The 70,430-nt window shown below is 45.3% G+C and overlaps 3 protein-coding genes across 5 annotated transcripts; 2 read left to right on the top strand and 1 right to left on the bottom strand.

The window, feature by feature from the left end:
* Window positions 1-8,027: 8,027 nt before the first annotated feature.
* On the top strand, window positions 8,028-29,935 carry LOC101940934 (sodium-dependent serotonin transporter-like). The gene is made up of 13 exons (XM_065568868.1): window positions 8,028-8,250; window positions 12,839-12,973; window positions 13,585-13,804; window positions 14,377-14,515; window positions 16,272-16,406; window positions 18,949-19,052; window positions 20,369-20,496; window positions 21,283-21,395; window positions 22,243-22,374; window positions 23,835-23,934; window positions 24,262-24,362; window positions 26,729-26,896; window positions 27,778-29,935. Exons 1-13 carry the CDS (start codon window positions 8,031-8,033, stop codon window positions 27,856-27,858), a joined length of 1,776 nt encoding a protein of 591 aa, XP_065424940.1. The 5' UTR covers window positions 8,028-8,030; the 3' UTR covers window positions 27,859-29,935.
* Window positions 29,936-37,357: 7,422 nt separating this feature from the next.
* C15H12orf76 (chromosome 15 C12orf76 homolog) lies at window positions 37,358-45,516 on the top strand. The gene is made up of 2 exons (XM_042852384.2): window positions 37,358-37,576; window positions 43,427-45,516. Exons 1-2 carry the CDS (start codon window positions 37,444-37,446, stop codon window positions 43,510-43,512), a joined length of 219 nt encoding a protein of 72 aa, XP_042708318.2. The 5' UTR covers window positions 37,358-37,443; the 3' UTR covers window positions 43,513-45,516.
* A 4,475-nt stretch (window positions 45,517-49,991) lies between these two features.
* On the bottom strand, window positions 49,992-70,001 carry ANKRD13A (ankyrin repeat domain 13A). Of its 3 annotated transcripts, XM_008163658.3 has the most exons (16): window positions 69,540-69,850; window positions 67,506-67,562; window positions 66,665-66,797; window positions 66,380-66,504; window positions 65,802-65,847; window positions 64,895-65,038; window positions 64,127-64,322; window positions 62,732-62,798; window positions 59,156-59,237; window positions 58,262-58,320; window positions 56,936-57,066; window positions 56,026-56,183; window positions 55,059-55,172; window positions 53,789-53,949; window positions 53,169-53,236; window positions 49,992-52,070 (listed from the first exon to the last, which is right to left on the bottom strand). In XM_008163658.3, exons 2-16 carry the CDS (start codon window positions 67,554-67,556, stop codon window positions 51,872-51,874), a joined length of 1,734 nt encoding a protein of 577 aa, XP_008161880.2. In that variant the 5' UTR covers window positions 67,557-67,562; window positions 69,540-69,850; the 3' UTR covers window positions 49,992-51,871. The 3 variants fall into 3 exon arrangements, with proteins under 3 accessions (XP_008161880.2, XP_008161878.2, XP_008161879.2); XM_008163656.4 differs by lacking the exon at window positions 67,506-67,562 and having other exon boundaries at window positions 69,540-70,001; XM_008163657.4 differs by lacking the exon at window positions 67,506-67,562 and having other exon boundaries at window positions 55,068-55,172; window positions 69,540-69,778.
* Between the last annotated feature and the right edge of the window lie 429 nt (window positions 70,002-70,430).

Raw genomic sequence — 70,430 nt, 5'->3', positions numbered from 1 at the left:
GTACAGACTTCATGGTCATCTGCTGGACTGCAGCAGCAGGACCATCCGCTTCCAGACTCAGATCTTCACCCCGGGGATGAAAGGAGACGCTCCGCTAGCTGTAGCCAGCATTGAGACTTCTATCCTGTTTTCAGACATCCAGGAACTGGAGGGCAACATAGTCACAAATACCTAAGCAAATCTCTTTCTAACGAGCAACGCCCACACCCCTACCAGTAGCTTTTCAGCTCCAGGCCTTGACTCCATTACAAGCCTCGCTTCCTTCCTCTTTTTGTCTAACTTCTTTCTATATAGATGGAAGTTGTTCCTCTCTCTCCTTTCAGGGGGTTGTTGGTTAAAATAAATGCAAACAAAATATCTCTATAAATCCACGTGGCAAACTCACAGCATCTTGCCATTGGTCTTTTCTTTCCAGCGCCCACAGAAATTGACGAGTTGATGACCGGGGTGTTCTGTGTGAGATGTGATTGGCTCTAATTTTCTGGAGGCTGGGGAGCTTAAATGAGAGCAAGTTGCTTTGTTCTTAATGTGATTATGTTGCATCGCTGGGTATCAAGCTAAGTAAATTAAACTGCCCTTTGCTGTCTCTGCAGCTTAAACTAAATTGCCCAAAGTTGGTGTAACCCAGCAATTCATTGCTCAACGGCTCAGTGCATGGGCGAGCAGGTGGGAAGAGTGATCTGCGAAGCAAATGCATGCAGAGGACTCTGTCCAGTGCGACACAGTGCCATTGGAGGTTGTACTTTGTGGCCTTGAGGGAGACCCATCTCCAGCCCACTCAGCTAGAGACAGAGGCATTGCAATGCAAGGTCTTTCAGGCTGGTGATGGTGGGAAGAGAGTAAGGGGGTGAATGGGGATGCCAGAGGGCTCTAAAATGTAGCCACTGGGCCAGATCCTCCACTGGTGTAAATCAGGGTAACTTCATAGAAGTACCTAATCTAGACAGATAGACACCAGTGGAGGATCTGGCCCATATTATTAGAAATGGATCCAAACATACTCCAGCTTTGGGGAGACTTTAAATCTAAAATGACTTTTGCTCAGAGTCAGGAAAATAACAATAAAGAACAAAAGTGAAGTCTCCAGGAGGGAGCACTGTGTGTTTCTGACTGTAACAGGCTGCAATGACTCAGAGCGTAACGTGGCTGCCGTCCCTGCACAGGGAGTGAGCTTTTAGAAATGTTTAGGCGCATACAAAAAGCAAAGACTCACAATGTCATAGCAACAGACACTGCTGCCAAAACATCAGCTCTGAACACCCCACAAACTTTGGGAAAGGATCCAGATGTTCATCTTCTGTCGAGGGCTAGCCCATTTGCATCCCCCCAGCCTATCCTGTGAAATGCTTCTAAAGGAATGTCAGAGAATGGAGGAGAAACCTCGGGGTTACATTTGGCACAATAGCGCTGTTTTACCCTATGTAACAAACCTGTTTAGCAGGTCATTGGTCTGCATGTGTTGATGTTGGACTCCTCTCCTCACATGGAGCCACCCACGCGGGACACAGGACATGGGCTCACTGTGCTATCACAGCACACAAGGCACTTACACAGTGACAGAATGAACTGCAGCCAGGGGAAAGCTCTGCTTTCCAGTAAGGCCAGCGGAGTCCAACACCGAGAGCCAAGGACGGGAGGTGAGCTCTGGAGAGCAGAGCATGCATCCTGAACATCAGTAATCAGAGCCATTCATTGAGATATTCCCCCTGCAGCGTCTGACCCAGACTCAATGAACAAGAAGCGAAATATTGATCTGATGCTCTGTTCAAATTTGCCTCCTCTGGTACCTACAATTAGTTTGCCAAATTGCTGTTTCTAAAGATTTTGGATTTCAAAGCTCCCCCATCATTGATTTGACAGTGGCGGCCTGGGTCCAGTTCCGGAGAACATGGGGTCGTGTAACTGGACTGGAGCTGCGTAGCTCCTGGGCAACTGCAGAGCAGCATGGGTGACTGATCCAATGTTCAGAGAGGAAGTCAGGAACCTGAGATGTCGGTGAGTTGAGCTCTACGAATTTTGTTGCTTATTTGACAGAAAGATCCCCAGGGTGGAATCTGTCAAAGATGACAGGCTGGTGGAATAGAAGCCTGGAAATCAAACTGACAGCGAACGTCTTGGGGAAAGGTAGATTGTTCATCCTCAGATTGGGTTCCACAGGAGTAGCGGTACAATGAGCTCTTGTGAATTTTTAAATGGGATCTATCAGGTTACAAATCATACAAAACTAAGATACGTCCCTGTGTAACTAAGAGCCGCTTCAAAAGGAAGGAAAGTCAGAAACTGCTCACCATTGGTGCTCAAGATTTAATTTTTACTCCACACTTAGCTTGGTCAGTGAAAATAGGCCAATAGGTTCACTTTTGTGTCCAGTCAGTTTCACTTTCAGGTGCCAGACCCTGCTATCAGGTTTGGTTCGCAGCCATTTCAGGAGAATTGAATCCAGACACCAAATCATTCCCTATTTTAAAAATTCTGGAAAACATTTTAATATAGGTTGAAAACACACACACACACATTTAACCATGCTATCAGCGCTTTTTGTTCTGTCACTTACGCCTCTGAGATGGTCCTCAGACCAATGGGATTAAATATTGCTCCCCCAACAGACACTCTATGAACAGATCCAAGTGGCGAAATGGTCTTCTCACCTGGATTTCTAAGGAAAGATGCAAACCCCCCATTCAGTTCAGCAGTTTTCAGCCCTGCTTGTCCGAGGCAACAGCAGCACCCAGAAAACGAAGCATAGATTTTTCCTCAGTTTGCTCCAACTGCACTCACCCCTGTTCTGTATTCACACAGGGTGAAATTGACTGCTGTGCAAAGTGGGAGCACAAGGCCTAGTCACCACTGACGCCCTGCTTCAGCTGTATTGCTGTCATCGAATCCAACTTACAGAAGAAATTCTTGCCAACTAACTGTAGGTCAAGTGGGGAGCGCACAGGGGAGGGATGTGGACAGAGAGAGGCACTATGTGGGTTAAACAGAAAAGGGATTATACCCAGCTCTTGGGTCTCTCTTACAGAGATTGGAGATTTCGGCTCAATTCAGCTCTCACGGGAGTGAATGAAAAGTGAATGTCCATTCGCTTCCATGGGAGCTGCCTGAGGCCCTTACGAAGCATCTGTGACATTTCTGCAATATGTACTCGGTTTAACACCATGTCCTCATCTGTACAGGCTGGCTGTCTCTTTAGGGCAGGAGAGAGGGCTGCACTGGCAGTAATAGTGATCTCTACGGGTAGGTTGTGGGACAGTCTCTCAAGGGCAATGGTGGAAACCCCTAGGCTGAGACAGCTAAACCTGAACTGGGCACAGCGCTGGCAATCAGCTGACTGGCTGCATAGCCAGGGGTGGGCAGGGACTGGACGGGATCCTATTTTCCAGCTCATTGATACTTTTGTAAAATCCCTTTTGTTCCGAATAAAACCTGCAATCAAAGAAGACTCAATACATCAGCAGCAGGGGCTGACGACGGCGTTGAATTCCGTATCGACGTGCTGACCGACAGAGCTCCACACGCTAAATAGCATTGATAGCAGGTTTCAGTGTGTTTAGACAGCAACATGTCACAACCTCTCCCTGCTTGTCAGTGCTTGGGCTGGCTCCTCAGTGGTGCCGATCAGCGCCCTCCCCCCTTGACTTCAATGGACCAAGGGTGATTTATGCCAGCTGAGGATTTGGCCCTTTATTTGCACCTCTTGAATTGGTTCCTTTACAGACGCTTTAATCTCCCGGAATTGCTTTAGCTAGTGAGCGCCAAGGCAGCAGTTTTCAGCCATGTGACGCACATTCATATTGACATATTTTTATTCGACTGTTTTAAATAGATTTTGGATAGACGTGAATAATTTATAAAAAGCCTTCAGGAAAAAGTTTTCCCTGGTCCCCCAGTCCCTCTGTGAGCAAATCTTAACGGAGCCAACCACTGCTGAGTGTTGGGAAGGAGGCTGGTTCAGCAAGTGCTATTGTGTCCCCGGAGTGGGTCTCTGCACAGGTGTCCTCAGAATGGTGGAGTTTGTAAAATAGTTGACGTCATGTAGTCATGGAAACCTGTTAGTCCTGCCGGTAACTAACCACATGTCCAATTTTGATCTCTTTTGTAGTTCCTCTTAATTACAGCTAAGGGGTGCGTGAAAAACCCGGCGCTGGAGCAGCCCTTGCTCTGGGATCAGCCAACCCAGAACTGGACCATTGCTCATTTTGCAAATGCCACTTGCTTCCTGGCCCTCTGGCAACCATGCGGCACTCTGGGAATGTCCAGGCCTCAGTGACTGGGGACAGAGCTGGTCCCCTGGAGGTCACTGTTTGAAACTGGGCACAGGTCAGTAATGACCCAAAGTCATTGATATCAGATCCAGGGCCAATGGAAAACCAGTTGGTGGTCTCAGCCCAATGCTGACCAAACAGGTGTCCTCAGAACATAAAATCACCACAGCAATTGACTCCAGTCACCATGAGGGCCAAGGATGAACTGGACCATGGAGCTGAGCAACCTGCTTTCTCCTGGTGGAGCTCCCTGCAGGACTGGGGCTCAGATCCCTTCTGAACACCACCCGCCACTCTGCTCATTGGGGCCAAGGGCTAGGAACAGTAACAACATTTAAATTGCTGCTCTATCCTGTAGACCTGTCCCAGTGGGTGCTCAGGGTTAGATCCACTCAGCTGAAGGACAGAAGGTGTTTCTGTGAGCCCCCCGGAGCCAGCCCAGCTCTGAGAGCGTGCTCTGGATTCTCTTGCACACCGTGCAGCACGTCCGCAGTTTGTGGTGTTCCAGTTACGTGGGTGGGAGCCCAAGAAGGGCGGCCGAGCTGTACAGAGGCCACGGAGGGTCTAATTTGCCCTGCAGAACCTGTGATGCTGGTGATGATGCACGAGATGGAGAGACCCCAGCTTGTGCCTCCGAGCCCAGAGCACTTGGCAGGACAACAGCTGTTCACTTGTATGCCGAGCTCAGAGGGTTGTGGTGTCAGTGAGGCACAGGGACCCCTGGGGAGCCCCATAAGGGTTTGTACAGACATCCCGGGACCTCATCAGTGCTGTCTATCAGGACAGTGAGTACAGAGATTCCTGAGCACTTTAGATGATTTAAGATTCATGTAACATTAAGATTATTTTGACTGTCAACTCTTTTGGCTGGGACCATCCCTTTGTTCTGGGTTTGTGCAGTGCCTGGCACGCAGGGGGCCCCTCGGCTTTACCGCAGTACAGATAATCAATGGTAATAAGCATCACAACTCAGCCCAGCAATTGGGTCAGGAAGAACTCTCCTGAGAAACCCTGGGCCAGGAGACCTGAAAGCGCGGTGGCAAGAGCTGTTCTGCCACTACTGTAGCAGTGTCCTGAGGAACCCTGTCTGGTCAGCGTGTGGAGGGGCCTGCATCCAGCCCCCCCATGTCTGAACAGAAGAGGGATGCCCCAACACCAACAGAAATCTCCATGCCATGAAAGATGCCGTGATCTGAGTTTCTTGCCAATCTTCTCCCTTCTCCCATCCCCCCCAGTTTTACTATGTATGAAGAGTTCCCAGCTATTGTCAAACATCCAGCAAGGGCTACGGTTACAATTCAACCAATAGTGAAACACCAAGGCAGATCAGGGCAGCCGCATCCCTCTGCATGGAGGCCATAGGGCAGGGGCCTGCACCACTGTCATTATTTCAGCCATGGAAGAGGGCAGGGTCTGGGTGGCTGTAAAGGAAGGTTGCTGGTTACAGCATTCAGGTTCCTTGGACTTCAGGAAGCCCTTTCTTTATCCTGTACCTGCAAAGCTCACCAGGCTGGTTCCCTCCAGGAGAGAATTGAGCCGCTGAAGTCAAACTGATTGTGTGCTTCTTGTCCAACTTGCCACCCTCTTCTTGGACGCCCCCGTTTTCAGCCGGTTTGTTTGTGACGGGCGTGGGGTTGCCGTCTCTCACAGAAAGGGCCTCCTGGCTCAGTGGAGTGATCCGGCGTGCTGAGCTTTAATGATCTCTCAACACAATGTTCCGTTATGGTAAAAGAAAACAAGGTATTATGCAAAAATAGCCATTGTGGTGCTACGTTTCCATGTATTGCAGGGGAGGTGAGGCAGGGGGAGAGAACAACCAGGATTCCTTAGAGAATAAATAAATCACGAGAGGGTTTGTTCTTTGAGCTCTCCCAGGGATTTGGGGCAGTCACTGTTCTCTAAGGAGCCAGTCTGACAACCCGGGTACCAAAATCTCCCACTGATTTCCACTGGCATTTTGGGGGGTGCAGGTAACCCAGGGCTGGTAACACCTCAGTAAAAGCACAGCTGCTATCGCAGTTCATGAACAGAGTCCCTGGTCTGACTGAAGAGAGTGCGGGAGATGCTGGAACAGAAGAGGTTGGAATATCAATGGTTAAATATAGCTGATAGACAAGAACAAAGGCAAACAAAATATAGGTGACGATGCAGCCAAAGTTCTTGAGGCGCTGCAAACATACCTACCGCTCCTCTGAGCTGTAGCAAAAGATGATATCGGGCCAGGCCCTCAAGTGGTGCAAATCAGCATAGCTCCATTGCCCAGGGATATTTTAAGGAACTAGACCAGCTAATGTAAGAAACATGAGACTTGTCAATCCTATGTTCTCATATAGTGCTGCAGAAAGGAGGGGGAGGAGGGGTCAAACCACAGCCATTACTGAAGCTAAACTCCCATTGATTTAAGTGGTGGGTTTACCTGAGTAAGAACTACAGAATTGGGCCCAAGAGTGTAAAACTGGTAAAAATGATCAATGTGCCAAAGGGCCTATTTTCCTATCACTGTTACTATTTCAAGACGGGCTTTGCACTGCGGTAGGAGGGTTTATAAGCATTTCCACCCACCATTCCACTTCTCTCTCTGCCAAATATTCCCTGAGTTATTTGTTTCCCTATGTCAGTGTTTCCCAGGACTGAACCAAGCCACAGAATTTATGTTGGTAATAAAATTTGTCATGATGCCAATCAAATTGCAAAGAGTGTAATGACCTTTTATTATAGTGCAATCCCTTTCCTAATGACATTTGCTCTGCAAAAAAACGTATTTCGCTTTCAGATGGTTTATTGGGGGCAGCCCATAGCCCTTTGCTACATAAAGAAACAGGGAGAATGTGAACCTAGACAGACCCTTAAAGGATAATGCAAATAGAGAATTCTGAACGTTCACGATAAGAACTGGAAACACATACACACCTGCTGGTTTATAATGGCGCCATGTTTTTTTCATAATCTGAGTAAACACAGTGCGTTTTGGGTGAGTTTATTTGTACCTTTTGCAGCCTACCTAGTAAAATGACTAGTCATTTTAAAATAAGTCAGTCATAACTTAGGACAGATTTCCCCTGGAAGACTGAATTGTAGAGTCCTTGAAGTCATTATAATGTGTCCATTATTAGTAATGTAAGGAGACTGTGGCTTTCTAAAAAAATCCAGAAAGAATGAAGCCATGACTGTTTATCAGACAGTGTGAGACCAAAGCAGAACTGCTGCTTCTGATGAGAAGTAATGATAGGTCTATGTATAGATACATCAATCCACGGTCTTTATGGAACCTGCCACGCCAGCCCTGCCCATGATATAATCAAGAGCAACTGAATGTAGGATGCAGTGGTCAGGCTAGCAACATGAAAATACATTGTCACTTAACCTGAATGGTTCCAAATCAACCTAACATAGTAGGAATGATGATGATAAATCTCACGCTCTGCCTTGTAACAACTTCACCCTGCACAAGAGCACAGTGTACGCCTTTACTGATAGCAAACCTCTATAAAGAGAACCTGTTAAAACACCAGCACTATAAAGTTGGTCCCAGCATTTCAGTGCTATGCTCTAAATGAAATGCTTTCTCCACTCCCCCTCCTGCCTTTGATCAAAGAATGGGTCTTTCTTATGGCTCCTCTCTCCTGGTGTGGATTTCCAAGCTGGAGGTGGAGAAGCCCAGTCAGTGTGACACTCCCCTCCTTGGAGCTGTCAGGAGCAATAAAAAATCCTTCCCTTCTCAAACTTCTTCAGCTTGAATCCTGCAGGATTTGCATCAGAGGCAGAATGTCAGAGCAGAACTCTCCAGTTCAAGCGGCTAGCCTTCCCAGGCAGGATGTACAAACAAACCCCAGCCAAGCTGCCAACCCTGTGTTGCTCATGACCCAAATGGATTCCCGGGACAAGTGGAGCAAAAAAATGGATTTTCTTTTATCAGTGATTGGATTTGCTGTAGATTTGGGCAACGTCTGGAGGTTCCCTTATATCTGTTATCAGAATGGAGGGGGTAAGGACACAACTTTACTTTTTTAATCCTCTTCTAAAGAAAATTAAGTAGCTTTTTATTTTTCAATTTTTTAAAATTTATTATTTCTTTCTTTTGTTTAGTTGGTTCTTACAGTGTTTATTGTGAACCCAGAAAGTTCGATGAATGACAAAACTTCTGCTTGGATTTGTCTCTCTTTTCTGTTTTATCTGTTCTTATTTTAAATATCTTTCCAGCAATGCTGATCCTCATGAGATTAGAGGTATGAATGTATAAATATGGGAGGGGAAATGCAATTTTTATGATTAATATACAAGTTTTTAAAAAAGAAAACGGAAAATGTCAAATGGGACCAAAAAGATCAAATCCTGTGTGGTTGTTGTTAACTTTGCAGTCTTCCCAGTTTGTGAAACTGATCACTTGTGATGGCTTACATTTTAAGATCATCATTTCAAATGTCCAAAACATCCTTGCTTTAAGATTACTGTGCAGGATTACAGGTGTAAGGATAGCACAGTCACAGGCTTGAAAAATAAAGGCAAATAGCTCCTTAAGGAGCTGTCCATGGTACTAGCCTTCAGAACTAAATAAAACAGACTTCAGTAGTTCAACCAATTAATTAAACATTCCAATTATTTCTTCCTGATAGAAATAATTACCTGAAAGTTCAAGACAAACCAGAATCCTGATTTTAGAACAGGTTTTCAGCAACTGATGAGCAAACAAACTGTTTTAAATAAACAAGAGTAGAAAAATCCTTTTTAAGAAAGTGAAAATGTGGAAATGGAGACTTTGTGCTGTTTGCAGAAGACACAGTGGATTCAATTGCCAAAAGCCATGGGCATTTGGGTATCACACCTTAATGCGTGGCAAATTAGAAGAAAATAATTAATGTCATGCTACACAGTGCAGGCTGGATTCTGATCTCAGTTTCAGTCACGTAGATCCAAAATATCTACACTGAAGTCCATGGAGTTATTCTGAATTAACCCCTGTGAAACTGAGGGCAGCCGTTAGCTCCTAGCTAGTCAATTTGGCCTGAGCATATTTTCCTTAAACGTGCCAAGTAAATATAAATGTAAAAGCCATTTAATAAAACTGTCAAAACAATAACACGGTGTCTTAAATAAAGGAAAGAAAGAGGAAATGGCACAAAGAGAGAAGTAGAGAGAGGGAGGGAGAGAGAAAGCACACATCAGATATGATTGATTTGTCACTTATGCTCCTAATAATACATTAATAAAAGTGATTGTGTTTTAACTGGCTTTCCTTCCTCGCAGACATTCTGCTTTTGTCATACAATAGAACTTACAGAACTATTTTCACTCTCATGAAAAGGCCATTTCCTAAGCTCTCCTTCCAAGACCAACCCTCTGCTTTCATAAAAGCCAATTTCTGGGCTTCTCTCCCTCAAGAAAATTGAGTGTTGTGTAAGTTGTTACAGTTGTGGGCTGCAAGTTACCTGCAAAGTAAGAGGAAACTTTTAAATTCTGTCCACTGTGAACACTTTTCTTTTTTTTATTAACATTTAAAACACTCCCTGAAAGTAACCAATAGCAATGTCCGCTAGCACCGTCTTGTTTCAGTCAGGAGTTTGCAACCTTTGCTTTCCTTGCACAGAGAGGTGCGCAGCATTTGTTCTCTTCCTTGGCAAATGATCAGATTCTATAAAGCGCAGGCTAGAGAGACTGTCATGAACCAGGTCTCAATCATTCTATGCCTCTGTTTGCATTTCATGCAACTATTTCTGCTGACCTCCAGTAAGATGCACGTGAATTGCTGCAGCGCTACTTGTCGGGGGGTTTACTGCTCCTGGCAGGTTATCAAATACATATTTCAAGCAACAGGCTGGTTAGCCTAGTTTCTAGCTGCTTTAAGAGGTGCTCTGGGGTCCTAGTTGCACATAAAAACATAAGAACATAAGAGTGGCCATACTGGGTCAGACCAAAGGTCCATCTGGCCCAGTATCCTGTCTTCCAACAGCGGCCAATGCCAGGTGCCCCAGAGGGAATGAACAGAACAGATAATCATCAAGTGATCCATCCCCTGTCGCCCATTCGCAGCTTCTGACAAACAGAGGCTAGGGACACCATTGTACACAGGATTGTTTGTGCCTCTCCAATCTACAGCTGTAAAGGGTGGAGTTACAGTCACTGAAAACAGCCAGTCATTAAACAGCATCATCCCCCTTCGAGCTAATGGACACTCTGACAGCACTAGGGCTGAGAGTGCAGCTTTAGTGACTAGTGCTTGAACTCTGCGGTCAGAAATCCTGCTGGGAAAGGGTAACATGGCTTCTACAAAAGGTGGCCAGTGGTAGCAGGTGCTAGTGTTTGGGTACGGATGCCATTTTGTTCCTGCTCAGTCGCCGCAGTTTGCTCATGCTTGAAAGGACACGGTCAGAAGAGCGAGCGTGGTTTTGAAGCATCCTTCCCCAGGTTACCAAGAACGACTCTGCTCAGTGGAGCTGAAAGAAGTGTGGGGCTGCCGTGTATTTTGTCAGGGCGCTGGTTGTTTGCTTTGTGCTGTGCACAGCGTGGGCTGGCAGCCTTCCCCTTTACAAACCGTTTCACTTTCCCGTTCTCTTGCCCCTGCCCGACGCCGCTGAGTTTTGGAGTCAGGCTTTTGACCCCATGAGGGAATCTATAAGCCCATGCTCCTGTGCACAGAGCTCCAAAAGGGGATGGAGCCAGAGCTCCCCTTCCCCTCTGGACACCCTCCTGGGGAGTAATAAGCTGCCTCCTGCACAGGTTCAGCCTTTGCAGGCCTGGAGCTCTGGGTGGCATTCTGTATCTGCAAGGTACAATGCTTCCCTTTGCTTCCCCTGCTCAGCACAGCTCCGCTCTGCCCCTCACTCTGGGCTGGGCTTAAATGGTACGACCCAGCTGAGCCAATAATAACCAAGCTCTATATCCCATCTGCGCTAGTCCCCGCATGGCAATGCCTGTTCTGATTGTAAATGAAAAGTTCAGAACAATTCTTCCATTCTCCTCCCCCTTGAGACCCAGCATCATCGGTTACATCTGCGACCTCATGTTACCACCGCTATGCTTTACATTACAGTTGTGCTTAGGGTCAGGCCCCATTGTGCTTGGGGCTGTACAGACATCTAGCAAGACACCGTCCCTGTTGCTGGCTGCTGCGGTAGCTCAAGCCCAGCCTGTGGCCCTGAAGTGGGGCGATGGTGGGGATGAATAGCCATGAATTCCCTTGAGATCCAGGTCACTTTCCTTCAGTGCCTTCACTTGCATGGATCTGACACCACTGCAGCCTTTCAGCTGCTGAGCAGGCATCTTCGCCCTTGTCCTCTGGCTTTCTGGGGGTCAGTGTGACCATGATGTCTTGGAAAATGTGTTTAGTGAGTCCTCGTTTTACAGCCCAGGCCAGAACCAAATTACTATGGTGAGAGGCTGTTCTTGGATTCCCAGCCTGAGACTGCAGTTGCAGGAGGCTTGGATAGTTTCGAGAAGTACCCAGATTTCTGGATGCTGATGCAAGCAGGAACCCAACACCTTTGCAGGTTCACCCCCGCCTAGTCACGTACCTTCCTGAGCAGAAGGAGTTAAATGTCCCTTGTTCACATTCATAGGAGCCCTGGTGACGCCCACATCTCCCTACATGACCCCTTGCCAGTGGCCATTCATCCAAAGGAAAACCCCACATGTGCACTGGATAGTATAAAACAGTCCTTTCCTCGGGTATGGGACTTTCAGAGAGAGGAGCCGTGGGGGGTAAATTAACTAATCCCAATAGGGTAGTCTGATGAATAGAGAGAGCAGTTCCAGTTAGAAAGAATCCAGTGGGCACAAGTCTAGCCCTAGTAATTACTGCATCATCATGAATAATGCAAATTACAGCATTAATTATTGAGTTCATTGAGTGACGATACATATTCATTGGGATTTTCTCTGTAGAGCCTTTAAAACCTGAAAGGTGCTTAATATCTTATTCTCTCCCTTCTGATCGTCTGCACGGCCCAGTGTTACAGCCAATCCGTCTGTTCCTCGCTAAAAGGGGCCCCTTTCTGTACAGGTAATGACACCATCGCACACACACTTCAGAACATCCAACCACTCATAAAAGCCAGTGCGTTACCACAGCTCGTAGGGAGAAAACGTTGATTCATTCGCTCCGTTACACACACGCATGTACCCAGACAGTGTTGTCAAGAATTTGCAGTATCTCTCACAGACACTGAGCCCACTCAGTAAAGATCTCTCATCTACATTCCCACACATTGCATGGAGGACGGGCCCAATTCACCTTTAGGTCTCTTCCAGTGCTTCCATGAGGGGTGCAGAGCCCTTGTGCTCCCAGTCCTATATCCTATATCAGTGGGGTAGCAGGAAAGCCACAGCTGCAACTTGGGGGTGAAATCCTGGCTCTGCTGAAGTCAATGGGAAAACCCCCACGGATTTCAGTAGGGCCAGGATTTGAGCTCAGGGGCCCACGCCGTGCTCAGAGAGGGGCAGGATCGGTGACTCAGTCCTGGAGCCCGGACATGCCGTTTCAAATAGATATTCCCAACCCATCTGGCTGGCTTGTGAGTCTGCCTTTGCTGCTGTGGATGCCATGATGTTCTGTGGTGGTTTTGCCTCTCTCGCTGCAGGGGCCTTTCTCATTCCTTACACACTGATGGCCATCTTCGGAGGAGTACCTCTCTTCTACATGGAGCTGGCCCTGGGCCAGTTTCACAGGACAGGAGCTATCTCCATCTGGAAACGCATCTGTCCCATCTTTAAAGGTAAGACACCCTGCCCCCACCCTGGAAACTCAACGTTCACTTAGCATTACCGGGCTGTGTCCTCTGCTTTGCCAAACGGAGAGAAATGAAGGTAAATTAGAGTCCTGCTGCAGGTAGGTACGTTGTCACCCCTTGTGAGATGCATTTGCAGTAATATTTATAGCTCACAGACAACACCTCTTGCATGTCTCAACTGCCCCTCCCTCCCTGCACACAGAGCCTTGCAGCACACGGCTGTCCAAGCTCCCCAGCAACCGGGACCCCTTCCCCTTCTCATTTCCCTTCCCACAACCTGTCCCGCTGCTCCTCTTAAAGCAGCAGTGTCCAAAATATGGAAAACCACAGAAATAAGTAGCTGTCACAATAGGGCAAATTCATCCCAGATGTAACTCCATTAACTGGCCTGACACAACTAACGCTACTAGCAGCGCATGGGAATAAAGCCCCCATCCCTGGAATCCGGTGCTCTGTGTACAGCTCTCACTCAGTCCCATGGAGTTATGCAGGGATGCCATGACTGATGTGGAAGAGAACCAATGCGCATGGACTGCCTGACTCCCAGGGATCCCATGATGTGCTTCTCTAAAGATCTCGCCCTTCTCTCTACACAGGCATTGGCTTTGCTATTTGCATCATCGCCCTGTACGTCTCCTTCTACTACAACACCATCATCGCCTGGGCCCTGTACTATTTCTACTCCTCCTTCACTGGTACCCTGCCCTGGACCAGCTGTGACAATCCCTGGAACACCCCCAACTGCACCAACTACTTTGGAAAGAGCAACGTGACTTGGACCACCTTCTCCAAGTCGCCAGCAGAAGAGTTTTATACGTAAGTGCATGTAAGTGGATTACGTGACTGGGCTAGGGGGAAATCTCTCGCTCGTTGGCATCCAATCACCACAGCGCCTCAGCACGAGGGCCTGCTATGCAGAGTAGCAGAAGGAATGATCCTTGGCATTTCCATTTCAGGCACACACATAATAACACTGCTTTACATTTTCATTTGGGACTCTCAGCAAGATTTACAAACATGGCTCCCGCTGCTCCATGCGGTGGGTAAGTAGTATTACCCACATTTCACATACAGGGAAACTGAGGCATAGATCGATTACGTGATTTGCCACCTGAGGCCCTTATACATAGTGAGCCAGGGACTGGGTGAAGAGCAGCATGTAGGAGTCCCAGTGCTCAGGTTTCAGCCTTACCCTCTCAACCATAGTTCTTACAGGTCAGTCACAACTCAGCAATGTTCCTTCTGGGGAAGGGCATTCTGAACTGTGCATGCCAGGGGCAGGGTGTCAGATCTGGCCAATCCATCAGCCTCCCAGCGGACAATGGCTCAGCATTCCCCCTCTTTCTTGTATTAGTGACTAAGCCGCCGGGGGGGTTTTTTTGCCACAGGAGGAAGGTCCTTGAGATTCAGAAATCCAGTGGCCTGTATGACGTCGGCGGGATCCGCTGGCAGCTTCTCCTCTGCCTTTTTCTCATCTTCACGATTGTTTACTTCAGCCTGTGGAAAGGAGTGAAAACCTCAGGGAAGGTAAGGAGGGCTCCCACACCTGTTCTTCCTGTCGGTGTTCGAATGAGTAATAGCTTCATATTCCCAATGCAGAGGCATCATATGGCTAACGCAGAGCCTGGTGCATTAACCCTCAGAGCCTGCCGTATAGACGCACACCCCTAGCGCTCTGCATTTCACAAGCAAGCACCTCAGCAGAGGAGCCTGGTCCAGCGCATTCACTGCACTTGTGATCTGCTGTAGTGGATGGGACGCCCTGGCAGAGCGGGGATTGCACATGGCCGGAGGTCTGCTGCCCAAGGATTGTTCACCCATGAAATCTGGGCGTCATTTCAACAATAAACACCCGTGAGAACTCTGGCGTCTGCTCCCTGGCAATTTGCAAATAAAGGAAAAAAGGCAAAATTCATCCAATAGATTGTAACTCATATTTGCTCTGCCGTCCTGGGACAGTCCATAAGAAATGCAGGTGGTTTTCTCCTGCAGTCTGTCTGCCTCATGTTCTCACTGCTCCAAAGCTTCCGACAATGTTACTCACTCCAGTCCAGTGCTAAATACAGTCCCTTTCAACAATTGAAGGTGCCCTTGAAACTGGGCACCCCTTGCTTGCTAGCCACAACGGCGGGGTTCTCTCTGTACGCTGTACTACAGTCTGCAGAAGAAGAAATGGGAAGCAGAAGGAAAAAACATACCTCCTTACCTGATTTCCAGCAGTGCTGAGTAGAGTTGTGCAACTAATTGATATTTTGGTTCAACGGCAAGTAAAAAAAAAAATTCACTCCAACCCCAAAACGAAATTTTTTTAATTTTTCAGTGAATCAAAAAGTTGGGAAAAAAATCATGTGGGGTTGAATGAAATGTTTTGTTTTGATTTCAAGAATTTAAGGTTTTGTTTTAATTAAAAAAAAAACAAAATTGAAGGGACTGTCAAAACAAAAAGTAATTTTGAATTGAAAAATTGAAACATTTTGACTTGCTCAGAAACTGTGTCTGTTTTTTAACTGAAACAATTCAGCCAAACCAACACAAATTCCCCACACATTTCGGTGTTGCCAAATCTGCATTTTTCACTGACACAAGATTTGGCGGAAGGTTTTGGCCCGCTTGTGCGGCGTGCCCACTTGGAGTCAGTGGGGGATCAGCACAAATCAGGCCTCCAGATAAGCACATAGCCTAGAATGTTGTTGTTAGGATCAATTAGGGCAACCTCTGTTCCGACTGTTCTATCTGAATGATCAGTGCATGCACAGTCCCCAAGCAGCAAACTTCCCCCACCGACTCCCAGGTCAGACCTGGGAATGCACAGATGTAAGAGCTCAGTCTTGCAAAGACTAAATGAGGTCATCTAGCTATTTCCCTACCAAAGTTGTTACCAAGTCCCCCCACAAGCTGTATCTATCATCCTTTCTCAGCAGCACAGCATCACCTGGGAGGCGTGAAATTCTTTCCTACATTTGCCACAGGCAATGAGCGAACCCATTCTAAGCTGACCACACTACTGATCAGCGAGCCAGGGGAAGACTCCAATGTCACTGAGGTTTGGAGAGTCATTTTCTGACCCTGCAGCTGAGCGATCATTCCAAACAGTGGCCACTAAAACTGAATTCCATTCGTCTCTCTCGCCAGCTCAGACACAAAGACGGGAGGCCGTTTGACACAGAGCGTTGGTGACAACCCTGCAAATATCTGCATTAATTCTTTGCTGGATGTGACCTAGAGGAGTGGCCGGCGTCTGTCTTTCCTGTCACTGAAACCCTTGTCCGGTCTCTCCTTTCAGGTGGTGTGGGTGACAGCTACGCTGCCTTACATCGTCCTCCTCATACTGCTGGTTCGAGGAGCTACTCTGCCAGGGGCTTGGAGAGGGATCGTCTTCTATCTCAGACCCGACTGGGAGAAACTCATGAGCACGGCTGTAAGTTACACCCAGCAGATCCCCAGCCCAGGCTCTGACCGGCTAAGGAGCACTCCTTGCCACTGGGGGGTTGTTGTATTTAGCGATGTATACAGGAGCCACCCGAGAGCCTGGAAGATGCTGAGACAGGTTCAACGCTCCGTTTCGTTTTTATATTTTAAACCATTTATGTGACGTCAGAGCTGGCTTGACAGCCCTGGAGACATCAGGCCTCTGCCTGTCTATCCCAGGACAGGTATAGCATGGACAGACACAGGTAAACTCCACACATGCCAGCCCAAACTCAACACTCTTGGCTACATGAGGGACAATCAGAGGTGTAGGATCTCTGCCAGCACCAGCCAGGCTGGAGGCTATTGTGTTGACTGGGCACAGGCCTTCTTCTGCCACGTTGCCTCGCCCTGCTCTGAGTGTGACATAATGGTAACGGCGCCCTTCCACTGCTGGAGCTACAGGCTGGGGCTACGTCATGGGGGGCCTTTAAGAACATAAGAACGGCCACTCTGGGTCAAACCAATGACCCATCTAGCTCAGTATTCTGTCTTCCGACAGTGGCTGGTTCCAGGTCCTTCAGAATGGGGCAATTACCAAATGATCCTCCCCCTGTCATCCAGGCCCAGCTTCTGGAAGTCAGAGATTTAGGGCCACCCATGGCATGGGGTTGCGTCCCTGACCATCTTGGTTAATAGCCATTGAGGGATCTATCCTCCATGAACTTATCTAATTCTTTTTTGAACCCAGTTCTACTTCTGACCTTCACAACATCCCCTGGCAAAGAGTTCCACAGCTTGACTGTGCGTTGTGTCAAGAAGTACTTCCTTTTGTTTGTGTTAACCCTGCTGCCTACTAATTTCATTGGGTGACCCCTGGTTCTCATGTTATGTGCAGGGGTAAATAACACGTCCCTAGTCACTTTCCCCACACCAGTCATGATTTTATAGACCTCAATCATATACTCCCTTAGTCGTCTCTTTTGTAGGCTGAACAGTCCCAGTCTAAAGGCAAGGACAAAGACTTGTAAGCAATGCAGTAGAGAAGGGGGGACTCAGAGGGAGGGGCTGATGTGATCAGAGAAACCAATCAGGGAGATGATGCTAGCAGCAGCGTTAAATGTGCTTAATGTGACATTAATTGCACCTGCTGGATCTCCCATCCTCCCACATGATGGTACATCTGCTGTACCCACCTCAGCAAGCAACTGCCTTTAAATGCCACCCCAACCCCCCCAGCTGCCAGTGCTTGCGGATTCATTTGGCAGAGACTCCCAGCGCAGATCTGCGAACCAGAGAGTAATAGGTTCATTATTCCTTCAGAAAATAGAGGCGCACTGGACAAGCTCTTGGAAATGTAAATCTTTAATTGAATCACCCATCTCATTTGCCGTCGAGTGTTATTTATGCTGTGTTTTCGCCCCATCTTTGTAAAGCGGGCCTGACAATAGACTTCCTGTCTGTAATTACTGCAGAGCTGCACTTGAGAATTTTCATTAAAGGTAATCAGTGATATACTTTCCAATTAAAACCTTTCATAACAGATACACGACCAATCATGCTGCAGCCATCACTTCTTCCAGGAACTGTGAGCCAAGCCCTAGTGTAGCTGGATGCCAGGAGAGGGTTCGGGTGCGCTGCAGTTTCACATCCTCATCCCTTCTCTCATCCTGATTTCTCTGCTTAGACTGCAGCTGAATTAGGTGTCACTGCTCAAGTTCTCTGCTGCTAAATTACCCGTGGAAGGACACCTGCTTCCCTTCACCCTAGAAGATCCATCTCCCCAACTCCTCCCTGTGTCTGGGGTGTCCTTCCAGGAGGAATTGGGGAGCAAGGGCAAGCAAGGGAACCACATCCAAGAAACAGTAGTCAGGGAAATATATTTAAATAGGGGTCACCAATGTGACACACAACCCCAGGGCTTGTCTGCCCTGGGACCTCACATTGTGTTAAAGCCGGTCCCTGAGCTGCATGGGATCTATTACATTTACACATGTAACACCGGTCGGCACTGCGAGAGTGGGGCAGAGGGGCCACAGGGTAAACAAGAATTTAGCATGGAGCGTTCAGCATTGGAGCAGCTGCTTGCTCCCTGGGGCTAACCACGACCTGCTGACATGATACCCTGGCTATACGCAGTTGCGCATAATACCATGTTAGTTACCACCACTCCTCTGGGCCACACTCCAGAGTGATGTAACTGCCCAGCGGAGACGGGCCCACTGAAGAGCAGACACACATATAAGGCACAGTGCCACAGGCAGCCTGGCCAACCTGGGATTTTTTTCTGCGCTTTCAAAATGAGGCAAAAGGCACATTTCAGAAACAGACGGTTAGAGCTGCACTCCGTTACACACGGCCTGGGGGTCAGAGAGAACGCAAAGGGAGCTGACCTATTTCTGGTGCCCACATTCACACCCCATGCCGCTGTCTCCCTGAGAGTGGGAGGTGGCCTGTGTGTGTTTGGGAGAGGGGCTTCCTGGCCGGGTCACAGCCCCTGGGATCCACCCGTTCTCCTGCCTCTAACCCAGCGTCTCTGCTTGTTTGGCCAGGTTTGGGTTGATGCTGCTGCCCAGATCTTTTTCTCCTTGGGCCCTGGATTTGGTGTTCTTCTCGCACTCGCCAGTTACAACCATTTCAACAATAACTGTTACCGGTAAGAGACCGCGGACTCTGCCCTGGCAGACTAGCCAGCAGCAGGAATGTGAGCCGAGCCTCCCACGTGCAGCAGAACACACAGAAAACTCACCCACATCTCTGCACAGGCTAGCACGGGGCAGGCTCCCTCCCACGGGCCTGCCACTTGTCCCCCTTCTTGCCTAGTCCTTGGGCTCCTCACTGCCGCCGGTGCAAACGGAAGAGCCGGAGGAGCAAGCTCTTAGAACAGGGTTCCCAGTTAATCTCTGCCGGGTACAAAGGTGCAGGGGCAAGTTTTGAAGGCACAAATTGCCCCTGCAGAAGGGCGGCTGGGCCTCTGCCTGAGCAAAAATACCCCTGAAAGTGCCAGGCCTATGTGATCACGCAGTGCGCCCCGAGCCACATCTGGCAGGACAGTGAGCCCAAGCAGTGGGATGGGAGCCTCTGCCCAGGGCCTCCAGCTTCCCTCTGGCTCCCATGCACTGGCGGGGGAGGGTATCAGCAGCCACTGCTCTGCTGCCTGGGAATGCTGCTTCTAAGCAGTCAGGCACCTTCCAGTGGATTCCCAGAGGGCACTGGGGGCTTTCATGGGATTGCTCAGCCGGGTGGGTCTTAGAACTGTCTCTGCCCTCCAGAAAGAACCAGTTTCTACGCTGTTTCTGCACATATCGGTCACACCCCCAACAGGCAGGGCCAGCTCCCCAAATTATTCAGTGCTCTCATCCCAGCACCAGGGGAGACAATGCTGTCACCTGGACAGAGGGCTGCCTCAAACCAATTGTCACTGCAGGATCCACACTCCCAGATGTGCAATCTATGGGAACCTCCCTGAGAGAGGAGCGGCCAGGCACTTTGGAGCGCTAATCCCAACTCTGACAGTGTAAAGCCTACTCCGTTCTGCACAGAGCAGGGGCAGCCCTCTGGCTCCTGGCTGGTTGACAGTGTCCCAGAGATTGGACTCCCCAGGTACAATCCAAATCCCAGCACTTACCCCTGTGGGTGCCCTACCCCATGGTGCTTAAGGAAATTCTGTCCGGCTCTTTGTTCATTCCTAAGCAAGCAGAGTTGTCCTTCCCAAACATGAATCCTGCCTCCAGAGCTGGAAGCAGCAGCGGTCCTGGCCACTCAGGCGCATGGGAATGAATCCCTCTTGTGCCTCATGATGTGAGCAAACTAAACCTCACTTTTACAGCTCTTACTCTTTATGGTTTCTTTGGGGAGGGGGATAAGGGGAAGGCTTTGGGCCTCTAGGTACTAGGGCTAGAAATGCAAATGCAAAAATAGTTTTTGAAATACCTTGTCCTTCTAGTCACCTGCTCCCGTTCTGCCTTCCAGAGACGCCATAGTCACCAGCGCGGTGAACTGTCTGACCAGCTTCCTGTCGGGGTTTGTCATTTTCACAGTGCTGGGCTACATGGCTGAAATGAGAGACGTGGAGGTGGAAGATGTAGCAAAAGATAAAGGTTTGCCTCCCTTACACCTGTTAGCCTTGGAATAGCCCCTTCCCCTTAGCCCTGGCCAGCTCTGGATATCAGCCAGCTGCCTGTCTGGAGCCATGCATTAGGGACTGGGGGGTGAAACCAGCGTCTTGAGCATCAAGATCTGAGTTATGTCCCTTGCTTTGCTGTATGACCCTGGGCAAGTCACTTCCCCTTTCTGTGCCTCAAATGTCCCCATCTATCGTAAGGAAAGACAATTCTCACCGACCTCACAGGGCTTAAATGATATGTGTCAGTACAGTGATCACTGCATGAACGTTCAGATTCCAGACCACGACTCAGGTTGGAGCTTTCCTAGAAGTGTCAAAGTGCTGGAGTCACACGGCTGCAAGTGGGGACAGAATATGATCCTCTGCAAGCTAACAAACGTGGGGTGAAGTTAGGGAGCTACTGTGTGTGGTGCCCACTATTGGTGACTACAGAGACAGTAATGGCCAAAGGTGAAATGATTAGACTAAGCAAGAGCGAGGTCAATTGGGCAGTGGAATAACCTGCCACAGGAGGGGATGGAATGCCTGGCAATCCGGGAAGGGAAATCCCAGACTGGTAACCCCTGGCAGGGTTGAGTAAGGGCAAGATTTTCACAGACATTTATCTGCCCCTCATGCCTTTGAAAATCTCCACCTAAATGTTTTTCCGGCATGGGAAGAAAATCATCATAAGCAGAAGGCAGATGCCCTGGGACCTTCATAACACAGACTATTTTCATAGCAACCGGATGGAAGGAAATAACCTGATGTTCCCTTCTAGGTCCGAGTCTCCTTTTCATCACCTACCCTGAGGCCATCGCAAATATGGTGGGCTCGACCTTCTTTGCCATCATATTCTTCCTCATGATGATCACTCTGGGGCTGGACAGCACGGTAGGTACTTTGATTTCCCTATGGGGTGAGAGCAAAATGATCCAAGAAAGTCATGATTGTACGTTCCAGGCCCCTCGCTCCCAGAAGGGTTACTTTGGGGTGGCACTTTTGGTCATTGCTATATATCATTCAAAATTGGGGGGTGCACAGGTGGGGGGGGGCAGCAACAGTAACAAAGAATATGCCGTCTGTACCTCTCTAAATATGACCCAGGTATGCATGAACTCAACATGTCTTTGATTCCTCTCTGTTCAGTAAGGGCCTGATCCTGCTTCCCCCAAAGTCCACGTGAGTAGAATATTGGCTTCAAAAGAACTAGGACTGGGTCTTGAGCAATACTTCCTGCAAGCTGTGGGAGCAACGCGTGCTCAGCATGTCTCAGGATCAGGCCCTATTGCTATTTGGTGTTACTTGGACTATCAATGTTCCTTACAAGCCCCCAAGATGCCAGAAGAACTTGAGCTTTGGTACAGCTGGTTAAGAAAATGGGAACAAACAAAAATGTAAAAGTTTTCACCAAAATAAAAAATAAAAAGGTTTTCATGTTCTATAAATTTCATTTCATTTGAACATTTATTATAAGATTTCATGATTTTTTTTAAAAATGTGAAAATAAACCCTGGTAAACCACGTTCCCCACAGCTGATAACAACTGCGCAGGAAACTGTAAATCAAACCCTGGGGAGGGGTAAATTTTACTCTCCGTTACGTGGGTGTAAATCACAAAAAAGATCAATGAAGCTAATGAACCAACATACACATTAATGGGATTGCACCAAGAGCAGAATTTCACCCTGTGCTTCATTTTTCTGGCTCACCCAAATGTCTTATCTGGCTGCTTTTGCAGTTTGGAGGCCTGGAAGCGGTGATCACAGCGGTAATGGACGAATACCCTCACATCCTAGCAAAGAGAAGGGAGCTGTTCGTACTTGGCCTCATCACCATATGCTTTCTAGGCTCTCTCACCACCCTTACGCACGTAAGTAAGCCTGAGCCACATTAGATGCTACCTCCTTCCTCTGCAGGCCCAACATCACAGGCTTTGCAAAAAATTCAGCCATGAAAACTGGCTACAGCGAACATAGAGCCCTGTTCAGATCATCTTTTCCAATCAGAATGACTTTGCATTTGTCAACATTGAATTTCATCTGCAACTGCACCACCCATTCGCCTGGCTTGGGAAGGTCTCTCTGGAGTTCTTCACAACCTTCTCCACCCTCAACTGGCTTGGTTAATTTTGAGTCACTTGCAAATTTTGCTACCTTGCTTTTTATGCCATGTCCCAGATCATTAATAAATATACTAAACAACAGACCTAGCCCAAACCTGAGGGAACCACTATGGGTCATTTATTGCGATTGGTTTTGTTCATGTCTCTTAGCCAGTTCATAACACAGCTGTACCCCTCACCTCAAAACTAATTAGTTTCCTTGAGTGTGGGACTAAGGGCTTGTCTATACTTAACGCGCTGGTTCGGCGGCAGGCAATCGAACTTCTGGGTTCGATTTATCGCGTCTTGTCTGGACGCGATAAATCGAACTCAGAAGTGCTCCCCGTCGACTCTGGTATTCCTGCTCGCCGTGAGGAGTACGCGGAGTCGACGGGGGAGCCTGCCTGCCGGGTCTGGACGGCGGTAAGTTCGAACTAAGGTACGTCGACTTCAGCTATGTTATTCACGTAGCTGAAGTTGCGTACCTTAGTTCGATTTGGGGGTTTAGTGTAGACCAAGCCTTAGTCAAAGGCTTTGAGAAAGTCCAAATAAGCTTGATCAGCTGGTTCTCCATTATCAGCTATTTTGCTGACACATTTAAAACATTCTAGTCATTTGAAGTGTCCTTGTTTTCCTTTTCAGAGCCCATCCTGCTTTGTTGGTATGTTCCTGTTACATGGGGGGCGGAGGCGTAACAGAACTCTTCTCTCCCTTGTTTTACACCTAGCTCCTCTTAACTTGTCCCAGCAGACTCCCTTTATACTGACTCCCTCAATCAGTCAGCTCCATGACTCGCACCTGAGCCCATACCTAGAGGGAGAGAAAAAAGTCTCCTTCATTTTCTTCTTAACCCCTTCATGCCCAAGCACCACATGGGGCTTGTTGGTGTCAGTGTGAATGGAATGCTTGAGAAAACTAGTGCAACAGAAGTGGCTAACGTCAGGGCCGGCTCCAGGGTTTTTGCCACCCCAAGCGGCGCAAAAAAAAAAAGCCGGGATTGCGATCTGCGGCGGCAATTCGGCGGAAGGTCCTTCGCTCCGAGCGGAAGTGAGGGACCGTCTGCCGAATTGCTGCCGAATAGCTGGACGTGCCGCCCCTCTCCAGAGCAGCTGCCCCAAGCATCTGCTTGGCAAGCTGGTGCCTGGAGCCGGCCCTGGCTAAAGTTCAGCATTGCACTTCCCACGTAAGAGCCACAAGCCATCACAGCCTGCTTGTGTTTGTCATTCCAGGGTGGAGCGTACGTTGTCAAACTGCTGGAGGAATTTGGTGCCGGCTGCTCAATCCTGGCGGTGGTGTTACTGGAAGCAATAGCTGTGTCGTGGTTTTATGGTAAGGAGAAAAAAAATCCATCTCCACAACTAGGCTTATATTATGCACCAGAATAACCTATGGTCATGATCCTGCAAAGACTTACACACGTGCTTTACTTTATGCACATAAGTTCCAGTGACTTCAATGGACTCCTCACGTATAAATGTTTACATGGGCATGAATCGTTCAATGGCTGGGGCCAACAATGGCCACCTACCTGTGCAGCAGTTCCCAGCACTTTCATGAAACTCTTTCTAAATAAGTCCTGTGCTTTGCATGTGCTGCCTGATTCTTCCCTGCTGTGACAGTGACACCATGTCTGTGATTTTCCTGCCCCCCGTACAGGAATTCAGAGGTTCTGTAATGATGTCAAAGCCATGCTGGGCTTCACCCCAGGGATATTCTGGAAGGTCTGCTGGGTTGCCATCAGCCCTGCCTTTTTAGCGGTGAGTATATTTGTCCCAAGCAAAAAATTAAGTTTACAACTTTCCTTTAACCTTCTATCAAGCAAGTCCCTCTCTGGCTTGCTGGAACTCTGGCATGCAGCCTGACTGAGGCTGTGACGCATAGATGCCCATGCACAGTTTCCTGTCCAGTTCCTGGTGACAGAGAAAACCACTTGGATGTGTCAGGGAGAAGGACTGCTTATGGAAAGTCTCCCCTTTGCTTGTGGTAGCAAAAAATCAATAGGAAACTCTTAAGTTGAAAAGGGAGCATGACATGCTGTCTGTACTCACTGAGACTGCGTATTTGTCAAAGAAAAAGCCATACAATATATGCTCAGGCTCATAAGAGTCTATGTACCATGGGCCAAGCTCACAGCTGGCAGCTGCAATTCAGTTAAAGTCAACACAGTCATGCCTGCTTACACCAGCAATGAATTTGGCCCTATCATGTCCCCCTTATGAAATAAAGCTGTTGACACTATAGACTACAATGTACTGTGGCTTAACCTGCCAAGTTTGCTATTTTAAATGCAACTCTAGTGCTATGCTTTGTACTGGATCCATCACCTTTGAAGTGCTAACCTTTCACTGGACTTCAAAGAATGCCCCATCTGTAAACCGAGGAGGATATTCATATTACCTACTTTGCACAGGGAGAGGGATTGTGAGGATTAATTAATGTTTTAAGCACTTTGAGATTCTAGGTTGTCATCAAGGCAGAAGGAAAATGATTTAGTTATACCAATCAGACATGTGACTGGAGTGCAGTTTTCTTCATCTGATGAAAACCCCACAAACAAACTGGATCAGTGTTAGGAATATAATTCTGGGAAATGTCAGTTTAAAATCCAGATTGGCCTTTAAAGATTAGAATACAAATAGAAGAGAAATAAGAGCATTAAATTAGGCTGCATAATAAAGTTATATTTACAGTGGGATTGGTGAGATGTTGTACATTGATTTGATTTAATTGGAAAGCTAGTTCAAGGTGATGCTAGTATAATAATGAACAAATAATTCCATGAGGAAAAAACCTAGTGATGCTGTTTTAAATGGCTTTTTATCACATTGTGCTCTACCGCCACAGTCGCTTTCTAAATTCTCCCAAACATTATTGCCCCTCCATTCTGCATTTTATTTTCCTTTTTTGCCCTTGGAAGTTTTAAACAAACTCCTAGAGAGAGAGAGAGAGAGAGAGAGAGAGAGAGAGAGAGAGAGAGTGTGTGTGTGTGTGTGTGTGTGTGTGTGTGTGTGTGTGTGTGTGTGAGAGAGAGAGAGAGTTTGCAGTGAATGTTCTGATGGTGCCATTAATACAGCAGTATCTGTTCACATTATAAGTAGCAAAGTATCACACTGAAATCACAGCTTCTCCTCCAGCAGCAAACACTAATGAACTAGAATTTCTAAATTCAATCCCAGGCCGTTCCCCTTGAATAGGAGACACTGACAGTCTGCAGAGCACCCGAGTTGTAGTTGCTGAGCTCCCACCAGGCTGCATGAAGCTTGTGTACAAAATGCCACCCATCTATTAACATTCCTGGGGGAGTGGCACAGGGGACGGATACTGAAATGCAGGCCCCATAAAGGGACACTCCCGGGCTAGCCTGAATGGGATACATCTGGCCTCAGTCAAGTTCCCGGCGGACAGACGGCCACATCACAAAACCAGCCTCACAGCTGGCACCTTTACTGGCAATGCAGGCAGAGAGGCCATTGGCTGAATTGACCCTGGAGACTGAACTCTTCCTAGATCAGGGATGAGGCACATGGGTGGGGCAGAATGAGGAAGCTGGCACTGCTGCTGCCTGGGCTGGAGCAGTTCTGGGGAGAAAGACGGTGAGTCCGTCTCCAGGATTGTCAGCACAGGACCTTCCCTAGCGCTAAACTCACTTGCAAAGGTACCTAAAAGAAGACATTAAACTCATAAAGCCGAGGGCTAAAGAATCCACCCTAACGGATCCCCTGGGAATTCAATGAGGTTACACCAGGGATGACTGTAGTACCCCCATGTGCTGGAGGAACTGGCACAGCACCTTGCACTGCAGAAGGTCCCATGACTTGCTGGTGGAGGGGTGGGGGAGTCCCAGCTGGCCTGAAAGGAGTCTGCCTAACCACGGGCCTCTTTAGCCTTTCATTGTACAGACAATTTTGTGATGCAGTGCAGTGGCACATGTCACAGGAGGAGCCTTGTCCTCTTCTGACATTTCCCTAATTAACCAGTTCCCTCTTCACAAGAGACACCAGGCCAGATTCATCCCTGGTGTGAATCCACTGAAAATGGCTGAAGGGTGGTTGTGGAGCATGTGACTTGACGCGCTGTTCCATGAATGTGCTCGCCTGACATTGGTTGTGTTATCTGTTAACAGTTTATAATAGTCAGCTCTCTCCTGGACCAGCCACCGCTCATGCTGTTTGACTATCGCTACCCTGAGTGGAGTATGTCAGTGGGGTACCTCATAGGAGCATCGTCCTTCATCTGTATCCCTTTCTACATGGTGTACAAGCTGGTCTGGACTCCTGGATCCCTTAAGCAGGTCAGGAAGAGCTGAGTGTCACGCGTCACAATCCTGTGTGGGCCAGATATTGTGGGAGCCAGCGTTTGGTGCAGCACATTTTGAAAGACTTGAAAGGGGTCAAGTCTTCAACAGGCCGGCAGGGTCTGGAAGCTCTGTAGAAAAGTTCTGCTCATCCCTTAGTGACTGTGTTCATGTGGCAATTAAATCATGACAGATGAACCAATTTTAAACTGGCCCAGGCTAGCACTGTTGGCCTGCCCAGCCTAGACCAGCAACAGTCATTTTAAAGCCTTTCTAGAGGCCTGGCTAGGGGACCATGGGGCCACGTCTGGAATATGGCTCTAATGGTTATCCCTGGTCTACAATGGCCAGAACTCCTCCCTGGCGTACCCCATTGACTTTAACTTGGCCCACTGGGTTTATATTGCATTAGCCTGAATCTTTGTAAAACCATGAGGACAAGCAGTTCCTCTCACAGGCTTCAATCCCACATCACACTGTAGTGACCAATCTGAGAGCAGCCCAGTCGGTTCCAAAGTCCCTCACTCCTCCTCAGCTCAGGGAAAGACCCCATCTCCCATCCAGAGGGCTCCTGCACCCCACGCACAATTACATCAGGGGCCGTCCTGCCCGAAGAGAGGCATGTCAGCATTAACCTGAGAGCACAATGCACCTGCTGAGCTGTCGTGCCATCGTTTCTGATTGGCTTAAACTGCACCAGGCACCATGGTGCCATCAACCACGTGAGAATCACAAGGATGTGCCCAGGCTTCTGGCATTTCAATGGCATGTGAGAGAGGCAGAAAATCTGCCCAGCTTTTGTCCCAATGTGGCACCAGTTACATTAGCCACCAGAGCCATAGGTAACCCCTGGCTTTTTCTTTGCTTGTATCCTCTAGCGTCTAGCAGTGTGCATTCGACCAGAGAAAGCCATACGAGACCAGCAAGCGGATTCAGTATGTATGTCATCAGTGCCATAGTCCTACGGAGCACACAAAGGGACATTAGACTGCTGTTTGACTTTACTGTTACTTACCAAACCAACTAAGAGACAGGGACGAGAAAAGCTGCCATCACTGTTTAAACTGCTCCCCTGCTTCTCTCCCTAAGAGTTGTACCCATTGGCCAAAGCTCACCACAGGGTGTGGAGAACACACCTAAGCCACCGTCTGTGGGCCACGCCCTCCTGCCATAGCAGCTATACACAAACCGGCATTTCCGTAAAAGCCTGTACTGTCCAGGTCTTAATAATGGGCTCGATCCAATCCCCATTGAAGGCAATAAGAATCTTTCTGCAATGAGAGCTGGATTGGCCCTTAAATGTGTCTGAGGTATAAATAAAATTTTAGTTTGAGTGGAAGCCTGATTGTTATAGAATCACAGAGACGTAGGACAGGACGGGACCTCAAGAGGTCATCTAGTCACCCTCCCATGCTAGTTTGGCAACAACATTTATGAAGTGGGTTGTGCTTCCAACTCCCCTATGACTATACCAGTGTTAAGCCCCGAAGTTGCTTCTTCTTCCATACCTGCACCGCCTGCTTAAATGTTAGTTACGCCATTGCAGATGTGCTTCAGCTTCAGCTGAGGGCACAACAGACCCAACAGAACCACTGCCTTTGGAAGCACGACGATTCCCAGGACCCAGACTTCCGCCTCCTTGTCTCTGTTACAGCGCATTGGAGCATTCCACAAAGTGGAGCGGCTTGGATTGCCATGCCTGGATGTCCCTGTAGCCATGGGGAGAACCAATGGTTGGGACTCTATCCTGTGTCATATTTAAACCTAAATCCACTTCCCTCCCATCACTCTTCAGGATTTTCCCAGCTGGGTTTCTTGTTATCAAGGAGATCTGGTTTAGAGAAAGGGGTTGCCCCTCCTCCTCAGCAGCCCTTCCTCCTCCCTCCTGCAGTGGGGTTCGGCTGCTACTTCATTAACATTGCGCCATGACCTGGCTGCTAGATCAGACAGGTGCAGACAGTGGACTGCAGAGAAGGAACCTGTTCTTCACACACAGGTTTCCCACAGGCTGGGAAAGAACAGCCAGGTGGGGAGAGTAAATGGATGTGTGTGTACATAGTCTTTTTTTTTTTTTTTTTTTGCAATATTCGGAGCCAAATTCAACTGGCAAACAGCATCGTAAGTTCCATATTAGATATAACTTGTCCAGAAAGTAATGGTAAGGCATAGAGGAATGTAACTTGTATCAACGTGTAGCTAGGTGTGCAAAACTAGAGCAACTGACATGCTGAAGGAGCCCAGGAGTGTGGTGTATCATAGGAGAAACAACTCATAGGAAAGCATAAGACAAAGAGAGCGCTTGATGGTGATCACAGTTACCCTTTGTACATCCAGAGTAATTCCACTGACTTCAGTCATACTGCTCTAGTTTTACAGCAGGATAACTAAGATCACAATCTGGCTCAAAACGCTGCATGCCAAATCAGCACAAGTTACCCTCTCTTGCAACTGACATGCATTTGCTAGCCCCCTGACACAGCATCCCCTGAATGTGGCAGACAGACTTCCGTGGGAGGTGCACCTGGGTCTGGTATCAAAGTCCCCTTTCAACGAGAAAACAAAGCACAAGTAGCAAGTATAACTCACAAAACAAGCTTCTCTCATTGTTCACTTGGTTGAAAGTCATGATGCCGAATTCAAAACCACTTGGGTTCCAGCTACACGTGGGATGAATTCCTTATTGCTACTTCTGATTCCGGGATGACACCCTAATCCTTTGGGCCTCATGAAGAAGGGACACATAGCTGTGAATACAATACATGAATCGTTTAGAAATGCTTGCAGTCTCCTTGTTCAAACGTACTAAATGTGGAGTGCAAAAGCCGCATGACTGCTTATTTAACACGTGAGTGATGTGGAAAATAAATGTGACGTTGAGTGTTATGACATACACCTAGTTATGGATGTAGAATCTGAAGTTTTGTTTTCCTAAAAGCAAAATGCAGTCAGATGATCTTAGAATACCTCACTGGGTTTTTTTTGTAAGTGTATTAAAGAGTTGACTAGCTTCTACTGTGGATCTAGATTTGGACTCACTACTGGTCTGTGTCTGTTTCATTGGGGAAACTGTGTGTGTTAGAGGTAAATTGTGCCATCGCATATCTATAACACTGCTAGCAGTTCCTGCTCTGCCTTAGCACTTAAACAGTATTCTACCAAGATGAAAGCCAGTTAGGAAAATTCTATTTAAACGTAAACCACAAAGCTTTAGTCAGCTAACTAAACGTGCCCGGCATAACAACACTTAACAGCTAGGTAGTATGCTTTTCTCCATAGATCTCCAATCACTTTACAGAGTCTCAGAATCCCCATTTTACAGATGAGGTGCAGAGAGGGGAAGTGACTTGCCTAGACAGAGCCAGGAACAGATCCCAGATCTCCTCACTCCCAGTCTGGTGCCTTGCTGAGCCAAAGCTCAGCTAAGATAATTTCCTTTTTTACTAACCTTCCAAAACCTGAGTTCAGGATTCCATATTTTATCCTACAATGACTGACAACATCCTAGTAACCTAAAACAGCTCTCCCTACACTGCAAGAAGTAGCTGGGAGATCACCAACTACAGCAGAAGAGACAGCATCCCTGGGCTTAGTGTGGTATGTAAAGACAAGAATGCTCTTTAACTATTTTCTTTTAAAAAGTAAACGTAAGAAAACCTATCAAAACCTAGGACTTCATGGTTATCACTATGTTGCCTTTTGGGACTCCCTGAAATTCCACAATGACAGTGGGGACAGAATTCAGATCCTCCTGCTCCAAAAGCTCAGGTCCCTACAACTTAGGCTAAAGGAGACTCTCCATTCGCTGTTAGCAGTATAGGATGTATGACACCCAGTTGAGCAGTTCTGAATCCCTCCAGTAAGACAGCAGTGGTACACATGCACACTACTCAGTTCATTAAATACATTGTACACATGTTCTGCATTAGTGATTTGGGAACGTAAACAGTTTTTTTAAATCTTTGCAGTTCATCTTTAATGTAATCTACCAACTTTTTCAGCTTTTACAGAAACTTTTTGTTAACATTAAACACTTTCCAACTCTTATTTTTATCATAACAGCTGAAGCACTATAATAGACTCTTACTTTTTGGCATATCTTCTGCATACAAAATTTTGTTATCCCTGACATACTTTTCAACCTCCAAGGCTTGTTTGTAACTTACTTCCTAACTCTCTATTGAATTAAAAACATTCTGCCTTATTTTCATTTAACTCAAGAATGAATACATTTAACAAAGCTGAATAGTGTTAGAGCACATCGTTCTGCTCATGATATCTTAATTAAGTGCATGTAACCCAGCTGTCTCCTACACTTTGGTATTATTTTGATACCTTATATCTGGACATTATCTTAAAGATGAAAAACTTTCATAATGAAACATAAGAACGGACATACTGGGTCAGACCAATGGTCCATCTAGCACAGTATCCCGTCTTCTAACAGTGGCCAATGTCAGGTCAGAACAGACAATTGTTGAGTGATCAAACCTTCCTATTAAAAATATAATTTATTTTATACAGCTGTGTTGCTGCAAACTTCATTCTGCAGCTTTCACCCTGACGACCTACTCCCATTTCTTACAGCTGATGTGAAATCATTTTTGTAATAAACGAGGGATTATAGTACAATGCATCTTTTAAAATGCAAATGATTCTGTTAGTGTAAGCATTATTCTTATATGCTTTGCAAACAGTGTTTTTTATAAGTTAACTTCCAGGCAAGTTTCCCTTAAAACAGACTTTGATCATCTTTGCTAATGCTTTTCTGAGTAAATTCAGGGAAAATGTGTGGAATGAGCCCAGATGTCTGTTACAAAACAGCCTCCCTGCATGAGTGGAGGGTATAGTTTGTTAACAAGATTGATTGTGGTAAGTATCTCTTCTGAAAGACAACAAACAGAACATGCCTGAGATCGATGCCAAGGACACGAGGATTCCCAAAGCAAAGCCCTCTGTTAGAAAGCACAGAAAGATCTCATTTCCAATGCACAAGGAATCATCAGAGAAAGTCCAGACCGGTAGCAGGTGGGGAGAGATGGTATCATGGAAAGATCCCTCATGCTATCATAAAGGGACTAGCTTTAGTTACTTTAAAACCAAGCTTTCTCCTAATCATGCTGATCCCTGGCAAAGGGGTGAGTAATCCAGACTGTTCCAGCAAGCCAAGCTCCAGTCTGATTTGAGGAGTTTATCCCTGTAGGAACACATCAGCTACACAGAGTGCACCTCCACACTAGAGAGGAGGGAACTGCAAAACATCCTGGGTAATATTTAGCCTGGTGGCCACATTTTGACCACCCCAGATTTAAAGGGACTTTTTAAAAACTTGCCTGTAGGGAATCCTTTTTCTTTAATTTCTATGGCCCTTTGATTTGACACTAGAGATTAGATCAACAGGCAAAGTTTGGCTGAAGATCAAAATTTACTCTAAATTCAGAGATGTTTAGTTCAGCCCTGTCTCCAGCTGATGCTAGATGCCAACTAATGCATTAGCTAATGTATGTAAAGATGTAGGGCCAGAGTCTCACTACACTTATGGTGTAAATCTAGAGCAATTCCATTATGTCAATGGGAAAAATTCTGCCCTGACTCACTCCCCTACAACTCCAATAGTTTTAGGCAGAATTGGCCCAGTCTTTCCACTTAGTCTGGATTTACAGTAGTGCTAATGACCTCAGGATGGAATCAGAAAGCTCTATAAATAAGTGCTAAATTTTATCGTTTTATTTGCTACTTAGTAATTTATTTCCCTGCTTCCCACGCTGTTTGTATAATTACATATTTTCAGTGGATCAGGCAGTGTTTCAGGAAACCAGTATTTCAGCTAGAAAACACACACTGCAGCCCACATTTACCTATTTGTTCCCAGCACCCAGGGCCAGCGCTTCCATTTAGGCAACCTAGGCGGTCGCCTAGGGCACCAGGATTTAGGGAGGCGGCATTTTGCTGCCCTTGGTGGCAATTCGGCGGCAGGGGGTCCTTCCGTGCTCTGGGTCTTTGGCGGCAATTCTGTAGCGGGTCCTTCGCTCGCTCTGGGACCGCCGCCGAAGTGCCCCAAAGACCGGGAGCGCGGAAGGACCCCCCCACCGCAGAATTGCCAACGACGACCGGGAGCGCGGAAGGACCCCCTCCTAAGGCGCCAAAAACCCTGGCGCTGCTCCTGCCAGCACCCAGACACCGGCATGGCTGTGAAAGAGCTGCAAGTGCATTCTACGTATGGACAGGCAAAGACCATGCTCTGCTAATATCCACCTCTATCACAACTAATAGATTTTCCAATGGGTAGGGTTATATTGTTACCCAGACCACATGTTCATCCCTGTGGGAAACTTTTCTTTTACCTAGCCTCTGCCCTTGTACAGAGTGTATTTAATCTGCAGAACAGGGTGCATTTAACTCCTTTACTGGTGACTCTGTGTACATAGGTGTTTCTACAGAGTCCATCACAAAATACCCACAACTTCACTTCCACCAAACTCGTTCTTGTTGGCACCTACCTTCCTCTGGGCAGCAGGTGCATTACACTTGGATCCATGCTTCATGGCTTAAGCCAATCACTAACTAGTAGAGATCAGGAGGAGACCTAATGTGGGGGCGGAGTGGCAAATGATCCCATAGCTGCTACTGCAGGGTTCTTACACCTTTCTCTGAAGCAGCTAGCGCTGGTCACTGTCATAGACAGGATGATGGATGAGGTGGATCCTGGATATGACCCAATCTGGCAATTGCTATGTTCTTAAATTTCTGTGAATGTTCAGTAGCATTCAACCTGGGTGTAGCTGGAATTTTCAGCAGCACAAGGGATCTGTTCTACCTGCACAGGGCAACCAAGAAATTAAGTTCATGCCTTTCTCTTTTAATCCCATCTCTTCTGTAACCTGTACCATTCCTACAGGTTACAGATAAACTGATTGGATGGAGGTGAATAGTTGTAATGTTAGAGAAGACATGTACCTTCACTCTGTGTTTCTGTTCACTCAGATTGCTTCATGCTCTGAGTAATATCAAGATATGGTGGCTCACACACAGGAAATTAGAAATGGAGAATAAAATCATGATAAAACTAAATAGTCTTAGAAATCTATATGGATTCAAGCTGTATCAGCCTCCTGTCTGAACACATGCACTTGGACTGTTGCTTCATCTGCCTTAATCTGTGTAAAAGGTACAGAGATCAACAGAAAGGAAATTGAATGCATCCCTATCCCTGTCTCCAGCCAGTAGGTTGGATATAAGAGTGGTTTCTATCACCTTGCTGCTTTCCGAGAAACACAGTCTGCCTTAGGAAAACTAGCTCCTTACCTCAAAGGGTTGTCTTATTTCTTTAGATAAAGATCACATAGCTATCACAAGCTTAAAACTTCCCTTGACACAACCCGAGTTTATCGGTATCATGCTGTCTCCTTACAACCAACTGGCCATTTTTTACCAGAGCTGGGCAATTAATGCAAGAAGCAATGCTAGGAATATGCATTTGGATTTTTTAATGAGTTTGCTTCAGCTGCATTCATGTCCTTTTTGCGCTTGTTCCCCATGGACCTTTAAGCCAGTGCATTTTAATGGCAAAACAGTCATGGGGAGAGGAGGCCGAAGCCACATGCACCAATACTGACAGAAATAAAACTCAACATAGGCAGGTGGCAGCTACTCACACTCGCCTCCAATCTAGGGTCAGAAACAACAGGGTGTGACTTACCAGAGCCGCGTGTGCCTAGTACATGTAGAAGCCCTGTGAAATAACAGTATAGACTAATAGAGCATGCTCACAATAATGACTTGCACCAACAGCAATGAGCCACACACAGCCTGAAGTCTGGCTGATCAGAAGGGGAATGAGAGTGAGAGAGATGAAGATTGGGGAAATGGGAAAGAAAGAAAGAAAGAAAGAAAGAAAGAAAGAAAGAAAGAAAGAAAGAAAGAAAGAAAGAAAGAAGGGAAGGGAGGAAGAGGGGAAGGGAGGAAGAGGGAGGGGGAATGAGGAAGGAATGAAGGGGAAATGGGAAAGGAAGGAAATGGGGGAATGAGGAAGAAAGGAAGATTGAGGGGGATGAGGAAGGGAGGAAGGAAGGGGGAGGGAAGGAAGATGGAGGGGGGATGAGCAGGAAGGGGGGCAGAGGGAGGGAGGATGGATGAGGAAGGGGGATGAGGAAGGAAGGAAGATGGAGAGGGGATGAGAAGAAAGCGAGGAAGAGGGAAGGAAGGAAGATGGAAGGGGATGTGGAAGGAAGGAAGGAAGATGGAGGGGGATGAGGAAGGGAGGAAGAGGAAGGGAAGGGGAAGGGAAAGGGGGGATGAGGAAGGAAGGGAGGGAGGGAGAGGGAGGGAATGAAGGAAGATGGAGGGGGATGAGGAAGGAAGAAAGGAAGAGGGAATGAAGGAAAATGGAGGGGGATGAGGAAGGGAGGCAGAGGGAGAGAAGGGGATGAGAAGGAAGGAAGGAAGAGGGAAGGAGAAGGAAGGAAGATGGAGAGGGAACAGGGAAAGGAGGAAGGGGGGAAGGGAGAGGGGGGATGAGGGAGGGAGAGGGAAGGTGGAGGGAAGGAAAGAAGATGAGGAGGAAGAGGGAGGGAATGAAGGAACATGGAGGGGGGATGAGAAGGAAGGAAGATGGAGAGGGGATGAGAAGGAAGCGAGGAAGAGGGAAGGAAGGAAGGAAGATGGAGGGGGATGTGGAAGGAAGGAAGGAAGATGGAGGGGGATGAGGAAGGGAGGAAGAGGGAGGGAAGGGGAAGGGAAAGGGGGGATGAGGAAGGAAGGAAGAGAGGGAGGGAATGAAGGAAGATGGAGGGAGATGAGGAAGGGAGGCAGAGGGGGGGAAGGGGATGAGAAGGAAGGAAGAGGGAAGGAGAAGAGAGGAAGATGGAGGGGGGATGAGAAGGAAGGAAGATGGAGAGGGGATGAGAAGGAAGCGAGGAAGAGGGAAGGAAGGAAGGAAGATGGAGGGGGATGTGGAAGGAATGAAGGAAGATGGAGGGAGATGAGGAAGGGAGGCAGAGGGGGGAAGGGGATGAGAAGGAAGGAAGGAAGAGGGAAGGAGAAGGAAGGAAGACAGAGAGGGAAGAGGGAAGGGAGGGAGGGAGAGGGAGGGAAGGGAGGAAGATGGAGGGGGATGAGGAAGGAAGAAAGGAAGAGGGAATGAAGGAAGATGGAGGGGGATGAGGAAGGGAGGCAGAGGGGGGGAAGGGGATGAGAAGGAAGGAAGAAAGAGGGAAGGAGAAGGAAGGAAGATGGAGAGGGTAGAGGGAAGGGAGGAAGATGGAGGGGGGATGAGAAGGAAGCAAGGAAGATGGAAGGGGATGTGGAAGGAAGGAAGGAAGATGGAGGGGGATGAGGGAGGGAGGCAGAGGGGGGGAAGGGGATGAGAAGGAAGGAAGAGGGAAGGAGAAGGAATGAAGATGGAGAGGGAAGAGGGAAGGGAGGAAGATGGAGGGGGGATGAGAAGGGAGGAAGAGGGGGAAGGAAGAGGGGGGATGAGGGAGGGGGAGGGAAGGAAAGAAGATGAGGAGGAAGAGGGAAGGACTGATGGAAGATGGAGGGGAATGAGGAAGGGAGGCAGAGGGGGGGAAGGGGATGATAAGGAAGGAAGGAAGAGGGAAAGAGAAGGAAGGAAGATGAAGAGGGAAGAGGGAAGGGAGGAAGATGGAGGGGGGATGAGAAGGGAAGGGAGAGGGGGATGAGGGAGGGGGAGGGAAGGAAAGAAGATGAGGAGGAAGAGGGAGGGACTGTCGGAAGATGGAGGGGAATGAGGAAAGGAGGCAGAGGGAGAGAAGGGGATGAGAAGAAAGGAAGGAAGAGGGAATGAAGGAAGATGGAGGGGGATGAGGAAGGGAGGCAAGGGAGGGAAGGGGACGAGAAGGAAGGAAGAGGGAAGGAGAAGGAAGGAAGATGAAGAGGGAAGAGGGAAGGGAGGAAGATGGAGGGGGGATGAGAAGGGAGGAAGAGGGGGAAGGAAGAGGGGGGATGAGGGAGGGGGAGGGAAGGAAAGAAGATGAGGAAGAAGAGGGAGGGACTGACGGAAGATGGAGGGGGATGAGGAAGGGAGGCAGGGGAGGGAAGGGAGATGAGGGAGGTTGAGGGAAGGCCGGGGAGTGGGAGCCAGAGGAGGGGAAGGGGATGAGAAGGAAGGAAGAGGGAAGGAGAAGGAAGGAAGATGGAGAGGGAAGAGGGGGGAAGGGAAAGGGGGGATGAGGGAGGGATAGGGAGGAGGAGGGAAGGAAAGAAGATGAGGAGGAAGAGGGAGGGACTGACGGAAGATGGAGGGGGATGAGGAAGGGAGGAAGAGGGGGAAGGAAGAGGGGGATGAGGGAGGGGGAGGGAAGGAAAGAAGATGAGGAGGAAGAAGGAGGGACTGACGGAAGATGGAGGGGGATGAGGAAGGGAGGCAGGGGAGGGAAGGGAGATGAGGGAGGTTGAGGGAAGACCGGGGAGTGGGAGCCAGGGCAGAGCGGAGCGGAGCAGACAGGCCAGCGCCCCGCCCCGCCCCGCCTCCCCTCCCCTCCCCGCTTATCCGCGCCGCGCCGGGCCGGGCGGGAGGCGCCGGGAAGATGCTGCGGCGGCGGGCGCGGCCGGGCTGGGGGCTCGCGCTGCTGCTGCTGGCGGCGCTGGCGGGGCCGGGCTGGGCGGCGGGGCCCGCGGAGCGGAGCCGGCCCTACGCCGTGCTGCGGAGACAGAACCTGGGTAAGGAGGGGCCGGGTCGGGCCGCTCCCCGCCCTCGGGCTCCAGCCCGGCTGCCGCCTCAGACCCCTTCGCTCCCCGCCCCGGGCCGGGCTTGTCTCGCTGCTCTGCCCGGCGGGGGCCGGGGGCCGGACTCTGGGTCCCCTGACAAGCCCCGTCCCCTCTCCGGGGCCCCGTTTCCCCGGTAGCCCGCGGCCGATGGGCCTCTCCAGCCGCCTGCGCGGGTCGGGGAGCCCCTCCCGGGAAGGGGCGCGGGAGGCTGGGGAGCTGGTCCCGGGATCCGGGCAGGTAAGTCGCCTCTGGCCCGGGGCTTGAGGAGCGCCGCTGCCTGCCCCAGAGCCTTTTGAAATGATGTCAGCCTGAATGGAAGACCTCAGAAGGTCCTGCACAGCGCAGGCCTGTACATCGGTACACACTAGGTACAGCACGGGCACCTGCAGGGCAAGCTCCCCTCACCCTGTGTTGCAATGTGCCCCCAAGTCTGGAGAGACCATCTCCAGAGGGTGTCTTCTATGGCCTACTCCTTGATATCTCTGAGATGACTGAAGTCAGGTGACTCGTACATTGATGGCCGGTTCTGTGACGTGGGCAGCAGCGGTTGCTCAAGCAGTACTGAGAAGAGTCGCATTGAGGAACCAGATATGTATTTGATAAATACATATAATCTGCGAGGGACACCTTCCCCTTGTTGACCTCACCTCAAAACCTGCAGACTCCTCAGTCTGTGCCCTGGGGGAATACAGTCTAATGTTCTTGAAGCTGGACGATGTAAATCACTCCTGACTGACTGATTCCTTCAAGTTCAAAGTTCTAATATTTACAAACTATGGCGGGAGTTCCTTTGTAGGTTTGTGAGCTGTGAGCAAGGGAAACATCATATTTTGACATTCTTGGAACAAAATGTTTTGAGTTTCCTTTTGAAATAACGTTTTGTTTTGCATTGCTTTTATTTTGCATTAGATTTGATATTAGAACACTTAAAAGTCAAAAGCAAAATGAAATGTTTCAATTGACCTGACTTTTTTTTAATTTATTTTAATTTTCCTTTTCTGGAGAATTTTGAAATTTTCAGGTTTTGTTCCTAACTGGAATGAAAAAAATTTCAAAATCCCCAAAGCCTCCATGAAATGGAATTTCCATTCTCCTCACAGCTCTGCTTATCTCCAAGTGGGTGTGGGTAGCAATTGCAAACTGAGGAGCAGGTTGGATAAGTGAACCTGAGTCAGCCCTATGACAAGGCTGGTCTGATCAGGGGCGGCTCCAGGCACCAGCACACCAAGCGCGTGCCTGAGGCGGCAAGCTGTGGGGGGCAGCCTGCCGGTCACTGTGGGGGCGGCAGTCAGGGAGCCTTTGGCGGCATGCCTGTGGGAGGTCCGCCGGTCCCGCAGCTTCGGCGTACCCACCGCCGAATTGCCGCCGAAGCCGCGGGACCAGCGGACCTCCTGCAGGCATGCCCCCAAATCCGCGTTACCAGCTGGACCTCCTGCAGGCACGCCGCCCCTGGGTCTGATGTATCCAAGGCTACCCCAGCCTCGGTCTTCCCCTTCTTCTGAAACAAAGAATGTGCCTACCTAGGGGAGTATGTAGTCTGCTGAGGGGAAGGTGATGTGTGTATGCACCACAGAGCTTGGGGCCGGGGAGAAGGGATAGCTCAGTGGTTTAAGCATTGGCATGCTAAACCCAGGGTTATGAGTTCAATCCTTGAGGGGGCCATTTAGGGATCTGGGGCCATAATCTGTCAGGGACAGTACTTGGTCCTGCTATGGAGGCAGGAGACTGGACTCAATGACCTTTCAAGGTCCCTTCCAGTTCTAGGAGGCAGGTATATCTCCTTTAGTGGTTGCAGGCCCACTGTGGGTTGTGATCCTAAGAACCCCTTAGTGCCAGCCAGCAAGGGGGTTACAAGAATATCTTGATTCTAGTATGTACATTCTGGTTCACCAAAGCCTGTTGTAAGGTCTTAAATGAAAGCCAGAGTCATATTAGTTGTATGTGTAGATATTATGCCAGGAGTTATGCATGTATACTGAAAATGTGTTTAAAAACCGTATCAAGGCAAAGATGACACATAGGTTTTCTGTTTGACACGACGGCTGCACATCTACATACGAAATCAACAGGGAAGAAGCAGGACAAAGGAAAAACAAGCAATTTTTTTTTTTTTTTTTTACCGTCTTGGAGTGGAGACAAAGAACTTTGGGGATATAAGTAGAAGACGACAAGACCTTTATCCTGCATCTTGAAAGTAAATGGTCAGCGTGTTTACATTCATGAAAACAAGATCTCTGCCTACTTTGGTGGAAGATGTTGAAAAAGACTTTGGGTTAAATAGATCTTCTTTAGACAGTAGGTTAGCCTGTTAAGTTTAGTCTCTAGAAAGTGTGTTATGATTTTGTTTCATATGTAACCCTTTTGTTCCCATTATTCTTACTCATTATCTCTTGAATCTTTGGTAAACTTACCCTCAGTTTCACTAGAAATGTATCTCGGTGCTGTGATATTAAGTTATGATCTGATTGTGAGATGAATCCGTCAGGCTGGTGTGTACTCTGTTCCCGTGGAGACAGCGGACCTGGTATTTCAGTGAGTGTTCAGTGGAGAAGGGTTTGGACTACAGGGAAATGCTTCAAAGGGGTTTAGGGACTGGGGTGCACCTACTAGTGTAAGGTAAAGTAAGGGCTGGCATTGCCCAGAGGAGATTTTGTTCAGGTGGCTAACAGGCTGGTGGGGTCAAGGAGCTTACACTCAGTTAAGCACAAGCTAGTCTCCCTCTCACAGGAGACAGGCGAGCAACAAGGAGACTCGCAGTCCTGGGTACCCCAAACACCATCACAGGGTTAGTAACTGAAATTCTTTAGAGTAGCAGCCGTGTTAGTCTGTATCCGTAAAAAGAACAGGAGTACTTGTGGCACCTTAGAGACTAACACATTTCTTTGAGCATAAGCTTTCGTGGGCTACAGCTAAAGCTTATGCTCAAATAAATGTGTTAGTCTCTAAGGTGCCACAAGTACTCCTGTTCTTTTTATGAAAATCTTTAGCTCAAATAGATCTATGGGTTGCATTAGGGGTTTTCTGAGCCAAAGTTTCTGGGTTCTATCCCTCATGCCCACCTGTGTCCATATAGCCGAGGACCCTCCTATTCCACAGCCTTAAAATTCATCCCTTGTTGCAGAAGTGGGCTCCAGAATCTTTGATTTCATTTAAAAAAACCTAGCCCTCATGGTTGTTGCAAAAATGACCTCAGAATAGTAAGCTGAGACAGTGCTGTTTTCCTGAGTTTGAAGATGGCCTGAAACTATAACCTTGAGAGCCGTGAGCTGCCCCATTCATCTAATTAGGTGTGGACTCTGGAACCTAAAAATATGTGGCATTTTGAAAACCGAAAATGTAGAGCTAGTATAAGACTAGATTTAAATATAAAAATTACTCACAGCTGATGTACTGATGGATTTTTTTTCACTCCGGTTACATTCAATAAAAAACTCCATTCTAAAAATGTATTGAAGTTGTCACAGAATTGAGGTCCAGTTTGCTGCAGACAATGTGGGTGCTCGAGTAGCTGGTGACTGTCTGTATACATACAGCCATGGATGCATTAATCTAACAAGCTGTGTTTTACAGCTACCCAGTTTATATGTTTGGCAGATCTGGAGTCCCAGGTGGCCTTGATCTGGAAATGCAGTAGTTTTCACCCTCCTTGGGATGGTAGCAATGGCATCAGAGGTCACTGGAACTGGAAACTGATCCCCTCAGGGCAGGGCCTGTTCATCCACACCAGTGAGTATCCAGCATAAGCATCCCATCTTGTTGCTAGTTTAAACAGCAGTTAGGTGTGAGTAGAAAGTCTCATCTAGTTATCAGATTAAAATCAGAAGTGAACAAGGGAACAAAACTGTTGTGGAATAAAAAGGATGCCAGCCACTCAAGTTGTGTTCTGTTCTTATCTCTCTCTGGCTGTTGTGTACATTAGATGAAAGGTTTCTGAAAGCAGAAGTCTTTGTGTTGTATGTGCCAGTGAAGTAATTTTAAAGTTTCGTTTGAAATGTTATCTCTAGGAAATACACTGTTGATAAGGAGATGTTCTTCATGTGACAAATTGTCTAATAGCAACAATCAAATAGACTGTGGGGAAAAAATGAGCATCTGAAAACGAGAGCAGCAAGTCGGGAGGAAAGATAATATGCTAGTAGTGAGCAGGGTAAAATACAAGTTGGTTGTAAATTTTCATCTACTGCAGTTGGAGCCTGTAGGAGAACTAAGTGTATGTTATGTGCCCATAAAGCTTCACATGGGAGGGAGGGAGGGGATGGATAGGATTTTCTAAATTGAGATGACCATATGGTATTATCCAATAATAAAATGCACCCCCTATTATATGGATTAAAAACTGGAGAACTTATAGTTCTCTAAAAGTAATCATAAATGGGGAACCATCATTCTAGTGGTGATGTTTCTAGAGGGGTCTAGTAGGGATCAGTTCTTGGCCCAGTGATATTCAATATCTTTTTCAGTGATGTGGAGGAAAACACATGATTGTTGGTAAAGTTTGCAGATGACAGAAATTGGTGGAGTAGTAAAAAAAAAAAAGTAAGGGCAAGTCTGATCTATAGAGCCACCTGGATTGCATGGGAAACTAGGCTCACTTGGGACAAAAAGAGGGACTGTCACTCCGAAAAGGACTGCAGGGTTGGGGATAGGGAGGAGGGTAGTCATGGTGGATAATCAGTTAAATGTGATCTTGCAGTGTGATGTGGTATCTGAGAACAAATGCAATCCTTGGCTGCATAAGCATTGGAATATTGAGTAGAAGTTGGTAGATGTTATTACAACTGTATTGGGCATTTGGGAGACGGTTACTGGGATAGTGTGTCCAGTTCCGGTGTCAACATTTGAAAAAGAATGTTGACAAACTGGAAATCCTTCAGAAAAGGGCTACAAGAATGATTCGAGGTCTGGAAGACTTGCATCACAGTGAGAGACTAAAGCTCCATCTGTTCAGTTGATCCAAGAGAAGGTTCAGAGGTGCTATGCGTATCTACTGGAGAGATCTCTGGTAGTAAAGGCCCCTTCATTCTAGCAGATAGAGACACAAGATCCCATGGCTGGAAGCTGAAGATAGACAAATTCAGGCTAGACACAAGGTGCAGATTATTTAGTGAGTGTAATTAGCCATTGGAACAGTTTATCTAGGGTATGGGTGCATTTTATCACTTGTAGTCTTTAAATCAAGACTGGCCCTTTCTAAATGAGAGGCTGTAGATCAGCCATAAGTGATTGGGCTTGACGCAGGAATCGCTGCGTAAAAATCTTCAGCTTGTTATAGAGGAGGTCAGACTAGATCATAATGGTCCCTTCTGGTCATAAATTCTATGAATTAATAAGTACTAAAATCCTGCCTGTGGCCACCCCCTCTCAGTAATCACACGTTGTTATTCCAGATGAACTGAAACAAGCAGCACTTTATTTTGCTTGATAACGCTATCAAAAAATACAAGCAAGTGTTCCAGGGCAAGTGGGTGGTGGGGCACATTCAGAGTGATTAATGGCCCATGTGTGTGCACCAGGCATACATTTAATAAACACTGGTGAGGGCAAATGTTCACATGCAGCTTTAAAAGGGTGAAAATCTGGCCAGAATGCAAAGGCAAATTAGGGGCGTGGTCCAACTCCCATTATAGACCAGGGAAAAACTGACTTCACTGGGAATTGGGTGATACCTAGGGACTCCTGACAAATTCACAGAAGGACCTTTGATGTCACCAGTTTGGGACATGCACTAAATTGGAAGATAAACATACACCCACCTAACCTTTTCCCTCCTATTCAACACCTGCCATTTCTTCCCTCTTGCAGTGCTCATGGGGAGCGTTTTCAGTATCCTGTTAATCACCATGATCCTAATGGCAGTATGCGTCTACAAGCCCATTCGACGACGGTAGCAGAGCGGGAAGAATCGGAACGGATTGGTCACCTTGCTTGTGCAGCAACCGTAAATCCAGCCTGATTTGTAGTCTGAGTTCTGGCTTGTAAACCACTACGGCTGCTTAGTAAAAAGACTGTGAGAAGTTGTTGTTGTTTTTTTCCCCTCTAACATGTAATGTAACCAGTTGTTTCCCTTGCAGAAGCATGCCTACAACTGCTTGGCTCCTCTCAAAGACACCATAGCTAGAATCTGAAAATCTCCTCCCAGATCTCTAGCAATTAGTAGCTCAACAGAGGTCTATCTCTTCAAACATGGATGCCTAAAGTTAGACGCTTAAATAAATGTGGCCTCACTCTGGCAAATTTTATGTCTGTGACTAATGCTAAGCACTCATGTTTGAAAATGTTAGCTGTAAACTTGAGTTAATATTTGGCCTAACTCTGATAGGAAAGGCTAGGAATATGTGAAGTATTTTACTTTGGTATTGCCCACAGGAAAACACTACCACTTAGACTTGCTGTATTTCTGAATTCTGTTCTCAATTCCTGGGTGGGAATATGACATGAGTAACCCTCATGATACTCCTTAAACACAGCCTCTAAGTGATCCTAACATGAAAACAATGTACTGTAGATAATGTGGTTCATGTGCCATTTTTGGCAGCAAGGCTGATTACAATTTCAGCTGTTTCAAATGTCAAAGTTTTCTCAATCTAGTCTGTCAAATACCCAGTGGACTACAGTGTGGTGGTATCAGAAACAAAGTTAAATGGAAAGCTTATAACTTTTGATTTGTTCTAAAAATCATAATTTTGCAAGCAGGCAAGTGCGTTGGATTCTGATGTATTGATTGGTTTTGCAGTCTTAAGGAATGCAACTCTCCACTCAAGCATGAAGTCTTCTATCAGGTTTCTAGAGTTAGTCTTATAAAAGTCAGTCAAAAGACGAGGGCTTGAACATGCTCTAGTCATGAACTTGGCTTTGTAGGGCTGGCCTACGCACACATTTGAATTGAAATAGAAGTATGAATTAAAACTGATTTCATTATTTTGGGGGCATGTTGGTTTGTTACTGACTTTAGCTGCTTTTATTCTGAAATAAGTGGCTACACTCAGACTTGTACCAAAATAGCTATGTTGGTTTTAGGAATCCGGTCCAAGTTTTTTTGTAGACCAGACCCCAGGGCTGAACAAATGTTCATGTCCTTAAATATGTAATAGGTTTGGGCTCAGTAGATGAAATGACTAACAGTGTAAACTTCAGCCCCTTAAATATTTCCAAGAAAGTCAGTCATGGTTGAGTGACTGTCACTTTCAAAACCTTGTGAAAATGTTGTGTGTTTAAGTTATGTGCAGCTCTGTTATATGCATTGTACGTGATAAGTGTTTACACTGGCAAATCCCACTTGCATATAAATGCTGCTATTTTATTTTGCACTAGTATAAGTGTTTTTTAAATAACAAACAAGAAAAATCCAACTAAGGACTGCGTTGGTGGTGGTAATTTATTTTAGAATATTTTAATTTCACATGAGGAACAACTCCCTGCATCTCTCTTCTATTGTTTTCAACTTTCTACTGTGGCTTATGTAAGTAACAACTGCTGGCTCCATTTCATTTAAAGGGATGAGGTGACGGCTGGTGAAAGTAGTGATGACTTTTTGCTGCTTGTCTGTATTGTAATAAGATGATGTTTGTACCCTGCAATTCCCAGCCTTTGAGTAAAATATGAGCTAAAGTGAGAGTAAACTGGTGGTAAGTTTTAGTTCTTGCTGCTCCTTTTTCTGTTTTGTAAATTGTATCAGCCGAATCATCTGTCTACTCTCCGTCTGTCTTCATTTCACCTAAGATTACACTTTCATCTTCGTTAGCGTGGTAGTGAGGGAAAGTCCAGCTGCACTCAAGGTTATAGGCTTGTAGCTACAAACCTATAACCTTATCTGCTTGCTTGGAGTGATATTCTTGTTTACATTCCCCACTCCTAGCTACCTCCCTTATTGTACAAATAAAAAGCTAACCCAATGAGTCTGGTGTTTGTGTATAGATATTCTGCACATGTTATAAACTCTGCCACAGCTCTGTGGAAGGACCTGGCAAGCAGCCCTGCAGCCATTACTGACAGTCACCCTACGAGCAGTGACAACCCCAGGGTGAGTGAGGATTATCAGACAAGACCTTCTGGGCTCATCTACACAGGGACACTCAAGAAGGTGAAGACTAAATTAACTAAAGATGCGAAGTTAATGTGTGGAAGTTGAAATGTAGGAAGCCCCTGTATGGATATTTAGAAGTAAAGTGGCTTTAGTTTGCTGTAACTTAAGCTACAGTGAACTAAGCCCACGTCATTTCTAAGCCACAGTCAACTAGGCCCACCTACAGGTTTAATTCACTTTAGCTCCACACTTTCAGTTAACTCAGTCACTTTCCTGCATTTCTCCATGTAGATGAGCCCTAAGAGCTTTTTAGCTGTAACAAGCTACAATGTGGCCAAAATTCTCAAAGATGCCCACTGTTTTGGGCTGGCTGGTTGAGTGGGCTTGGGACAGCCAGGGCGAGAGTTTCAGAGCTAAGCACCTACAACCCCTTGTGACTACATTTGGAGTGCTCAGCACTGGTGAAAGTCAGGTTCTTGATGGCTCCTGTGAGGCACTCTACATTAGACAACATGAATTCTTTTCCAGGAGAAGTTGGAGACTATTCTCTGCAGTGACTGCATGACAGTCTTTCCTCCCTCCCCCCAACCTAGGAAGTGTTCAGACAACTGACATAAACTTAGTTACCACCAGTATTAATACAAATTTCAGATGAGCTCCTATCTGCTGACTTTCTTCCCCTAGCACCCAGCTGATCTGATGTACTGAAAATTGAGTAATAGGACTGCTTAAAAACCCACCAGCTGAGCAGCCACTATCTTTTCTCTCACAACCTAGTTCTAGCTGTGATGCAACTCTTTCCGCCATTGGCAATCCACCTTAAAGGTAACTAGCAACCGATGGACCTCCTTGTGTTTTTATAGAACAAATCGTTGTTGATGGTAAAATTGTAGGAGCAATTACTTTAAAAAATGGGCTATGGTTTTAATCCTGCATGACCTTAAATTATTTAACACACTGTGGTCACTGAACACAGACTGACACCATAGGGAACGTTTCACTTGCCCCATATGAACGTTGCTCCAGGACAAAGCGTGCTAACTGCCCAACAGCATTCTAGGACACAGTAAATAAATACTGTGTCCACTCTTGAAGTTCAGGGAGCATTTAGAGAGAGACTAATGATCTGATCTATCCAAATTATAGGAGTCAGTGTGACTTTTACGAAAACTGCTCTCAGGTTGGAAATAGGCACATGTAGATGAGCTCCTTGTTGTTTCTGATTCAGTAAGGTACTTAAGCAGACCTAACTTTAAACCCTTGAAGTAAATGGTACTAAATGTGTGCTTAAGCACATACTCAGACCCTCCTGAATCAGAGGATTAAGTGAATTACAATTGATCCTGCTAATAATTGTTGTCCTGTTCACCATGCTTTCCTATTGCAGTCATCAAAAGATAGCAATTCAGACAAATAAAACTTGGTTAGCTCCCTAACAGTAGACTGAACTCTCTCCTCCATCAATACAGTAATGGAGCAACTGCACATCTTCCTGGTTAAATATGAATTGTTACTTTCAGGATATCTAAATGCAGTACAAAAAAGTGTCCATATTAAGCTGTGTTCAGAAGAAATTACAAACGTACTTAAGTGCTTGAAATAGCACCAACAATTTGTCCTAAGCATTTAGCCTCATTTTCAGGGAGAATTATAGGCCTACTGTAGATCACATGGAGATTCAATCACTGTCAAATTACAGCATGAATTTTAAGAGAGCAGAGTTAATCTGGATTTATAATCCATAAAAGCTGGTTACAGTTTTAATGATTCATAGCTTTAGAGAATGGTACATACTTGCTACAGAGCTTATTTAGAAAGTGAGAACTACGCAAACTATTCATAAAAAAAAATTGCCCTTTTAAAAAAATGCTTCTGTAAACATCAACTATAATATGCACTACTTTACTGCTCTACTCCTATTGCCTACACGTACAAGGATACTTGCAGATCTCAAACAAAAGAAATATATTTCTAAGGGTCTAAAATGCTTCTCATTTACTCGGAGAATATTTGTACTGTACAAAGGGTTTCAAAACAGAAGATTCAAAGTTATCCATAAATGTCAGAAAATGTCTGCATGGATTATGTGCGTCAGTTTTAAACTACTTAATTATTTTAGACCAACACTGCATATTTGATATCTGTATATGAAAATGTCTCATTTAAGCAAAAAGTACATCATCAAAAACATAGAAAAGTTAAAAAAAAAACTTAAATATCAGACTTCAGTTACTGTGCTTCAAGGTAGGACTTATTAAATCATTAATATGCACTGATTTCAGACAGCTGCACAGGAAAAGAAATGCACTGAACAAACAAGCATTGAGCTCAAAAAAATCAAACAGTGTGAATTAACTAGATTTATATCATTTCGAGGAAGCCTTTAACAAACTCAGGAGAATCCAAGGCTTAACATCTTTGATTTGAGAAAAAACATTTCTATCCCAATAGAGCAAGGCATTTCGCTATTAAAACATGCAGCAGCCACACAAGAAGTTGTGATTTGGTTTTTTTAAACACTGTAAGAACATAGTGAATTACATGAGCAGGTTACACAGCTGATGCTTTTACTAATTAGTAACTATCATTTTAAAAAAAACAAGCTAGACAACAGATGTTAACCTGAAAAAAGTCCAAGAGGAGGGATAGTACCAATTCTCCACCATGACATTCAGTTGCCTTAGCCATGAGACCAATTCTCTCCTGGCAGTTCCCTGCCTCACTCATCGCATGCCTTCCAAAGTTGGAAAGTTCAAAAATCCTGAGTCCTACCCTTCCCTCCCACTCCCCCCCCCAAATGAGACTGAAAAATAAAAAATAAATAAAAATAAAACTATTTTTTGGACTCAGTTTTTGAACTACCCCTGCCAACCCCCAATGTGCATGGGTGACAATGACAGAGAAAAGCGATTTGAGTTCTCACCAGAAAACCCAATTAAAGATCAAATTCCAGATTTGTATGAAGTGCTGCCTCCTGGTACAGCACCTCCAGCTTCTCCCCAAACCCCAAGTTTATTTTGTGCCCTTTGCATGCCCATCCTTGCAATTAGTTATGCCATCCCAACCTTCATCTCAGCTCCAGGTACTTACCCTCTCTTCCCCTTCTCAGGCCTGCTGTTGCAAGGATGGAGAGGGGCAGAGCAGAGAGCAGACTGACCCTTTGCTCACAGGAGGTGGCAGGGGGAGCAGAGCTGCTGCGCTGTTTCTGTTCCCCCTCTCAGGTGCTTTGAGAATGCGGTCAGCTGTCCCCTTTTCTACCCCAGAACTCCTCTGGCTCGTGAGAGAGCTCGGACCTGCCTCTTGCAAGCAGCCCTGATTGGCTGCTCATCCCAGAAGGTGGGAGAGTGGGGAAGAAGAGGGAGTTCTGGACAGAATTGAAAAAAAATCAGACAAGTGCTAGAAATTGTGTCATTGTGAGAGTGGCCCCAGTAGGGGCTAAAATGTTACAATCAATTCAGAAGTGCAGGCACCCTGAGTCTTCTACCCCTCTTTCCAGCCAGTCCCGGGCCCAGTTGTTTCCCAGTCAGATTCTGTCCCAGCACTCCAACCCTACTGATCCCAGCTCCTGTCTCAGTCCCCTCCATGCATTCCACTGAGGGGGTTTTCTTTTCTACATTCTCTGGGCACCCCAGCAAGAGAGAGTCTCCCTGTTCTCAGCTCTTGTGTACAGTCCCACTGCAGTCACTGGTGGGAGTAAATGCAGTGAAAGTCCTGCTTAATTCCTTTAGCCCAAGGATAGAGCAATCAAGCACACTTAGTGCAGATAATGTAGCTAATTAATAACAAGCCTCTACTGTGTATGTAGGAATTGCTGTTTTTTCAGATGCTTATAACCTGGGCAAATTTGGCCAGATTTTGCCAGGAGCAGCAAGTATCACCACCCAAGCCGCTGCTCCAGAGCATGGGGGCAGTAGAGCTTCTCAGTTAAATGATTTTAACAGTTTTACCAACATTTTCCCCCCACCCCCAAGCTTTGTTCTCAAAAAGCAATGAAGCTTAAAAAATAAAACAGTCATTTGGCCTAAGGCAGACACCAGGCCTGGTAAGTTTCAGTCCAAATGGTCACAGTTGTACAGCAACTGAAAACAGCATTTTATAATGGAAAGTATTCAGCAACCTGACCTATGGTTGTTGGTGCCAGCTCTGCTTAGAATAAAATTTATGTGCTTAAAGAATTATTATCCCACCCAGCTTCAACTCCCATTTGGGAGGATTCTTCGGTGACTAGGAAGCAAATATACATTTAGTTTATGGTGACCAAAGCACAAAAAATAAATTGCTGGGGGGAAGGTGGGTTCGAGATCTTGTTTTGCTATTAGTAATCAGAATGCCAGACAAATGCTCTTAAAGGGAGCAATGTTCTTTATTTCCACATGAGGGGAAAAAACTGAATTCTTTTATCTGTTATTTCACAACTTGTCAAAACCCTAACAAAAGGCTTTAGTCCCTCGGGGAGGTGTGACAGTTACAGCAATTCTCTTTTCAAAGAGAGGAGCAATAATTCCAATGTATAGCTGCTTATGGGTAAGCAAGTGACAGTGTTACTGCTAAGCCCAAATAAGCTATTTAGGGATGAAGTTAAAGTTTGATGAAATGCAAGCTGCATAGTCTGAAACAAACATGGCACAGATTATACTGGCACAAGTGTGCATACAAGGAATTTTAATCTGATTGCTACATAAACAATGGATGATTATATGGTATAAAACTGAGTTCTAAATTACCTTTTACTGATTATGATCATGTCCATTTTATTGCAAGTTAGACTGGTTAATAGTATGTCACATAGAGCCAGAGGCAGCCCTGTGTTTTGCCTGAGTAACAAATGGAGGATAAGACCACATGTACCATAGGTTTCTTTGCACTTCTGCCAGCTATAAGTAGGAAATATTGCTCAGTAATATGTTTCATTGCGATAAGGCTTTCCTATGGTTGTACAGTATGTACTGGAGGAGTGCATTTGACAATCACAGCATGTATGCTGTGTACATTTACAGACGTGCAGACAAAAGAACTAAAAATATATAGTATGAATAAAGACCTGAGAAAACTTGGTAAAAATACACTCCTGTATTGCTAATGATACTATTCCCTAAGAGTGTAATTGTATTGAATTGGTTTGTCTTAAAAATCAATAAAAAGATTTAGATACAAAATATGTATTCACATGTAGGATTTACATTTGACTTTTAAAAAGCAATATTTATATTTCCCTTTGAGATGGCAGAACTTACTTACTTATAGGCATTCACAAAAATTTCACCTACTTTCTCTGTATGAATTCAGCACACTACCTTCAAATCAGTGTAAATTTCTTTCACAAAAAAAGTAAATTGATCTTTTAAAAAAGCACCTATTTCTATGTATTTTCTTGCTGCCCTCTTTGATTGTGTGAACTAAGCTGGTCTTGAATCACTACAGAGAAACCTATATTTGAATGAACAGGTAGTCCCTTTTCAAGGGAAAAAAACTTCTATTAGCTATCTTTTTTGCCCTTGGCCAGAGAGCATTAGTTTAATCTTGAGTGCACCTCTAGCCTGAATTAACTCAAGTTTAAAAATCAACCATATTGATAAGCATGGCTGCATTTTAAATGCTCAGGAACTGAAAAGAGAAAATATCCTTAGCCATGTGCACCCAAACCTAATGGAAAACACTCGCTGGAGTGAAAGACTACTTCACACATTCTCCTCTCCATTTAGAAAAGAAACAGTGACTGGCATTCAATTACTAGAAAAGACAGAACAGGTTAATGTGTCTTTGGTAGGTATAAGGAAGTTTCTCTTCTGAACTCTCTATGTATCAGGTTCTCAAATATTGCTGTGCTCCTACATATATAGCCCAGGCAAGGTTTCCAGTTCTTTAATATATTTCTCTCTCTCTCTTCCCTTTATGAAATTTTTGAACAGGACATGGCCTGGGAGCCAAATATAGCTCCCGGAATTCTACTGCTGCCCTCACCTTTAATCATGGAGGTAGCAGCCCATAGAAACTACAGGTGTCCGCACACAACATGCCAGGGCACATGGGTCAAGATAGAGAACTGCATGCCCAGAGCTGTAGCATCTCTGGGCCACATCTGTATGTTAAAGGTGACAATTAAAAGATGTCTAGGACGTCCTCTACTTATGCAACCAAAGAGTGGTCCTCAGGCTCCTAGCTACTGCAGCCCTCGGGGTCACATACATTGAGTATTGAGTCTTTCAGAGGATTGAAGGAGGAGTCTATTTTTCTGTGAGAGAGCGCTGCAAAGCTTGTTGAAATTCTTCCTCCTCCTCTTCACGACGCCGTTTCTCCCGCTCCTGCTGCTCTCTGACAGACAACTCCATGGCAAGCTGTAAGTCTTTATCAAAGCTGGAGGACTCATTTGGAGTGCTAAAATGGGGAGTACTTGAACTCATAATACAGCTCTCCTGAAGTGCCCTGGTGAGAGAGAGAGAAAGTTTCAAGAGCTGAGAGGTACATATCCCATTTTACTTCATTTTCTTCCGATCAGTTTTTGAGCAAGGTCTCTAAGAGACTCTCCAACTGCCAGATAGCCTCCCTTTCCTGAAGGGGAAGAAAGCAATCCCCAGGACAGTTACAGAGAGGATTGTGTTCTATGAAGGAGTAGTAGTCAGGCAGTTTCCAAACAGGACATCCATTTTTCTCTGAAAGTTCCTGAGAGCCTGCTATCGAAGATCTGCTCCCTAATGGCTGTTTTCAGCAGCCTCTAAATGTGCACTCACCTCGTTTATACGCACAACCATCGGCATGTACAAAGCAGATAGTGAGATGATATTCTTGATGCATACACAAATGCTTGTTTGCATCTGCAAGAGGAAGAATCTAAGACACTGCAGCCTATTTTCAGAGGGCCATTAAAAATTTGCTCCTAAATTTGTAACAACAGGTAACTTAAGTTTGGGAAAAAAACAAAAATTCTCAACTGTCCAGGGTGTGGTAAATAAGGGTGATGACACTTGTTAGAGGGGTCACATTAGCAGCTGTTGCAGGAGAAAAAGAGAATCTTGAATTCTGGTCTAGTTAGATAAAGGATCCTTTGTTCGGCGGGTGCTCAAGGGCTGGTTGAAGAAACCAAAACTCCAATCCTTAGACTGAGCTACCAAGGCCATATTCTACTATACAAGAAGAACAAGGAGTCCGGTGGCACCTTAAAAACTAACAGATTTATTTGGGCATAAGCTTTCGTGGGTAAAAAACCCTCACTTTTTCTTGCAAGCTTATGCCCAAATAAATCTGTTAGTCTTTAAGGTGCCACCGGACTCCTTGTTGTTTTGGATAGAGACTAATACGGCTACCCCGATACTATACAAGGAGGCTTGTTTGAGCTTCTTCTTGGAGACTAGCAGTACCACAAAGTATGTGATCTGGGCTTCTGTTCTTCTGCTGTGCCTTGCCTTATATGCCTGGGTGCTCTCCTGCTTGGCTATACAAAGTGCAGCATGCCTGTGGGCTACTCTTGGAAGTAATTACACTCTGGCCCAATGCGTTTAAGAATTTTAGAAAAGTTAAAATTACCTTTGATACTGTATATTAAAGTCCTGCGCATAAGCCACTGCTCCATTGGAATGCATTCCTAAGGCTTCCTGGGGGAAAGGGCCACAGTGATTCAGGAATTAGCAATGCAAGTCATATTTGAAAGTCATTTCGAAGTCAGACATGAATATCTCATTGATATTTGCGGTGACAAGTTTCAAAAACTTTCTGTGTTAAGATTCTTTTGAAAACTGCCATATTACAGGGATCTGTCATCCATTCCTGCAGAAGCTATAAATACCTTGGTATGAGTTTAGAGACGTGTCTTGCTATATACAGCTCATGTTAAAATAAAGAAATATTGCTTTGGTGGAGAATATAAAGCTGAAACAAGAAGCTAACTCTGTATTAGGTGTACAATTACTTTGGTGAACTGCTCTAATAAATGTGTTAGTCTCTAAGGTGCCACAAGTACTCCTGTTCTTTTTGTGGATACAGACTAACACAGCTGCTACTCTGAAACCTTTGGTGAACTGGTACTTCATTTTTAAACTAGCCAAGTAAATTTTTCCAAGTCAAAACCAGGACGGAGGTAAAAGGAGACATACTATACTGTGTCTAGAAAAAGAAAGAACATTGAACAGCTGGCAGTACAGACTTACTTTATTCCCACTGGACTCCAACAAACTCTGCTGAATAGCAAACTGCATTATTTCATTATCTTCATCTTGCACACGCACGTTTCTACCATCATGTTGAGTGTGATAAGATTTGGGGATCTCAAACACAGACTGGTCGACCTCAAAGCTAGAGGCTATAGAAGCTAAAAATATAGTTGAAGATATACTGTATTGTACGCTTACAGCTTGTTAATCCAAAAATCAACTCCCCAAACCTACTTTCATTTATATAAATAAGCCAAGACAAGACCCCAAGAACATAAGAATGGCCAAACTGGGTCAGACCAATGGTCCATCTAGCCCAATATCCTGTCTTCCGACAGTGGCCAATGCCAGGTGCTTCAGAGGGAATGAACAGAACAGGGAATCAATCATCAAGTGATCCATCCCCTGTCTCCCATTCCCAGCTTCTAGCAAACAAAGGCTAGGGATACTTCAGAGGATAGTTTTGCAGCCCTGCCCAATCCCCCATGAACTTATCTATTTCTTTTTTTAACCCTGTTATAATCTTGGCCTTCAGTTCAGGCGAACCACCCACAGTACATCCATCCTATGTGAATGGGGTCCGGAGAGGTTTGCATAGCAGCCACGGTACAGGAATAAATAGAACATCGATGAACATGGTGCCAGCAAGTTTTGCAGCAGGGAAAACCGACATGTGGCACCAAAGAACTAAGCAGGCTACACTGAACTTTGATAAGTAAAAAACAAGAGAGGCAAGTTTGCCAAAAAGTTAAACACGAAGTGCAGCCAACCTATCACTAAGGCTGATGATTCCTAGCAGAAGAGTTTGTCAGCAGCTCACAGGGGAATGCATTATACATATGCAATGTTGTTTCCCCATTATCGTGCACACCCTCCCCATTGTAGCCCTTTCTATATAAGCATGGAAACAAATCCATCGCTGACTATTTACCATTGTACTTCTCACATACACAGGTTTTGTATAAACAGTAAAGGCAAGAACATTAGTCTCCAGTACCCAAGGAGTTAACCTGGAACAGGCAATTGAGTGGGGGTTTTGAAGTGAGAATGGGTTAATCTGATTGGTGAATACACATTCCAGCCACTTAGATATTTTACTACACATATGGCTTTCCAGATCAGTTACAGTAAGAACCACAACCTACTGTAGTCTCTTCAGTTCGAGCCTGTAGAGCTTACAGGTTTGCTTTATTCTATAAATCCCACTGATAGCAAGTACACAAACAAAGCCCTCGCATAAACCCACCAGAGCTTTACACCTTCTTACCCAACTCACACTCTGCACCTTCAGCAGTTTGTGATGAAGCTTCCTCAGCTGTCCTGCAGCCATTAACATTTTCAAATGTAATTCGAGCATTAAGCACATGAAACAAGGGAATTTCTGTAAATGGAAGAAGTACAAGATTTCTGTGAGACAGAGCAGAGCCACACACTTTCCCACAGTTACAGCAGCAGCAATGGGTTTTTATACATGCTTAAAGAGAGAAATTTCACAGATGTTATGTAGCCGTACAGTGAACTGCACCTCACTTTACCACAGGATAAAATTTCAGTAGTCAGTTAGTCTCATAACTTAACACTGTGCAAGTGAAGTTTTTAGACACGCATTATATTCACAGAACAGTCAACCAACCCACCTCCCCGCAATACACCCAGTGCTGATCACTGCAATGCACTCTTCACAGGGACACACCTTGATGCCATTTGGAAGTTGCAGCTAGGGTAGAATGCAGTGGTGGCCCCTTTACGAAGCCACAGCTATATGAAGAGAGCACATCACACCTTGCTTCTTGCCTGCAGTGGCCACCTCAGTGAAGTTTAAGATGATGATTTTGACCTATAAAGCCCCAATTATTTGAGTCCCAGCTTTGTGAGGAGAGAGGTGGTCTCTTGAGATACTGAAACAGTTGCAGTTATGCAAGGCACTAGTGCTAATAGATGGGACTAGCAATAGCTAGTTCTTAGCGAGGTATCTTTGCCTTTGGAATTCACTTCCCCGCTTGGTCCTTCAGAGCTGAGATTTAAGGACCATCCAGATATATGGTAAGGCTCAGCTGTTTTCCCAGGTTCTCTGACTGGGAGATGGGTGGGGTGACAGGTGGCATTTTTAGGAACTGCACTGTATTTTAATTTTTGTCCCTGTTTTTAAACCTTTGGGCTGTGGTGGAGAACACGAATAGAAGCAAAATGGAAATGAAGAAAGAGTCTAAGTGCAAAAGATCGCTGAACAGTACCAATTTTGACAGGAAATCCAGGTGGAAATTCCAAAGTGATGAAGTCTTTAAGTCTAGCAAAATGAGCACTAGCTCTGGCCATCAGATCAATGATGGGAGTGACCTGCTCCATGAGAGAGAGGGGGAATTCTTCACACATCCACAAGGTTGCTTTAAACCTGTAACAGTGAGTTATACACGAGGATATTAGAAGAGTTTTCACTTTTCTACTATACATGTGGCAAAATACACATAGTATTAGGCTAATGACAATACCACTAGGGTTGGAAAATGAATTATATGGCTCTGGCACATACTGGGATACATAGCTTCTTTTTGAAGCTGTGGCCTACCTGAACTATAACCCAGCTAAGCAGTAAGGACCAAGAATAATTACCATCCAAGAATGGCTTAGAATGCATGCAGTGAGAAGGTGGAGTCAGTCCAGTTTCCAGCAGACAGATGTGTGCATCACAGAAATCAAACCTCATAACTGTCACCCTGGTTGGAGGTCTCAGAGGCTGAAGACCGAACTGCACTCCCAGTCAGACTTGAGGCACAGTCTGGGAGAAGCTAGTGTTGGCACTCTCCATGTTACGTCTGGTTTGCTGATAGACTTCAGCCTCCAGAGCCCTCAGACAGACTGGCACCATTCACTTGTCTAAAGGGTAGGATTTTACTAAAATGGTTAGCATTCACCTAACTCTCCTCCCACTGGTTTTATAGGGAGCATGGACAGGCAGGCCAAGACTGAGTGCTTTTGAAAATGCCACCCTTAATTCAATCCCCACTCCCTGAATAAAGTGAATTGTATTAGACATTTACAATATGATTTCTAAAAGCAAAACACTGGAGGAGAATCAAAGCAGGTAGACCTCAAACAGGAAGAGTTTAAGACAAGCATTGCAAGTTATACATTAACATTTCTCACTTCTGTGTTCTAATAGTGACTTCTTTGGGTCTTCCTATGTCCCTATCTTTCAGGTCGAACTTCGGGTCAAAATATTCCTCCAGAGTAATGGCTGTAGGGTTATTCATTGTGGCATACTCTGTTTTGAGGTCCTGTAAAAATAAACAGTACATAATATGTAGACATCAACGCCTCCTACAGAAAGCTTAAGCTGGTATCTCAGATTCTAGAGCAATCTAAGTGACAACTGCATAAAGCAGCACATTTCACCTAACTTGAGAGTCAGCAGTGAAATGAACACACAGATACAACAGACTAAAAGACAGAGCTATACATTAATATAGTGCTTTTCAAGCGGATTGTAGATCTCACAATGCTTTATGAAGACAGGAGAGTCTACCTACAAAAATGTAGCCAAACTAGAATGGTGTGAGGATTTAATGTGTCAACATTAGAAACTATGAAGAAGAGCTCTGTGCGGCTCGAAAGCTTATCCCTCTCACCAACAGAAATTGGTCCTATAAAAGATATGACTTCACCCACCTCGTCTCTCTAATATCCTGGGACCGACATGGCTACAACTACACTGCATACATAATATAAAGCAGTCCCAGGCTCCGCATTATTCAGAGTAGCCAGTATTACTGTGGGGACTTCAAATTCCAAGAAGACCAAGTACCTAAGCAAGATCCTCAGCAAAACCCCTGGCAGAGCCATCAGCTGGTAAATCCATTACCTCCTCATCTTTAAACCCGGACAGATGTAAAAGCATTTTCTCTTATGCAGGGCTGGTAACATCAATAATTCACACTCTGCATAGAACCCAAGGACACCTCCCATTTCTCAAAGTTGCTATATGCTCGCGTGCTGCTGCAGCACTCGTACCCCCTGCCACTTCTTTGTATTGCTGGGTCACCACTGAAACATCGTATCTTCAATCCAAAGCTGCTGCAGGTCTGCAAGCCGACAGTTTCAGTACATTTGGTTATTCCAGTCTTTTTGGAGTGGGGGGGAAGGTAAGAACAGAAGCCCATGGCAAACCCTCAGAGTCTCATCTCACTCCAGCAGCCCAATTTCCCACTCTTCTTTCCAGATTCCATGACCCACCTCCAGGCCTGAGCTTCTTCAAAAGGAAAGGTACAATTACTCTTATAGCAACAGGTGGGGGTGGAGGGATTAAAACTCTCAAGTGTAAGTCTAGAACCCAGCGTTTGAACTAAGTTTCTAGAATTGAAGAAACAGTTTTGATGAAGCTGTGGCATAAGATCCATATAACTCATTTGTGTTACTTCTCAACACTGCAGTGATTGCTTTTAAAGTCAGTGATGAGAGAAAGATTTTACTCACCTGTGCACCATACTCATGCTCGACAGTACCAAGAAAAGATTCCAGTGGATTTCTGTCCGCTTGAGAAAAAGGGAGTGAAAAGGAATAGGCTCATTAGTAGAGTTAATTAACACAGAAGTGCACATGCATCCACTCAGGCTCTGTGACAAGGGAAGCCCCAGCTCCATAGTGAGAAGAAGATGGACAGAGCCTTGTTTGCACTGCTCATTCAATGCAGGACAACTGTGGCAAGGCTGGTTTTCGATGAACCCTTTGCTAGAAAAGCCCAAGATTTAAGAATAAAATGGGTGAAGGGATGATGATTTTAAGGACACTAACATCAGGGGCACCTAAAATTTATCATTGTCCACCATGCCTCGTTTCTGGGAGTGTCTGAAAACCGCCGAGAGGCAATTGTTCCCCCACACAAGGTTATGGTCTTGCTTCCACCTTCTACTATAATCTCAATACGCACCCCAGAATTACAAGTACAAAAATAATGCAGACATCTTATAGTTTTAACCCAGGTAAAAAAAACAGATATGAAGTGAAAGTACAGAGGCTTTCAGGGCAGAGAATATGCAGGGACAGAAAATGAAACCATGGGGGAGGGTACTACCTTTTGAGGCTTTAGAGGAAACTGACACTAATTTTCAAACACCTTTTCCCAATAAATAGAATCAAAATGACAGAATCATTCACACTTACATTAGAACTTCAGCGAGCCAAGTAATAAGCCACTTCAAGTACACAGCAATTGGAATTAGCTACAACAGGTTCAGAGGCAAGTGAGAGTAACTTGCCTGGTTACTCTTCACCATGCATGTGTTGTGCACAAAGGTTATGTCCTGCCTCTTTGTACAAAGATCTTAACAAAATGTTCTATTTAGTTTCAGATAACCTATGAGAAGTTACCTTTATATCTTTTTTTCTCTTCTTCTGTCAAGTGTTCTGTTCGGATTTTTGTGACAACATTCACATTGTTTGCTGTATAGACCTTTAAAAAGGATATTATTAATTATTATTATTATTATTATTATCTATCATATGTATTACTGTCGCACCTAGGGGTTCCAGTCATAGACCAGGGCCCACTGACAACTATTAAAGATAAGAAAAGCAGCATCTTTAAAGTTACCCCAGCAACAAATTCAAAAAGTTAAACCAAGAGGCAGAGGAAAGAGGAGGAGCAAGAATCCGTCTACCTTTAATGCATCAGAAATCAGTGAAACATGAGTTAAATAGGCAGATCACACAATCATTTTTCCATGAAGTGCTGAAAATGTTACAAATACGTATTGTTATGTCATTACTTTGACAGAGTCCCATGCTAATGCTGAGCTAGACAGCCATCTGCTGGGCAAGCTGCTAGAATCAACATAAAAATATCTATCCAAGAATCCATTAACAAAGGAAAACTAGCCAGCATGAGTCATCATCTAAGTCCAATCCTACAGCAGCAAAAGTCAAAGGAGTTTGGTCATTGACTTCAGCGCGAACTGGGTCAGGCCCTTCCAGAGACTCAGGTGCTTGCAGACAAATTTCCTGTTAATGAAGTTGGTTCCAGCTGAAAGATTGGATGGGCACTTTAAACTGAGGAAGTGTAGAATCCCCCACTTACGTGTTAATTTTGAGGGAGGAGGGACAGGGAAGAGCAGTCAGGCTGTGGCCGTGCTCTCTCTTTCTACTTAAGAAGTCACTGATAAGATTCTGCAGATGGAATTATGCAACAACTACGCGCTCATACTTAGGAGTGGTTCCGCGGCAGTGATAGGATTCAATCCTTGTTGGTTTGACCCCAAGCAACCAGAGGGCCGAGAAGGTTCCATTTACGTTACCAATTTTTTGACCATACCAAAGCTTCAAATGAATTCAGTTTCACATGGGTCGACTGTACAGGTTTAAGCCACTATACTTTAACAACAACAAAAAAAACCGCCATATTAAAAGAACAATAAGTCTGCAAAGACCTTCACTCACAAGTCAAGAGATGCCAGAACCTTAAATTGGCCCTCTTGAGCATCTACATTATGTTACAATTTAAATTACATGGTCACATACCACCCGGGATGGACAGTGCTCACTGAATGGGAAGCTATTCATTGTTTATTTTAATCCTCATTTAGTGTACAGTAAATAATGCAGTAGACTATATACCATCCAAATCCTTCACCAAACAGAGGTAAATTAGAATTTCTTCATAGGTTTTCCATGGTGCTCTCATTGTAGTATCTTAGTTCTTTACAAAGATTAATGAATTTATCTTAACAACCCTGTGCCCTGAGTGGGTATTATTCCCATTTTACACACGGGGATCTAAAGCACATGGCAATTAAAGTCAGAAGCGTCAACAAATTTTGAGTGCCCAATTTGACAAGTCAAGGACCTGAATTTTTAGAGTACTTAGAAAGTTCAGATGTTCAGAGTACCTCTCCCATTGACCTCAGTTGCAGTTTTGAGTTCTCAGCTCTTTTGCAAAAACAAAAAACAAACAAAAAACTAAATGCAACCTCTGGATATCAAGTTAGGCACTCAAAAATGAGGAACAGTTCGTGACTATCAGTGAAAAAGTTTGTTTACTTGACTTGCCATGTGATGCCATGGACTCTGTGACAGAGGCAGGGATAGAATCCGATTCTCCAGAGTGGTGTTCAACCGCTTTAGCCACGTTTTCTCTTCCTGCAGTTCCCTGCCCTCATTCACCAGAATCCCCTTTTAACTTCAGCAAGAGATGAAGCAGAGGTCCTACAGATTCTATTCTACACAGGTTCTTCTACCATGCTCATCACCATAGTATCTGAATGCCTACAGCAATGTGACTAATAATGGGCACATAACTGGTCCCTCATCCTCTCCCCAGAGGAAGGTGTGCGTGCAGGGGACGACTGTGTTTGGGATTTTATAATACACACCCCTACTGATATATTTATTTTAGAGAAGGCAAGGTCAAAGAAGTACACTCGCATGAGAATGAAAAGTGGTGAGATTTGGATTGTCCTTAGTTTCTGGGAGAGTTCATTCCACAGTCTTGGGGCAATCCCAAGAAAGCTGTCTACTGCGCAGATGCACTTTACTCTAATGGTAGAAAGTTACATTGTGCCAGAGGAGTGGAGTTGTCAACCATGGTCTTCATCCCAGAGCTTGAGTTATCTTGGAGAGACCCTGGGTCTAGGTCACTGAGTACCCTGAAAATAAAGGACCAAGACCTTAAACTTGACTCAATATTTTATAGGAAGCTAGCTCCGGAAGCTGAGGATGGGTCTGATGTGTTCACAGTGTTGCTGAGGAGACTTGCTGCAGTGTTCTGCACCAGCTGGAGTTTCCTAAGGACTGAAGGCTTCACGTGCAGGAAATAGTCCAAACAGCTGTAGTCCAAACGAGGTGACAAAGGCATAAATAATGAGGCCAGGTCACTGTCCACCAGTCTCCTAGCCAATGGGAGATGGTAGAAACAGTTACTTGCATATGCTGCCATGAGAGAACTTCACATCAGTGATGAATTCAGGAGTCTCCTAAGCTATAAGACAGAATTGACCAATTGTGGGTATGTACCTTCCAACAAAAGTGACTGCACCAGGGCTGTGAATCATTCAAAATGCTTTCCTCTGCCCACCAGCACAGCTTCTGTTCAGCTTCAGCCAGCTGTTATTTGTCCTTGGATTTCACCCAAGCACGAGGCAGTCTTTGTGGCAGTGGGATGGGCACGTGGTGAAGGAAAGGTAGAGCTCCATTATCTGCATATTGGTGGCACTGGAGTCCATGTTGCCTAATGGCTGTGTGTAGATGATGAATAGGACTGGAGAGAGAATTGATCCTTGTGCAGCTCCACAAGGGAGGGGTCAGTTTCCCATCACTACTCATGGGATGCATCCCTCCAGGAAGGACTTAAACCATTTTAACGCATTACATTGACTGCTGCCACCTTTCTCAGGAGAGACAATAGTATCTTTATATGGTCAACAGCAGTGAATGCTGCAGAGAGGTCTAGATGAGAGTCAACATTTCAACAGTAAATGAGAGATGATAGGTGGAGTGGGCATGGGATGGAAACACTTTGCTAGTGGGTTTCACAGCTACTTGACAGACGACAAAGGAACGTAGATACACAGAAACAATGAGCTCAATTCTAAGTTCTGGAGAAAACATTCTCCAGTGGTTATACCATTCTCCCCAGCAGCCTCTCCCTGTCTGCTTTTGCGCCTACCCCCACCTCCTGAGCTCCTGCCCCTTTATCTGCTATAATCTCCATGGTGCCTGTCATCCCCTCTTCCCCTCCACCCCTTGCAGCTCTCACCCACGGACACCCCTCTTGCTATTTGGTATCCTCTCCAAGACTTGTCACTCCCAAAACAGATCTGGTGACAAAAAACACAGAAGTTACAGATACCAAAGCAAGCTATAAAAATCCAAGATACACAGGGGATACAGAAGATCACAATTATAATTCAATTAGCTATGAGATCTCTTAGTTGTAAAGAATTGCTTTTTTACCTTTGCTTCATAACCATTAACACCTTCTGCTTTCTCTGTCCTCCATACCCAAAATCCAGATGTATTTCTGATAAAGAGTAAACACCACAATTATCTCTGCATTTGCAGTTTATATTTAGCCCCAAGCCCCCGTTTTCCCTAACAACATTTCACCTGAATAGTGTTTTGAGAGGTACCAATAGTAACAGCTCTAGAGAAATGGTGCAGCAATACCATAAGCTGTCCCCGCAAACACCAACACCCTGTTCCAACACAGGACTCAGAGTATTTTCATTTCTGTTCACATTCAGACTTTGGCTTAATTGCAGACACCAACGAACCGTGACTTTCATTTGTGACGTGAATGCCTGACCAGCTAAGAATTGGGAGTTTCTGGAAACTATTGCATCATTTCTATCACTACTAACTTGCTGAGCTTTATCTCCACTAGCAACATGTAGCTGACAGTCGGGGGAACTGGACTGGTAGAGCTGAAGAAACATTTATCTATGAAATGTCGGGTAATGTTTTCAAACGCTCCTAAGTCCCGTTTTCAAAATGAATTTAGAAACTTGGGAACTTAAGTCCCATTGAGAGTCTGTGATAACATGTTACCCCTTAAGTACATCTCAGTATTCAAGAAAAAAAAAAAAAAAAAAAAAAAAAAAATATCTTTACACATCTAGTAGAATCAATTAGTGAGCTTTGATAGCTGCTGTCCCTCAGTGGCTGCAATTCTGCATCCATGTTTTGACAAACTCTTCTTCCTTGCAGTAAAAAACCAAACCAAAACAAAATCCACACGTCTTCCAGCAGTTAAAACAACTGCTTTATAGCACCCCAGAAATGTGCAGCACCATAGAGATGTTTCCTAGAGAAAGCAAGCTCATTTGAGCTCTTTTGACCATGCAGATTAAATGCCGGATAAACTAATATAACCCTATTCCTCCTTTTGTTACAAGTAGTTTGCTGTCTTTTCTAGCTGATAATATTTAGAGATATTCTTATAGACTTATATGATTAAACTAAAGCCAGAGTAGAACGAATAAGTCAAGAAAAGCTGTAAACCCTATTATTGGTTTTTCAATACTGCACATATGCTTCACAAAATAAGCAGGAACCACCGGTACATATCTGAAATCAGAAGATATAACCCTTGCCTCACTAATATGGGAAACCATATCTTATGGTGCAAATGGACTTCACACCAAATGGAAATTGTTTGCAAGACAAGAACTAATGAGCTGAGAGGTTATAAAGTGTCTATACGGAACAAGACATGCAGTTATTGTTACGTCCCATATTATTTTTAAGATACATATTACAAGGCTTTTAAAAACTACATTGCAAGTATAATAATCTTGAATATTTCATATCTGGAGGATTTGTTCATTAAGAGAAGCTTAAATACCTTACCTTTCAAAAGCAATATTTTTAGTATCAAGGCACGTATTAATAATTGGAGACGTAAGGCGTCTTTCCACCTCCTTTCTTTCTGGCGTCACAGAGCCCAAAGTCAGACGCTTCATTTGTTGAGAGATTTCAAAACGCTCTGTCGTGACAACTTTGTCATCATGGTTTATCTCAATTAGTTCTGCCCAGCCTCCAGTATCTGTTGAAAGGATATATATTTTATGGATTACAGACTTCAGAACTAACCTTCAGGATGAAGAGCTGACCAAGACACACACTATAGACTAAAATGAGGATTAAAGCTGCCTTGCAAAGTTTTAATCACTCACTTACCTAGGGCAAGTTGTTTAAGTTACTACACACCAACATGGTAAGGATATGCAAGCAGACTGGGTGACTGCCCAAGTCATTTTTATGATAATTTTGCATAATGGAATTAAGAGACTAATAATGAAGCTTCAGGCCTCCAAGAAGAAAAACACAGCAGATTTCTTTTTTGTTTTTGTTGAGAGTGGGAGAGAAGGGTAAAGTCAAGTTCTAGTGATTCATATTTGCTCCAGAAGATTTTTCTTAACAGAAAGTCCAACCACTTCTGCTTAGCCCAGTGACCTGAAATCCCAGAAAACGCACTTCCCTGCACAAATAAGTCTGTGAAAGCATGCAAAAATAAAGCTTATAATTACGTGTGTCCTTTTAGTAACACTAGGAATCGGTCAGTGTAGTTTGTGTACTAACTGATGATCAATGAATCAAATGTACTAAAGCATTTACCTTCTCCCTTGAAAATTAAGCTACGTTTCCCTCGTTCCCAGCTCATATTTTCAAAGCCCAATAATGTGATATCAACGCGTAACTTAGCTCCGCTTTTCCAGATGCGACAGGTATCATTTGGACAGACTCTGGAAACGAGTGGAACTAGAAAAGAAACAATGACACACACAGATGCAAATATAAAAATCCTTAACAGAGAGGACAAATGTAGGAAGACTAAACTCAGCCAGAAGTTATGTGCTTGGTGAAATTGCTTGGTGAAAATGTTATGGTCTGTGTTATGCAGGCCATAAAGTAGATGATTATAATGTTCCCTTCTAGCCTTAAACCTATGAATCAATGTCTAGATAACAAAGAACAGAGAGATTATCAGGACTGATTCTAGATTTATTGATTAACACAATAGGGAAACGAAACACAAGAACAGACCAGTGGCCTGATGCAATTTTGTAACCTGCCTCATGCAATGGCTAAATATGTGGTGGTTTGGAGAAAGTCAAATCACTTGTAATGCTATTTTGCAGTGTAAAGGAATAAGTTTCCTGAATATTTTATGTCTTGATGCATAATGTTTGTGTAACCGTCATAACTTATGTGTCTCCCAAAAATCAGAATGGCCTTAGAAGAATCTTCAGCACAGTACTCCTTTAAAAAAAAAAAAAAAAAAAAAACTTAAACAAGAGATATTTGAAGGAAGGGTACAGTTTGTGCAGCAGGCTAAGGTGGTCAGAAGGAAACTTCAACACTTAAAAGACTTTTTGGGTTGAAGGAAAAAAATATGGGTTGGGAGAGAGTAAGGGCTTGAGAATTGTTTTTTCTTTGCAAACATACTTTTTATTTCAGAAATTTTTAAAACTTAGAGGTAAGAAAGATGTAAAAAATACCCCCCCAAAAAAAACAAACTTACCCCAGCTAGTGAATTCCCATTTCATTTCCACATAAAAATCAGAAGTCTAGTGTAGAAAAAAAGTATTCAAATGAACCACCAAAGGAGAGAACACTAGATTAATATCAGTACAGCATGTCAAATGTACATTTTAGAAACAAGAGAAAGTAGAGGTTTGGAGATGCTCCTGATAGGAAGCACAATGAAACCAACAAGTATGAATTTTACATGTGCTGATATTTGTCATTTAATTTAAATTAATGGGCACAGAGTGTAACGCTGTTCTGCAACACTCTAACGCTATCATTGTTTTCTACTGAATTACTCTTCATTTGTTATTCTACTACAAAAGCACATAACTCTCAGCCTTTGACGTAGGAAGAATAAGCATCCTCCTCCAAGACCCGAGATTATTAATAAAAACAGAGAAAACTCCATAGTCTCCCACATGTTTATATAGAGCTGATAGGCACAATTTTGAACTGAATAATGCATCATCCTGACTTTAAAGTTGCTGATTTAAGTCACCTAGAACCAAACTAACAATTCGTCCAGCTGCAACTGATCAGCATGCAATTCAGGTCTCACTAAGCATTTACCTCATTAATTTTTTGGAGTAATTCAGGAACCCCTCCAAGTGTTGCAGATGTTTGGTGGTAGTCTCGATGCTGCAGTATCAGGTATGCCATCTCTGGGTCTCCTGTGCTTACAGCCTCATGTAAAACTGCAAGAAACCCAAACACAGGCAAGGTTTAATATTAACAAAAGCAAAGTGAACACTGCAGCCACATCCCACAGTCCTAAGGTGACATTTATAGAGACAGATTTTAGACCCTCAATGTTGAAGGTGAAAACTATTAACTGCCTGTGAGCTGATCTCTTACCTGTCCATCCCTGTGCATTCTCTTTGGTAACATCTGCCTTGTGTCGAAGAAGGACTTTGGCAGACTCTATATATCCCAAGGAAACAGCAAGGTGCAGCAAGGTCCGACCCCGTGGGTCACGCTGATCGACGTCCTGTTGAGTAATCAAGAGTTAGTGCAGCTTCAGCATTAGCTATCAAATGTAAAATCAGAACACATTTAAGAAAGTTAAAACAAACATTTTCTGCAATAAGCTGTAATCACTCAATATGTATTCCTACAGAACAGTTCGTTGCTTGGAACCACTTATCCTACATGACTTGCTCTGATACGGCTACTGAACTGCCATCTTAAAAGCCTGATCCTACCGCCCTGCTGAAGTCAAACAGGAGTAGAATTGGGCATCATAGAAGTGATTGTGGATAAGGGAGGTATGTGTCACCATGACAGGAAAAGGGGAGGGAAGTGAGAGGGAGAAAAAGGGGGGGAAACAAAAACATTCTAGATTATTCCTTCTCCCTCCCCCACTTCTTCATGAAGAGTTTCTTTTAGGAGGAGTAGACAGTGCTCCATTCTTTTTATTTTGTACCATGGGCAGTCACCAGTTAAATGGCCACTGGAAGGTATAATGGAAGATATCCAACATGTTGAAATCAGCAAAAATTTTCAAGAGCAGGTGACGGTTTACAATGTACATTTTGTATTTTTTGGTGAGAATATGGACGAACATGACAATTAAAAAAGCATCTATTTGACTGACACACAGAACAATGAAGAGTGAGTGCATTCTCTACAAATCACTAAGAAATGGAACTACACAAGGCACAAATATCCAAAACATGCAAGCACAACATACTCATACCTTACATATATTTTTCACTACTAGCTTTAGAGATTTGAAACAGAAGAGCATCTATAACTAAAGGAAAATGGGAAAAGTCAAGAGTGGGCTAAGAAAAGAAAGTTATTACATAACTTAACATGGTTATTTGACAGCATTATGTTTAAAACACCAAGTAGTGAACATAAAGGAATCTGAGTTAAACCATCCTCATCTCATTGCTGCAGCTCATATTATCTTCAATCCTACTTTCTCCAAACTGCAATGCCTATTGCAGTGACCAAAATATAAAGGACTTTGGAACAGTCTTATCTCAATTTCTTTGCTACGATTATCCTGTAGCTGTACATTATAGCCATTTATCATTTCATATGCTGACTGTATCTGGCTAGTTTATTTCAATCCCTCAAACCCTATCAAAGCACATCTGCCAGACACAGCAAGCAGTTTGTCCTGAAGACATAAGAGGAAGTGTACTCCCAGAATGCCTTTTAAAACTTTCATTTAAGAGAGATGTTTCTAGGCTTGATGGAATATGTATTTCTAACCCTTCATATGTGGCCTGTCTTCTTGTATTGTAAGCTCTTTGGGGCAGGGAACAGGACTACTGTGTGCACAAACAGGGCTTCATGCATTGTGGATGATACCAGAATACAGATAATAAAAATAAACGGAGGCATTAAAATCATCTTTGTTAAGTTACAAGTGTTTATTTTAATAATGCTATAACCGTAAAAGAGAGAGATGAACACCCCAACCAAGGGATCAATAATATCTCTAGAGAATCCCTTAGTACAGACTGAAGATTATATGAATTAGAGACAGTAACAGCATTCCAAGATTCTCAAGAAACAACACAGGTATGCTTTAAGCCAATACTAGTGTTTCATAGTGTATAGCTGGAGTTGTGGATGACCATCAGGATTTGTGTCAGAAGGTAGCAGTAGCTGATGAGTTCAGAACACATACTCACTGTCTCAGGCACTATACAAGCAAACAGGCTATGCTTCTACCAGTGTGTACCCTGCACTACTGTCCTACTAGCATGTTTGTTGCTTGGGATCTGATACCGATTTGAATGTTTCTCCTACTGCCTTTCTTTTAACTCTGGTACTTTCATCACAGCTCTTGGCTGACTGCTGGATTTTTGTGTTCTCTGTTCTACAGTGAGCCATGATGATCAGCTATTTTCTACCACAGTTGTGATTCTATATTCTAGCAAGTGCAAAGCTGCTGGGCTCCTATGTTCTAAGGCAGCCAGTGAAGCTCCAAGGACTATACTTGAACTAAGCCCTTTGTGTCTTAACAAGGAAGGAAATTACTGCTTTGACAATCTTTGCAAAGCAGTAATCTTAACCCCAGATCAGTACTGGGGAGGGAAGATAATGGCTCAACACAATATAAAGAAAAAAATAAAACTCCTCAATTTTCAGCGAACTGCTCCCTGAGGGTGCCATTCTGATAAAAAAAAAAATCAATTTGTGTTTCATCTTCGGCAGTAGCTGGCACCCTACTGCGTGTTGGTTTCCTCCTCCTCTCTCTCTTTCTCTCCTCCCAGCTAGGTGGTACTTATTTGCTGCTTTTCTGGCAAGAAGCATTAGTGCCTGTCACATCTGCCTGTCTTTTGGCCCTGATTCAAATGATTTCTAACATTTTCCTGACAGCTACGGAGTTTTTTACAATCCATCTGTATCTCTCTCAATGCCTTGAATCTGGCTATATTGAAAGACAGTCAAATATTTAATAAGCAGAAGTTGCATGACAAAGGGTATAATCTCTGTGCCTTCCTGAGGTGATCCCCTTTTAATCACAAAGAGCTGTAAAAAACAAACAAAAATAAACCCCTAGTAAGTTTAACAAAGAGAAACTTAACTAAGATATAAAGTTACTTTCTAAGTCCCCATGTCACTTAAAATGCATATAGATGATCTATTATCCTGATCTAATTATCAGTCCATCATGTCCTGTATTCTGCCTTGAGCAGTTTCAGAGGAGGACAATCCCTATTCCTACAAGAAGTCACTGCATCATATGTTGGTCTGGTGCCCATTTTACCTTGCCTTCCAGCTCTTTATCCAGCTGTCTGTAGTCATTATTCCAGACTAAGACGTGCAGAGGAAACTTGCTACTAGCCTCACGTGGAGAGCTCATCTTGCCTTGTATTAGAAGGTTCAATCCTCCCTGGGGGGTGCCTGCCCACTCTGATCTCCCCCTCTTTGTTTCTCACAGGGCCCTTACCAAGCCCCTCAGCCCTAGCCCCACAAGACTCTCTCCCCACTGACTCCCACCCCCTTCTGGTGCCTCACAAATACCCTCCCCACATCAAGCCCCTCAAACAACCCACATCCCAGCCCCTCAACCTCTGCCCCCCAACAGGCTCCAGCCCCCAGCCCCTCAACCTCTGCCCCCCCACAGGCTCCAGCCCCCAGCCCCTCAACCTCTGCCCCCCCCCCACAGGCTCCAGCCCCTCAACCTCTGCCCCACCAACAGGCTCCAGCCCCCAGCCCCTCAACCTCTGCCCCCCCAACAGGCTCCAGCCCCCTCTGTCCCCCCCAACAGGCACCAGCCACCAGCCCCCTCTGCGTCCCCCCAACAGGCTCCCGGCCCCCTCACCCTCTGGGCCCCGCTCCCCTACAGTCTCTCCCCCTCTCTCCCGCGAAGTTCCCGAGCCCCCTCCCGTGACCTCTCACCCGACCGCTGACCTTTCCCCTCTCCTGACCCCAGCCCCTCACTTTCCTTCTCTCCCTAGAATGTTTCACACCAGCCAGGGCTGCGGCCGGAGCGAACCACTGGGCTCCCGGAAGAGGGTAGGCTCCCGGCTCCCACAAGCCGCTCCGGGGCCAGTCCCCTTGCCCCGCTAGCGAGCCCAGGGGGTGGGAAAGTTTCCCCTTACCGCCCCCCCTCTTCTAGCAGGCAGATGGACCCTTCCTTCCTTCCTTCCTTCCT

The sequence above is a fragment of the Chrysemys picta genome, chromosome 15 (genome assembly GCF_011386835.1).
Source record: "Chrysemys picta bellii isolate R12L10 chromosome 15, ASM1138683v2, whole genome shotgun sequence".
Classification (NCBI taxonomy): domain Eukaryota; kingdom Metazoa; phylum Chordata; order Testudines; family Emydidae; genus Chrysemys; species Chrysemys picta.
Note: the sequence above shows the minus strand (reverse complement) of the source record. Positions and strands in the feature narration are given on the sequence as shown.

Excerpts from the sequence above, each read along its gene's own strand:
- LOC101940934 (XM_065568868.1), top strand. The coding sequence starts at position 8,031 with ATGTCAGAGCAGAACTCTCCAGTTCAAGCGGCTAGCCTTCCCAGGCAG. Across the intron at positions 16,407-18,948 it reads AGAAACTCATGAGCACGGCT|GTTTGGGTTGATGCTGCTGC; the intron begins GTAAGTTACACC and ends TTGTTTGGCCAG. Across the intron at positions 22,375-23,834 it reads CTCTCACCACCCTTACGCAC|GGTGGAGCGTACGTTGTCAA; the intron begins GTAAGTAAGCCT and ends TTGTCATTCCAG.
- C15H12orf76 (XM_042852384.2), top strand. The coding sequence starts at position 37,444 with ATGCTGCGGCGGCGGGCGCGGCCGGGCTGGGGGCTCGCGCTGCTGCTG. Across the intron at positions 37,577-43,426 it reads GCTGCGGAGACAGAACCTGG|TGCTCATGGGGAGCGTTTTC; the intron begins GTAAGGAGGGGC and ends TCCCTCTTGCAG.
- ANKRD13A (XM_008163656.4), bottom strand. The coding sequence starts at position 69,635 with ATGAGCTCTCCACGTGAGGCTAGTAGCAAGTTTCCTCTGCACGTCTTA. Across the intron at positions 59,238-62,731 it reads TTAATGGTTATGAAGCAAAG|GTCTATACAGCAAACAATGT; the intron begins GTAAAAAAGCAA and ends TCCTTTTTAAAG. Across the intron at positions 53,237-53,788 it reads TGGAGTCCAGTGGGAATAAA|GAAGCCTTAGGAATGCATTC; the intron begins GTAAGTCTGTAC and ends CCTTTCCCCCAG.